At 41.0% G+C, this 71116-nt stretch overlaps 5 protein-coding genes across 9 annotated transcripts; 2 read left to right on the forward strand and 3 right to left on the reverse strand.

The window, feature by feature from the left end:
* Positions 1–16282: 16282 nt before the first annotated feature.
* On the reverse strand, positions 16283–35572 carry cfap221 (cilia and flagella associated protein 221). Of its 4 annotated transcripts, none has more exons than XM_034151374.1 (25): positions 35446–35572; positions 34168–34344; positions 33982–34082; positions 33047–33133; positions 32842–32937; positions 32240–32340; positions 31948–32051; positions 30996–31155; positions 29122–29236; positions 28643–28769; positions 28352–28463; positions 27907–27994; positions 24393–24482; positions 23085–23180; positions 22548–22635; positions 22224–22303; positions 21532–21612; positions 21270–21377; positions 21039–21185; positions 20797–20882; positions 20594–20672; positions 20256–20344; positions 17592–17681; positions 17372–17473; positions 16283–16787 (listed from the first exon to the last, which is right to left on the reverse strand). In XM_034151374.1, exons 2-25 carry the CDS (start codon positions 34295–34297, stop codon positions 16664–16666), a joined length of 2481 nt encoding a protein of 826 aa, XP_034007265.1. In that variant the 5' UTR covers positions 34298–34344; positions 35446–35572; the 3' UTR covers positions 16283–16663. The 4 variants fall into 4 exon arrangements, with proteins under 4 accessions (XP_034007265.1, XP_034007263.1, XP_034007264.1 ...); XM_034151372.1 differs by having other exon boundaries at positions 24393–24512; XM_034151373.1 differs by having other exon boundaries at positions 24393–24512; positions 35442–35572.
* A 114-nt stretch (positions 35573–35686) lies between these two features.
* On the forward strand, positions 35687–41731 carry LOC117499066 (vasoactive intestinal polypeptide receptor). Of its 2 annotated transcripts, XM_034151345.1 has the most exons (14): positions 35687–35853; positions 35925–36012; positions 36383–36496; positions 36937–37043; positions 37345–37454; positions 37537–37669; positions 38250–38403; positions 38689–38749; positions 38837–38906; positions 39255–39346; positions 39971–40109; positions 40642–40683; positions 40756–40869; positions 41237–41731. In XM_034151345.1, the coding sequence occupies exons 1-14, from the start codon at positions 35812–35814 to the stop codon at positions 41288–41290; spliced, it is 1320 nt and encodes a 439-aa protein (XP_034007236.1). In that variant the 5' UTR covers positions 35687–35811; the 3' UTR covers positions 41291–41731. The 2 variants fall into 2 exon arrangements, with proteins under 2 accessions (XP_034007236.1, XP_034007237.1); XM_034151346.1 differs by lacking the exon at positions 35687–35853 and having other exon boundaries at positions 35933–36012; positions 36409–36496.
* Positions 41732–41930: 199 nt separating this feature from the next.
* On the reverse strand, positions 41931–43453 carry LOC117499068 (acyl-CoA-binding protein-like). Its single transcript, XM_034151347.1, has 4 exons — positions 43373–43453; positions 43105–43222; positions 42415–42477; positions 41931–42299 (listed from the first exon to the last, which is right to left on the reverse strand). The coding sequence occupies exons 1-4, from the start codon at positions 43376–43378 to the stop codon at positions 42226–42228; spliced, it is 261 nt and encodes an 86-aa protein (XP_034007238.1). The 5' UTR covers positions 43379–43453; the 3' UTR covers positions 41931–42225.
* An 833-nt stretch (positions 43454–44286) lies between these two features.
* steap3 (STEAP family member 3, metalloreductase) lies at positions 44287–51552 on the reverse strand. Its single transcript, XM_034151344.1, is given in 7 exon segments — positions 44287–45803; positions 47798–47959; positions 48268–48792; positions 49031–49201; positions 49203–49298; positions 49993–50229; positions 51499–51552. Coding segments are annotated over 6 exon segments (1464 nt in total). The 5' UTR covers positions 50215–50229; positions 51499–51552; the 3' UTR covers positions 44287–45515.
* Positions 51553–57298: 5746 nt separating this feature from the next.
* On the forward strand, positions 57299–59274 carry c1ql2 (complement component 1, q subcomponent-like 2). The gene is made up of 2 exons (XM_034151402.1): positions 57299–57883; positions 58725–59274. Exons 1-2 carry the CDS (start codon positions 57299–57301, stop codon positions 58902–58904), a joined length of 765 nt encoding a protein of 254 aa, XP_034007293.1. The 3' UTR covers positions 58905–59274.
* The last annotated feature ends 11842 nt before the right edge of the window (positions 59275–71116 follow it).

A 71116-nucleotide genomic window follows, 5' to 3' on the forward strand; every position in this document is an offset into this window, starting at 1 on the left:
TCAGATGAAATCGGATGTGATCGTTAGCATTAAGACTAGAAGAGTTAGCCTGGCTCTATGCAACGATAACAAAACATGCACCAGAAAGAGGCATTTTCAAATCTTTGTAAAGGATTGTAGGAAGAATTCATAATCCAGCAAATGCGATTAAATAAAAGTAAAAAGTGCAGCTAATGAGCTCTGATGGCCTCCTACACTAGACTCTCAGGCCTTTCTTTCCCTTAAAGGTCAACACAGTTTCCTCAGAGCGCCTTCGTTACTGAATCGTTACAGTGCAGGAAATATAACCTCAAAGTCCAGATTCAATCCTGATCTTCAAGCCTTTGTTGCACGCCATTCTTTTTCTCTCCCTATTTCTGCACTGTCCTTTGTCGACCAAAGACCAAAAGGGCAAGAAATATCTTTAAAAATAAAAATAATAGACTGCTTGCAAGAGCATCAAAGTGCATGTGGAGCTGAATGCACAGAATCCATGCAGACTTACTTTGCCTTCAGTAAATTAAACATTTGCTTGATAGCTGTAAACTCTGATTTACTCCCAGTTTCTCATGTAGAGAAACTTTTAAAGCTCTTATAATACATGTGTTCGTACAAATAAAATGAAAAATCAGGGCGGGGCTTAATAGGAGCTCAGATTAGACAGCATGAGTACACAGGAGTGAGTACACTAAATATTTCTGATTGTAATTCATTTCCTGCATTTCCTTCAGAGGAAAAGCAACATCCTACATGAGTCACAGAAAGACCTCTCTGTATGAGCCAGTCTGTGAACTTTGATTTTCACCTATTTGCCCAACTTCTCCTCAAGAGAGAGCGGGCGTACACCTGCCTCTAAGTGCAGTGCATCAGCAAATGCACCATGCTGCTGCTGCTGCTGCTGCTGCTGCTCTGTAATGGAAGGAGCAGGAATAGCTAGGAGGCCTTCTGTACTGAGTGTGTGTGTGTGTGTGTGTGTGTGTGTGTGTGTGTGTGTGTGTGTGTGTGTGTGTGTGTGTGTGTGTGTGTGTGTGTGTGTGTGTGTGTGTGTGTGTCCTCCTCTCGAGGGAGAGTTGGAGGATTGTTCAGAGTATAAATAAATACTCAGGAATGAACATATAGCGGGAACATGTTCTATGTTGTTGTCCTATATACTGTGTCTGAACATGAGCCGAAAAGTTTTTCTTGGACACAGAGGACAGAAAAGGCACACACATGGACACACACGTGCTTGTGTTTTTGAATTAATGGACTAGTGAGAGTTGGGAAATAATTATTGTCAGCCAGGAGGGGTGAGCGGGGGTACGAGAGCAGGTGTTAATTGCTTTTTTTTTAGGGGTTAGCCACACTGTGTGATTTTCGCCAAGCGTTGCCTCTCTTCTTTGAGTGCAACATGCCTTAATTGCTCATTCTTGTTGGCAGGAGGTAACACTGCATATCAAAATGTCGGTGCCATGACTGGGTGCGCTGTGTTTCTGTCATATGCTGCATTGGTGCTCGAGGGAAAAGTAAATGCCAATTAATCTAGTTTCCAGGATGTCTGCTCGCTTTGCCAAGGCTTGTTTTTGTATTTTCACAGCAGTGACCCGGAATATTTTAGCATAACACAAACACTTTGTTACACGGTGTTGGACTCTGGGATCAGGGTAAAAACATGAATGTATCTCAGGTAAAAGAATACTTGAGATAGCAGTCATTACGACCTCTAAAAGGTGTTAAATATAATAAGGGTGTTTTGCTAATGGATAAGTGCAGAAGAAGAGAATGGCTATAAATACAACTGATAGACAAAGTCAGCTGTAAAAGCTTAGTTTAAACACTGACTGTCACCTCACACAAAACTGAACTCAACACTTCAGAATATTTTGCACACCTAATTAGAAAGACAAGTACATTTTATACACACTAGGTGCAAGATTTCCCTATTAGTATTTATACGAAAGTACTTCACTAAAAACAGATTTATTGTGAGAGCAGTGTGACTGAACCAAATGGAGAAGTTGCCGGCTGAATCTGAAAGACGCTGAAACGCTGAGAGGAACTGCGGCATCAAATGGTGATTTTTCTAGGGGTTGGATACGTAAAGCAGCCACCTTCATATTACTAAAATGCAATCATTTAATCCAATGTAAACATATTGCACGGGTGAAGTTTAAATATTGATATGACACCATTTTCATTCTGTGCCTTCTGATAGAAAGCAATCTGATTTAAGTTAAACACTTCCTGCATCTGGACTCTGTCTTTTATGTTTGTTTGGACTAAACAAACCACAGAACAAAGTCAACAGAAACAGCCGCCACTGAATGCAAGTAAACAGACAAAAAATGCTATCAGCAATTATTTTTTGGAGGAAATATTCAATTGCTTTTTCCGCTGTTGACAAACTTCCTCTGCTGGAGATGGCACGTTTGTATGCCAGTGTGGATAACAGAGATACAGAATCCCCCTTCTGTGCTGTGGAGTCATGCACATGCACCCCCGGGCTGAACTGCTGAGTAAAGAACAAAATAGAAGCGACGGTTGAGCTGCTGATGATGATGTGCTTACCCACTTTATGCTGGGATTGCATCATCAAAACATCAGCTGTTGCGTTTCATTCGCCCACCAGATCCCACCAGCCGCCACGAGCTGCTGATCTGAAGCCAGCGAACACGACTGAAAAGACAGATTGCAGTCATCACGTACACGCCGAGCCTCGCTACTGCAGGAACAAATCTCTCAAAAGTCGCTGTTGTGCAGACAGCGCTGAAACTCTTATCCCGAAGAGCATGCCAAGCCATAAATAACAAATGTGAAAGAAGAAATAAATGGAAAGAAAACATTTTTGGTGACATTCAGGAAACAATTACTTCTGTGTAGATGTTAGGTTACACAAAACGTGACCTGTTTATGAACTAAATCAACATGTCCACTACTGAAGTACTTTTAAATGGATATTTAACACAGCTCCAATAACAATATACTCTCTCTTCGTTGTAGTGAGGTACATACAAAGTGCCATACAATAATAATAAGACAAGCTGTCAAGTCCTCTTGAAGATAATTGACTAGTGCTGCTAAACCCTCCAACCAATATTGCCATATTGAAAATACAAGACAGTGAACAGCGACTGTATTTGTAATGCTGGAACATCTGAGTGGAAATAAACACAAAGCTCTCAGTGAATGTTGTCAGAGAACACAGTGAAACGGTGCCAGAGCACACAGAGCCGCGGCCCTGCTGTCCTCTCTCTTCCCGACTGAGCACAACGGACATGTAGTTTCTGCTCTTGTCAAAAATAGCACAAGGCCTGTGACACGGCAGCCGCCAGAGGACCAGAGAGTGGGATGCAGTTTCTCAGCTCATTACAGAGTAACAGTCTGTCTTATTGGTGTCAGAAAGCAACACCTGGGAGACCTCACGCCCCAAACACCAGCCTCCTATTGGAGAAAGCAAAGGCTCATTTTAAGGCGTCATATTTACAAGCTTCTTGGTAAAAGATATTGCATAAAGAACGGCAAGTAATAGCATTATTGTGTTTGCTTTATTTCAACCCTGTAATGTGTTCTTGACATTTTGTTTTTATAGGGTACAGAAGGGTGGCACGATACTATGTTTTGCAATCTTAGAAAATGATGCTTCACAATAAAAGCGTTGGAAACATTTATCCGGAGACTGGGTTTTATATTTCAACACAACTCTTCACTGTCAGGTGATTGGAGCTGGGTGTATGCGCTCAGATCAAGAGCTTCTTGATGATAGTAGTTGAGTTAAAGGGAGGGTTGCACATGATGAAGTGTCCTCGCCCAGATGAAGGGCAGCATCGGTTGATTGTCGAGCCGAGTTTAGTCACAAAGCAGAAAGAAACAAGGCTTCTCTGACGGGAAAATCTAGAGGAAGAAGTGAGAGGTGGAAAGGCTGAGGTTTGCATCTCATCTCGGAAAATAATGACACTTAAATGTGCAGATTTTATGTGCAACACACCATTTAGCATTTGCATTTCTATCTTCTTTTTCTAGCCAGGTATCGGTGATAACACTATTAGCAGAGAAGGCCGATGTCTTTCTCCCAGGTGCCTCCAGGCCAGATGGGTGTTTCGCCAGCATGTCCTGGATCAGTCTGTGCAAAGCATCTACAAAGAGAGGTGCCCAGGGAGCTTCCTACTCAAGCACTAAAATAATCTGAAGTGACCCGCCGCACACGGCCGACAGCCCGCTCCAGTGCACATCAGTGATCACAGTTAGCACAAGCCACAAGGACAGTGTCATCAGCAAAGAGCAGATAACACCTCTATGTCAGTGAACCAGACTCCCTCCAGACTTAAGCTGCACCTTTAAACTCTCAGAATGCTACAAGAGAGGAGAGGAAGATGCCCTTCTGCTGAACTTAAATGCACTTTCTTTCAATGGGAACACAACTCCTACACAGAGGGACCGAATGGCTCGCAGCAGTGACTCTGGCAGTCTGTACTCCCAGAGGAAATATGTTGGGCAGCACATCCAAAATCCTTTCCAAATCCATAACAAAAACACACATGTGGGCACATTCTGTTTGATTTGTCAACAACAGCCACCTGTTAAATGCATCTCCTAATGTATCTCCATCTGTCTGATTTATGAGAGATACTGGACACAGGAATAAAGCGCTGTTGAATTCATTTTAACTGCATACATATGACCGTAAACTACAGCGAGGCTGTGAAATAGGTTGTGGGTTCCTTTTATTAGGCGGGAGGCGCTGTGTGTGTATAGGTGTGAGTGTGTGAGAGTGGAGAGTGTGCTAGGGAAATCAATATTTCATCTCATCAGGTGTTTATCAGAAGCGCCATGCAGTAAATATCACTGATGGATGGATAGCGATGGGGTGGGAGAATGCATAGTGACGCGAGCAGGGCAAGGCGCACACACAGAAAGACAGAAAGAAGGGCAAAGAGAAGGAGGGGGGCCACACACACACACACACACACACACACCCACACACACACCACACACACACACACACACACACACACACACACACACACACACACACACACACACACACACACACACACACACACACACACACACACACACACACACACACACACACACACACACACACACACACACACACACACACACACACACACACACACACACACACACACACACACACACACACACACACACACACACACACACACACACACACACACACACACACACACACACACACACACACACACACACACACAGTAATCCGGAGCCTCCTCTGTCTCTCCAGCAGCTGTGTCGCTCATCCCTCCTGCACATGTGCGTGATCTCGGAGGGATTCGACAGCAGCAGAGCTGACAGTGATGATAGCTGACAGATTATTACTCGCCGTGTGCACTCATGCTAAAGCGACCCACTGTGGGCATTTACAATGCAGATATAGAGGGTTGCCTCACACTACATGACTGAACAAATTATTCAGTGATTATTTGGCACATTTGCAAATATTTTTGATGATTAAATACTTTTGAAGTAACTTAGATTGAAATTAAGCTGAATATATCTGTGTGTGTGTGTGTGTGTGTGTGTGTGTGTGTGTGTGTGTGTGTGTGTGTGTGTGTGTGTGTGTGTGTGTGTGTGTGTGTGTGTGTGTGTGTGTGTGTGTGTGTGTGTGTGTGTGTGTGTGTGTGTGTGTGTGTGTGTGTGTGTGTGTTTGAAGGCATGTGGATGGAATAAAAATCCATCAGGTGAAATACAGTTGCATCGACAATGGGAATGTACGGTGCGTGCAGGAGCGTCTGTGCTTGTGTTAATGTTATGTATGAATGCAGTTCTACTTGCACATGCATGCATATTTCACATACTGCAACCTAGTATTGATGGCGTAAGCATTATACCCTGTGCTGCATAGGAACATTACACTTTTAAAATCTTGCTTCGACTAACTAACTAAGGGCTGAGCATTTGAGATTGGACCAAGTAAATAACTATGAATGTTTGTACAACATGTCATGCAGGCTATTCTCTAACTCCTGATACAGAACAACAAATGTGAGCCTCATAGAAAAGTTCAGATATGGTTCAAGTCAGTAGGAATCATCCTCTTGGGACCATACATTTCTGTGAAATATGTGTTGGTATAACATCAGATACTACTGAGTTATTTCCGTCTGAAGTAAAGTGGTGGTGTGACAAACATTACTATCTCTAGCATGACACAGAAAGTGAAGGAGAGAAAATGTGAAAAACCTGCTGCAACCAATTGGCCTTACTCCAATGCTACACAAAGAAACTACATAAAACTATGCACCAAAAGGAAAACTAAATACAGTAGGTTCTGCGAGGATACGCTGAGCATGCTATCCCGGCTCGGGCTTAGCGAGCAGACCATTAGCTAAGCTTTCTGCCCGAGCTATGGAAGCCAGTAGGTCAGCCTGCACTGAAAGCCTGTTGAGTTCACTGCCATCCAACCAGCAAATCTCTATAAGCGGTCGGAAATAGACCGTGACTCTGGAGCCCGAGGGCCGGAAAAGTGGGCTGGTGACAGGACAATTGCGCTGGAGAGGAAGTGGAGAGACCTGGGCAGGTGGAGGGCAGGAGAAAAAAACAGTCTGCAGCTTCACAATTGACAGGACGGTGAGCAAGGCACTACACAGGCTGAGTGCCCAGAAGAGGAGAAAGGGTTTATCCTGCAGACAGTATGAACAAATGATGCTGCATGGCTTACACAATTCTAACTTTTCTTTTTACATTTATGAACAGCTTGGTCTACATATCCCAAGTTATTTTTATTTATCTGTTTATGAGTCCATATTCAACTTATTGTAGGCTATTTTATTTATATATTTGATTACATGCCGCAGTGCTACAGATCTTTACTTTTTAATTGAATTTCACACTTTGTTTGGAAATGCAAACATATGTTTCCATCCCGATAAACCAATAAGTACACTTTTAAAAACAATTTGATGTTCAGTAGAGATGTGTCAGTGTGTGAAAAGGGTCCCTGAGGCGGCAGGGGCTTGTTAAGAGGAACGTGTTAATAAGGGTTAAAGCTGTCTTTGGCACTTCTACACTAGGTGTTGGAAGAAAAGAAGCTTCAGAGGTTTGTGATAAAGAAAGAAACCCCCCTTTGTTTGCATAGTAAAACGACTGGCCATGAATTAAGACCCTGAATGCAACAGACATCTCTCAGCACTGATACAGTATCTGACAGTAGTGCAGCCTTTCGTAGAAACCCGGAGCGTAATCTGTATCAGAGATTAAAACTGTGCTATGGGCCTTAATCCTCCCCGGAGCACATACACACACTGATGAAGCACAAATCCCACTTAGGCAGCTCTGAAGCACGCTTTAATTGAAAGTATTCCACATATTTAAAAGGTGGCTGTCGCACTGCAGCTTCCATCACTGGAGTTCAGGCTATGGAAATGCATCTGGGATCAGGAACTGAGAAACAACACTGCATTATATCCTCTGATAAACTACTACATGATATTTATGTACATACATTGTCTTTCAAATGCATTTCCTAAGCTATAGAATGCATGTTGGAAACGTTTCGGTCCACAAACAGCCTGATATATACATCGTGTTGTCCTTTTTAACCTCTTCCTGACCTCCGAAAGCAATTTCTCTAGCGCCCGAGGTCACTCCTGCTGCATGTGCTCCAACATGCTCCACTAAGTGTGTGGCTTCACAAGAGTGAGCTCCCCATCGTCACCTGACTCCATGGATTAGACGATAGTGAAATTGAGTGCCAGGGTTAAATCAAGTTGTAGCTGGTTTGACCGACGCCACGCCTGAGGAGATGGAGACGCGTGAGTAACATCCGCTGTATCTTTAAATAAATCAGAAAAGTGCTCAGAGCAGAATGGGATGTCATATAGGAAGGGTAGAGGGAATATAATCACAATACAACCTGAAATACAGAACCTGGGCTTCAACTCTAAATAACACTGAAAACTACACGTGACAATTACAATAGCCTTCGTTTCACGGTTACATGAATACTAAACATTGCATGTCAGATTTACATTCTCTGCAGAAAGGCTTTAGATAATAAAAGTGTATACCCCCCCGTGTCTACTTTATAATTAATTTCAAGGTTTTCCTGAGCCTTTGTAAGACCAACTTGTCCCAGGCAGAGCCAAAAATGGTCTTTTAAATCTCTTCTTATAACTTGAATGTGACTGTAAAGCCTTCACCTTGGATCACTCTACCTGCCTTTCACTGCATGAATTAATTCGTTACATAATTTCTGATTCATCACATTGTCTTCTATTATATTTCATGTCATCGGGTCACTTCTTTATCTTTCTCAGCTGCAGTTTTGTACATTTCTGATGAAAAGCTCTCTATTCAGGGTTGATATACAATGATGGAGGCAGGCATGGTATATTTAGTAGACACTGAGCAACAGACTCTTGGTGTTTGCTCGCTGTGACAGCATGCACAGCACAGTGGAGGAGAGGCACACTAACATGGTAGCCTGTTGATATCTTTAGAAGATAATGCACGGGCGTAATTGCCTTTTGGGGATGAAATCTGCTGAGGGACTGTCAGCCCGGCCTATCTGACGCACCGCCTGTTCCTCAGAAAACCTCAGGGGCTTGTACTCTACATGCTATAAACTTCATTTGTATCTCAGTAAAGTATATTCAGAATATTTCCTTTTTGTATTGATGCTTTTACAACATTTCTGCACAAGAGAAACACTTCTTATTCTATCTACACTGATAAGACAACATACAATAGAGCGCTTTAGGCATCCTAAACAGCGCTGGTTCACTCCACCAAAAAGCCCTTATTTCAGGCATCCAACACAAACCCCATTGACTTCAACACAAGCGAACCGAAGTGCAAACATGCCGACTCATTCCTCCGTTCTACGACTCATTCCTGCAGCACTGTAAGTGTCACCAAACAATAAATAAATGCTGGTAATTTGACTCATATCTCCATTAACCTTTGTTAAACAGTTGTCTGTCGACTTCAACTCTCTCTTTCCAATGCATGGCCATGTTTTTAACATTTAAATGTGACTATTTAGAGCCTCTTTGGGAGTGATACCAAATTAGGTGTGTTTAAATACGGTAAACATATCAGTAAGCATTACAAAACTAAACATGGTGTCATTTTGGTTGATATGTATAAAAGCCAAAGAGGGGTAATGCCAAAAATACAAAGGTTAGTGTGTTTAATAATAATAATAATCCTTATATTTATATAGCGCTTTTTCAATGACTCTCAAAGCGCTTTACAAATACACATTACACATACAGATCATACGTACATGTAGTGGTCATGTACTGTGGACAATACCCCCAGGAGCAAGTTCAGGTGAAGTGTCTTGCCCAAGGACACAACGGCTTTACAGACGCGGCGGGTTTCACCCCCTTGATCTGATAATCAATGCACACCGCCCATCTTCACACCTCGAAGTCATCAAGGTGCTTTTACAAGTACACATTGATATCAAATTGATAGCAAATTCGGGTGAAGTGTCTTGCCCAAGGACACAACGGCCTGACACAGTGGCGGTGGGAGCGGGTTTCGAACTGGAGTTCCCAAACGCCCCCTTGAGCTGATGACACAGCCCACTGCGCCACTCCGTCCCCTAACGAAGCTGCATGGGATCTTAGCATGACAGCACGACACTGCAGTAATGGTAAAGCATTCATATTTCTCACTATATATTCCTCTTTATTGCAAACAGACGCCTGAACAATTAGGAGTTTATTGAAATGTGCGCTCTAACTCAGCAGTTTTGATAGCTTGAACAATTTGCTATTACTGCTGGAAGAGGAAACACGCATTAATTAAATGAAGTTTAGTTTCTGAAACATCGATTATAGAAACATGAGACCAGAAGAAGGAAAAAAACACTTGTCAAGGTCAAGTTGAATTTAACTCGACAGCAGAGAGAGCTTGAAGTCTCCGATGAGTTTCTCACAAGCGTCTGTCAGATACAAATCTAAAGTGAGAGCTGGAGGTGGGGGATGTCGTAACTAAAGGTAGTTAAAATGAAGCTCTGATGCTAAAAAGGCAGATGGAGAGGAGAGGACAGGAGCCAGACATATAGCAAATAGTCATTTTAGTACCAGGCGTGCACTGACAATCATTACACGGGGGATTTGACCTTGTGCTCTCTGGGCGCTGATCAGTAGATCAAACAGTGCATTCAATTGTTTTTGGGCGTCTGTTTTACACAGGTAGGAGGAATATTTAGCTTTAAAAACACGATGATAAGACTGTGTGGTATTCATTAGTATTCTGAGCATTTGTCACTCTGTGTAGTGGAGCGCAGCAAATATTGCATATTAGCAGAAGAAACGCTGTAGTGTAATTTGTCACAAAACGGTTGGAGGATGAGACAGAAATACAAAACGTTATCACCTCCTCCTACCCGAGAAAAACAAGCTGATATAAGTCCATGGTTAGCATGCAAATTACATTTCACTTATAAAACCTACTCAGCTCTACTAATGGGCTTTAATACAACATGTCTTTGTACTGAATCATTTCCACGACCAATTATTTTAAATTGTTCTACTTCTAATTGCAATATTGTGTAACGTCTCACTGTCTACGTGTGCATTTAGCCACATATAGTCACATAAAGGTATAATTAAGGCAGGTAAGGCAATTAAAATAATCATAATTAGCCGCCAGGAGAGCTGCATTCAAACCTTAGAAACAAGTATATCTTTGAATGTAATGTTTCTTTTGCTTACTATACTGTATGTCAAGATTAATTATGCACGTCTTCAAGGAAGTAACATCTGGCACTTACTCAGAAAACTCATATTTTTTTGTCATACTTCCAACATGCTGTGGTGGTGGAAAAACATTACACACATACAAAAAGTAGTCCCGGCCAAATAACAAACAGATCAGCATCTTACAGAGAAACTTGTTAAGGTGGACACAAATGTGCAGCAGCATGAAAACACTTTGAACAACTCAAATGTTCGCAGCAGTGGTACATAATGTACTGTAAGGCGAGTAATGATACACCAGTATTCCTGAACTCCCTTGGTATCTGTCATGCAGTCATATATAGAGAGTAATTAGGAACAGTGTTAAGAAGATCCATATGTCTCAAAACCAACAACTTCCATATCCTTTTCTTTGTGTTGACCACATCTCCCAATCTCAGAGGATCTAACCTGCGTACAAACACATCAAATGAGGGTTTGTTGTGCTGTAGTCCCACAGTCTCTCACTGGGAATACTGTGTTTCTAGCTCAGTAATTGGATACATGACTCGGAGCCTGTAAAGCTGTGTGTGTGCTGCGGTTACTGAGATAATTAGCGGTGAACAAGCAGCTAGTAACCACACTTGTGATTGTCTTATGTTGTTTTGTGTCTTACATAAAATAACTGCTTCTCCTACAGCACTCATGCATTGGTAACGGTTGTTGAAAGTAATGCTTCCCTCTCGGCTCTCCAGTGGAGCGGGTGGAGTCCTTAAGGGTTGGTGCCTCTCTCATGTGTGAGTATTCGAGTCATATGGTGGAGCTTTGTATTGTCTACTTGAGTTACTGAGAGTTGGCTTTAATTGAAAGAACGCAACTGATGTTGAGACCAATTAGGGTTTCTAATCATCTTCCACTACAATGGCACTGAAGACAGATATAACTAGTATTTATTGCTCCTGTCCTTACAGTCTGGTCAGAGGATTAACCTTATGACCCTTATTAAAAAGGACTATCAATGATACTACAGAAACATGACAATGATACTGTGCTGTTGTGAACTCGCTTTCAGCAAAGCACTCTCTTAAAGCATTATTAAGGACATTGTTTGGGAGTATCAACCTCCTTTTTTCTAGAAATGTCATTCAAACAAATCAAGTATAAAGTTATGAAGCAAATTGTTTTCACAGACAGTTACAGTGACCTGACATGTGGTCGTTAATCTAGCAATTGCTGCCAGTTTCTGCTTTGTTTCCATCCCAGCATCCCTCTCACTGCTTCCCTGAATGAAAGGTTTAAGGGGACCTACTCTGAATCACAATCACTTCATTTACCCAGTAAACGAAATAGATAGACAACTGCGTCAGGGGCAAAAGGTGCAGATACTTGGGACAAACTCGCAATTGCACAGGAGTACTGACACGTATGAAGCAAGGAGAACAGGACATTCTCTAATGAGGAAACGGGAACTCCAGCACATGCCTGCCAGCAGCAGCACAGGTTTGGGTCTTGACCCCAACGTCTCCTGAAGCTCTAACTTAAATAGAAAGCACGTCAGAGAAAAACAACCGTAAATAACTCTGTTCTCCAGGGAGATATGTTCTGATACAGCAGAGGTCAAAGAATACAGATGGCTTGATAAAGGTCCTCTTAACTCTGACTAAGAGGGCCAGAATAGTTCATGTGTATTCAATTCAATTCAGTGAATCAGAAACATGCTGCTGCTGCCTCTGTATCTGACTCAGTCTCGTTTTTCATTCAGAAAAAACGAATCCGAGGCCTGCCCAGTCGCTTTGATAGAAAAAAGCTTATTTGCTGTTTGCTGTTTGCTTTCCCCCCCCACCCCCCCATCCCCCCATATCCCCCATCAAAACACAAACATTTGTTTTTCTGTCTGGAGAAATGTCAGGGGGATTAATGTGGTCCCTGTTTTGTGTCGGTGGCCTATTTAATGCTTCAGTGCACACCCCTCACTACCTGGAAATAAAAAGCACAGCGTTTTATGTTCACCGTCAATCTAACTAAACAGAAATCACACATTCACATCCTCTGATCGTGCTTCTAAGGAAATGCATTTCTAGGTATTGATTAGAAGTATATTTCAGATCCTTCAGACCCTAAATCAAAACCACTGTTGAACAAAAGTTAGAAAAATAGTTAGTACTTCTTAGTGCCATGTAGACATGTCTTCCATTAACTATTACTCATACTAACTATTTTCAAATCAGCATAGCCCTTTATCATAAGCTCAATTAAATAGCACTCAATATGTGCACATAGAATGAGTCCTGATTATTTAATGAGGCAGAGATCTAGCTCATGGACATTAACACAGAGATGGACATGTAAATAAACCCTTAGCCTCGTTACAAAACTGTATTTAAGTGTACCCGGACTACTTTTAGCCTTTTTTCTCAGAATCCAGAGTATTAGTGCTCTGTGACATCTGCCTGCTGGATTCTCCCTGTTTTCCCCTCATCTCCACTTTCACATGTGCTAAGCTAAAGAAACACCCAGTCACCTTTGTCATCTCGGTTTTAGGTTATTGGGAATAAATCATGTGAGATAAAGGTAAGGTATGAAAGAAAATAGTGCTTTTACTGAGGGTAAACATTAGTGTGATGTTTGATTTGATAAAGCCAACAAATACAAATCATCGTCCATCTTTTACTGAGACTCTAAACTCCGTATAAAGCACACTACAGGAAATAGGAAATCCCAAAAAGCATCATAGGGCCCCTTTAACTTGTTCTCTGTTTCGCCCCAGATACACACTGTACTGTAGCACGGCTGATTTAACAATCTAGGTTTCGTTAAGCAGCCACAGCTCGGAGATGACTCACGTTATTGCATCGCTTCAGGCTATGTGGCAGAACCCTGACATTTCAAAACACGACATTATCACTGCAAACACAAGACATGAGGGTTATTAAGAGCAATTTAAGTATAGAATGGGATTTAATTATCATGGAGAAAAGAGTAATTAGCTAAAGTAGAAGTTCAGATGTTTGAACAAGATGATTATAAAGAATCACGAATGTTCGTATTGGAAGAAAAATATGTTATGACATTTGCACTAAAAGCCTGTGGACAAGTCAGCAGAAAGTAATTCACATTTTTACTTTCATTCAACTCATTATACCTCAAGCGAAAGTGCGTCAAAGAAAGAAACCACAGCAACAGCATGTAGCTCACTCCGGTGACTCGTGATTTCTATTACAAACAACTTTGGCCTTTTCGGCACTTCAATAACAAGAGTGCGAGTGATAGGTGTCTAAGTGAAAAGCTAAAAGCCTGTTCATATGCTGTGTGAAAACAGTTAAGCTAAGTTAAGTAAATAACTGGGCCAAATGGTGAATTCAAAACAAATTCACTTAAAATGCCTTGTTGAGAAACTCCCTATGGAGGTAACTTTAGGATTGTAGCCTTTGCAGACCATTGACATGCACAGAAACCGAAATAATACACTACAGGAAAGAGAAAACCCCAAAAAAGGCCTCTTTAAAATGTGATAGTGGAGAATAAAATCCAACAGCGTGCAAAAAAAAGTACAAATTATCTTCATTGGTTGAACGAATATTCTTTTATCCATCTAACAGATATAACACCATCTGGTATCTGCAAATGGAGCCTTGAGGAAACTTTTGAATGAGGTGATTTATATCTAAAAGCAATCCACTGAACACCTTTGATTTTCAGTAGATGTGAAATTGCATGACCAGAGTTTAAGTTTCTCTGATCACAAGTCCGCTGGAGAGGGCGACTCAAGGACACGTCTGTGTTGTGCAGACTCCCTTATACCTCTCACTCAAATGCACCCAATTTCCACAGATGTAGAAGCATGCCATTGGTTAATTTAGGCGGGCTTTCAATGGTTCAGGGCACCTTGCCACTGCCATTACTCGTCTGCGTAAAGGAGATTTGCTTCGACCCTCAGCTGAAGTCTGGGATGATGTCAGGGCTATTACTCTGAAAAAATTGTTTATGGTTAACATGGCGGTAAGGCTGACATTTGATGTCACCTCGACATTTTAATTAACACTCAGTCCTTCCCTTTCTCTTTGGTCGAGCTCACAGTCATCCATTTTTTAAACAAAATGATGTTTACAAAATGGATGAATTCAAGGTCTCAAGAGTTAATGCTTTATATTCAAAGGCTAAACAAAGCAAGCCAATCCAAACATGAACTAAGCCAAAGACTTTGTTCGATGTTGGACGAGAGATATTTCAGCTTTTGACAGTTCCTCGGTTGGCAGTCGATGGGAGGATGCAGTATCTCTGAGGAGCGATTGCTCTGACACCATTTCTCTCCCAGGCAGTTTTAGGGAGTAATTCATTGAAATGGTTTGAATGAAAAGCCGCAAGGAAGAACAGGTCCGACCATGAGTATGAGCCGGGGAAAGATTGTATTTAAAGAAGGGAAATGGGAATAAAAGAAGCCGTTAAAAGTTGCTGTAGGTTTGAGTTGTAAATAGAGACGGCAGTAGAAACAGATTGCTTTTTCTGTTTGTTGGATTTTTTTATATTTTTCAAGATGTCAGGGACTTTGGGGTGAAACATGTGAACTGGGTGACAGCCTGAACAGCAAAACAGCTTTTCATGGGTGTATTTTCACATTATTTCTCAATGATAATGGAGAAAATAATGCACATTAATGGTGTGAGAGCTTTAAGGTGAACTGTAAAAGGGACTTTACAGGAAATGATAGATACTGAGTGCTGGTTGGATGAATTATACAAAATGACTGTGATGTGGTACCTCCTCATCCTCCCTCTGTCTCCTCACACACACACACATCCTCTCACACACTTTCCTGTTACTATTATTACACTGTCTATTACTAATTCAATCCATATCATTGCTGTGGCTTTAATTAAATATGTATTTATAATGTTAATTCCCTGTGTATTTTAGGTCTCAACCTGTACTAATGTGTCAAAATGTGATTACGTTTATAATAGAATTCCTTTTCTCGATGGATTTAAATTTGTAAGCTTCTGTGAAAGTGAGTTTTGTCCTTTAAACCCGCCCTCTACTGTCAGTGCGCTCCCATGGTGAAGTACTTTGGCTATAGGCGTTAGTATCTGTGTGGATCCAACCCCATGTCTGAACAATGTGACCTTTTATAGTAAAAAAGCGTGTGAAATGTGGCTCTGGTAAAGGGGTGTTCAAATAAGCAATGTTCCTTTACTGTATTTGTCTAAAGCACTAAGTACACACACTCACTGGAGGACAAATGCATGTCAAATAAAGTGTAAAATCACAGAGTTAGAGCTCCCTCTAGCGGACAGTAGACACACTGGACTCATCAAAGGGAGTAAACAGTATGTCAGCACTTTTCATAATTAGATTCTGACCTGAGCAGCTTTCTTTTTACCGCCACATAAATATGAACTTTTAAATGATAACGCTGATAAATGTAGAAACAATGCCAAGTCCTTGACTGGTGACAAATCAGCGAGTGGTTACACAAATTAGAGCTGAATACAAATCAATATTAAGACCCAGTGTTTATTTTGGAACCCAGAGGACAACAATTAGTCTTGGAAACGATAAAACATTCTTGAAAACCATAATGTCAAAGCAGTGGAAAGCATGTTAAGGTTCTTCAATGCTAATCAATAAAAGTCTCACTCAGATGTGTTGTTCTCCAATATGATAGTTTATCATTAATAAGCATGGGACATACAGTACAACACCATGAACTACTGTACAGCGAAGAAATGTACTTTTTAACTGAATGCAGTAATGTGATGCAGCGTGTTAGATATACTGTAGCTGTGCTTATATATGGAGGTGTGTGGGTGTAGGGATAACGAATTCCCAGGCTTTTGTAAAAGCACAGGAGGAGAGCTTACTGGACATTTTGAGTAGGTGGGAGAGAGGTTTAAGCGTGGGTGAGAGTAACCAGGTTTTATTTAACAGAAGTGGCAGGGGAAACAGTGTAGAGTCTCCTATAGGCAAGGTAAGTTATACAATACATGTGATAGTGTTTATTTGACTATATGCATTTGGAGGTGAGCCTATTCTCAGTGCTCCCCTGGTGGAGTTGTATCAGTGACTTCAAGTAGCTTCAGCCGGCTCATCACTCTTCCTCCCATCCGGTTGAACTGAGAGCTGTGGGTCGCCTCCGTCTGAATCTCCCTCTGGTGCCTTGTGACAGAGACATTTCACTTTAGTGTAGAAGAGCTGAGGAAGGAGAACTGGTTGAAAGGAACGATTGGTAAACTCGAGCCAGATCCAGCATTCACCATAATGAGGCATTCAAATGTAAGAACATTTAAGAAAATCTACATTTCTGTTTCAAATGGAACTAATCCTAGCACAATGGTGGATACATTTGTCAAAATAGGCAAGAAATGCCCTTAAAATGTTATGTATTATATCCCTAGAGGAAGCGAGCGAATAAACTAAATCTGATCAATTATTTTCTGAGATCAAAATTGTTTTCTCTTCTGTGTTGTGCTGAAACGACCAGGATAATATTTATTGTTTCCTGTAGACCCAACCATCTTTAAACTCCAAACATGATAAGATGAATTAACATGTTTACAGCCTGATACAGAAATATTTTGGTCTCTTCATAACCATATTAAGCCTTGAGCATAATTAGGGGCTAATTCAGTAAATGTATCAGCAGATTATTTTCCTCCCTTGCCTCCCAGGTCTTCTCTCTAAGTGTGATTGCATGAGTAATCTCTTTCTCTGTAACGCACACATCGTCCCTGTAGACTCACCTGGCTGCTGTGCCTTTACTGAGGTTGCTATTGGAGACCAGAGCTTGCTCCGACAAGAACTGCGCTCTGATTATCTCCGTTGTTAGCTGGACGCCTTCACACCTGAGCAGGGATGAAAAAAAAAAAAAAAAGCACAGAATCTGAGCATGAAAGCAGCCATCTTGACCAGAAAAAGCTTCCATCAAGGAGATCAATAGGTGTCAATAGTGTATGTACTTACGGCGGGTCCATTAGTGGAGGCAGATCATCAGGAGGGCCGCGGAGAGGAGGTGTTTTGAGGGGAAGTGTATCTGTGCTGTAGTCCACAGACCTACAGAGGACACACACATTGCGTTTCCCCTGAAGAGCCAGACCACATATTACCGAATCGAGATAATGGTCAGATATCTACTCCATCTTACTGAGATGAAAGCACTGCTTCGGGTTGTTTGAAATCGCAGATTGAACAGGAATGATAAAAGATCTCCCGAGTGAAAGTTGATGCCTCTTACGGGCAGAAAACAGAATTAAAACCCTGACAAGCCACAGGTTTGCTTTTGGACGCGCCGCCGGGCTTTCAGCACAAACGTCATTATGTGAGGGCATGTGAACACAGTTTGGAGTTGAAGGTGGACGGAGACATTTTGAGACATTATTAAACAACCACTGCTGCCAAGTTAAACTGCTTTAACTTGCCAGCAGTGGTTGAAAGTAACCAAGTACAATTACTTAAGTACTGTTACCATTTTGAAGTACTTAAGTAAGTTACTCCACAGATTCAGATAATTCATTTAGTAGTATTTCTTCTTCCATGAGTCATTTTTAAACCTGCAGAAACTGATTTGTTTGACCACTTTGAGGCCGGGGAAGTAGGTTTTGAACCGAGTCTTGCTGATAAATATGCAGACTGCATGTACCCAGAAAGTTATAGTTTTAAAGTGTGCTTGAGGTACAGCAGAATCCTTTGAATTATTCACACATTTGTAAGAGACATACTCTCATTTCTATTACAGCCTCCTGGCTTAAATCGTATTGTTTGTGTTTGTTGGATAACGGGACAGACTGTTAGCAACCGCAGACTCAGAGATAGAAAATTGATAAGGTTGAGAAAGGAGGCTTAGGGGGGATCATCTTTCGTATAATGAAAGAAGAATATATCTAGAGTTTTACTGCGGATCAGCACCGACAGGCAGAAAGAGAATACTTATGTTTGCCAAGAAACAGATTTTGCAACACAACGAAGGTGAGTAAAAAAGGAAGCAGACAGAAAAGTCAGATCCAACCCCACGCTTTCACAAGAACATCATGTGAACAGCGTCTGCCCAAATTACTTAGGCGTCTTGTCAAATAAAGACTTGAAGTGTTTCACAACTTGCAAGAAACATTAGCTCTGCAACGCTGGATCTCTATCATGCAAGAGAAATTGCAATGTACATGACAATATTTCCTGGAAAAGGGTCAGAGACAGGGTTTTGCATAGCTGAGTGCTACTTGATGTGACAGAGTGCGAAGAGAAGCATACAGGAGGCCACACGGGACAATACCATGCAGCATTCACTAATACTTCAAAATCTCTTCATTTATTTACCGTCCATTTAGGTTAACGACTGAATAAGTCATCATCTTAGTGTGAAGACAGTCTGCCTACATATGACCTAGATTCTGTAAGCATTTCACTGTAGGTGTTCAACAGTACTGCCGGCAAGAAGGCAAGGAGAGAGTTTATAACACAAGGTTTTAATTCTTAATTAAGTAGAACTGATCACCGCAGTAGAGACAACGCACATGGCTTCAATCCAAAACTACTGAAATGTGGACATTGGCAATCAAGGTAGAATGTGTTGGTGTGTTTCTATAAAATCAGAGAGTCGAGTGAGAAAATAACTTCAACACTCAAGAGATTTCTACAACTGTATGGGATATTTCACAAAAGGAGAACTAAAGAGCAAATTAAGATATATTTTAAGTAAAGAAATCTATGTCAAATCAGAACCAATGCTTGAAATGCAAAACGATAACTGCCATGAGGGCAAAATACTACAAGACTGCAGGAAGTCATCTCTACGTAATACTGCGTGATGAATGGCATGCCAACACATTAAATATTAATACACAAGCCTCTTGGCAATTTGTCAGGATAAATATTTACACTATGAATATAAACGTCTACTACAGTATAAGTGACCACTTAAACCAGCAACATGATCCTATATCTTACAAATCATTCACATGTAAGCGACTTGTAAAAGGTCTCAGAAGATCTACAGATATGGATCAAGAGATCATTTATTGATGGACTGGATGCAACAGGAAAGAAACAGGGATCTATGAGCTCACTTAGCATTCAATTCAAACTCTTTTAAAGGAATTTCAAGGACCAATTCCCTCAAATGTTAAGACCCAACACCGCAAATTCTGCGTCCATATCAAGGTTGATTATTAATGTTACACCACTGAGTATTTATGACAACTAGCAGGATTCACAGAAGCTCACTTGAATCAATCCCTCATGAATGCACATAGACTTTCTCCTCGAGTGTAAAACAATGACGCAACTGCAGGTGCTTTAAAATCAGCGAGATGCACCCTGCCCACTTGTTGTAATATATTCTGCATACAAATGTCACTTCAGACCATGTTAAAGCTGGAGGAGCTTCAGTACAGTGAAGTTATGCGACCACAAGGTCATGAGTTCAAATTCTTTCACGGACTGAAAAGATATGTACAGCAGAAGTGAAACACAGCCCCTCTCTACTCTGTAAACAAGTTATGTAAACATGTACTAGGACTTTTTCATCCCACAATTGTCTTAGAGCTTCTCAAGTTTATGTGGGAAGTACCTCGTGGTGAGTTCTGGGTGGTTCTGTGAGTATGAAGAGAAACAAGAGAATAAGTTCCGTCCTACCTGCGATGGGCGAAGTCACTGCTGGGAGACAGAAACTTTGAGGTGATCGAATCGAAATCGTTCCATGTCATGTAGCCAGCGATCCCTTCCTGTTGTGGGTAAGAGATAACAAAAAAAACAGCCACATTAGGATCAGTTAAATAAGATTTAAAACAGATGAACTAGAGATGGATCTAATGTCCTGTTTTCTTTCATTTCTGGTTTGAGGTTTTTGAATGAAATTAAATGTTCTTCAACTGTCTTTAAGACACATATCTCGTTAGTGAATTCCTCCCTTAATGTGTGACAGTTTCTTGACAGCAGCTAAAGTGTTAGCTAAAGTCTCTGAAAAAAATTACCTTGCGGTCCAGATGCTTCTTCTGAGTGTTTGGGGTTTGAGTCCCTCTGCCACACCTGCTGCTCTCAGGGATGGGATACCTCAACACAGAAAGCACTTTCTGAGTGAGTGTGTACAATCTATAGCTAAATGTCAGCACAAAGAACACCTACTTACTTTAACTCACTAGGATAAAACCGTACACATGTATCTACTGAGTGTTACCTGGGCAGAGGGCAGAGGTGGAACTCCAGGTCAGTCTCCAGATATTTGGGGGTGGGTTTGTACGCCTGCAGGCCTGGAGCTGGGTTCTAAAACACAAACCACATTAAGTATTAATATCCTATTTCAGTCTCTGGGTTAAACACACAATATGTAAGTATTTGACTAGGGGTCTCTTAACCAGAAGAACTGTAAATTGTACACAACAGAAAGAGGGGCCATTTCATTTTTAGATATGGTCTTACAAAGATTCTGAGTGGGTTTGCTGGAAAAGGTGTGAGCAGAGCTTCAGGGGCGCTGAAGGAGAAACAGACAGCCTCCTCCTCTGCCTCATCCTTCTGCTGATCCCCCCATGCCTCCACAGCGCCAGACTCATTCGGCACCGGCTCTTTCTAGGTAGATGAGTAAAGAAATAAATCAATCTTTCTCTAATATGGTGGAATCTGCATGTTTTGGTCCAGGTGCTGCAGATTTACCGCAGCTCCAGTGCGAAGTGGTCTGGCCAGAGAGGTTGGGATGTACGAGTTAAACGCGTCCCAGGCTGACACAGGTCGGTAGCCCATGAGCTTATAGTGCTGTGGAACCTGTAGAAACAAACAAAACCAAAACAATAATATGGTTGATAATAATCAGGGTTTTTGTATTAAAACAGTGCAATCAAAGTGTACTGAAATACAGGTATTTAGGTAGTTCCCCCCCCCAGCTGCTGCTGGGTACATATCTGCAGTAAACACCCACTTGAAGCTTGAAGAAAGGAACATGTGTCGTCACAGTCACATCGATGGGATCCACGGGCACTTCGACCAGATTACTGCGAGCCTGGAAACATCAAGGAGACAAATGGCATTATTTGTTATTAGATTGAACACTGAGGCCTTATCTCCCAGGGGCATCGGGGAAATTAGAGACTTTATCAAAAGTGCGGGAAACTGAGCTTCCTTTCCGATTCCACATCGAGATCAAAGACATCTTTCAAGGGAAATAATGAATGAAAATGGTTTCTTGTGCAGGACGATTGCCAGACCGCACATGTTAGACGCTTCTATCCAAAGCGGCTTACATACTCAATACTGTGGACAAACCTCACAGGAGCAATTTGGGGTGAAGTGTCTCAGGGACACAACGACATGCTGACTGCAGTGGGGTTTGAACCTGTGCCCCCCTGATCCGAACACCAACGCACTAAACCACTATGCCACGCACTTTTCAGGGAGTCTCATTCTTCCATATGTCAGAACCCATTAAGGTAATTTGGTATTTTATTTCAATAGCTTTAACAAGACAGAGCGATTTGCAAAGAAGTGGTTTAAGCTTTTGTTTTGACAGGCCGCGACATTGATTGTTAAGTATATTTTAAACAGAACTAACAGACTGTAATCTGCAGGATGGACGTAATTGTTTTATAGATTTCAGATATATAATGAACTCACCAATGCAGAGAAAACGGGGAAAGAAAATGGAAAGATCCGGTCGGGTGAGATCTTCAGATCAAATGTCCTGTCCTCCTCGACTGAAAAAAACAAACAGGTCGTAATTGAATTGTTCTGATCGTTATGGTCAGTGACAAATGTAATGTAAATGTCCTCAGCACCATAAATAGCCCCGTCTCTTTGGCCCTGCGTGTTCTAAAAAGCTCATAATAACCAGAGGAGATCTCCATTTTTCCTGCAGGAATGAATTCAATTAAGCAATGCTTTTGTGACATGGCTTAATGAGATTACTTCTGAATGAGGAGATTAGAGGATAATCAAAACCTTTCTTTGCCAAGGGCGAGTTCTTCATCGTTCTGCAGAGTTCCTTCAAACAGGTCAGTCTCCGGTCCATGCGGCATCGAATCACCGTCTGAAAGGTAGAGAAGAGTTCAGGGTGTTATTGCTTTAAATAAGTATAATAAATCAAACTCAGTGACACACATAAACAACAAGAGGACAGTGAACCCTTGTTGCCCTAATAAAATGCAAAGAAGAAACACAAAATTAGCAAAAACTAACTTCTCCACGATAAAAAAAAGACCTTTAATTGTATGCTTGTCCTGTGACTTTAAGAGGCCATGTCAGATGATTCTGCTTTCACTGGAAGGCACTTTATGTTCCCAGGAAAGTTGACTTTAATAATATTATGCATTTAGTGGGAGGAATTTACACATGGTTGACCTAAAGGGACAGGGGTGCAGGGACAGCAGCCTCCTCCTGAGGGAAGAGGGAAGTGTGTTGGCGTGTGACGGGTCTGTGCATTAAAGCCAATGAATATGCATGTAAGCATTTTACACATGAGCTGGGATGTGAGTGCACCTTGCGGGCTGCCTGCTGGAAAAGACTGAGGGCTCGTCTCCTCAGATCCCACTGAAAGCTGCAGAAGAACTGGAAGGACGGGGCTCCCTCGCTGGCCTGGAGAGGGTACACACACATTTATTGACTTTCATTTGGCATTTACATAGAGTACATATAAAAAGGGAAGTTCCATGAGGTCTCAGTGGTTAACGAGAAGGTCAGATTTACAGTATCAGGGTATATGCAGGAATCCTGAAGTCACATGTAATTCCTTTTAAGACCTTTTTTAAGACCCGTTCCATACATTTTAAGACCTCATCGCCACTTTGAGTTCTAACCGGTTACATTGGCGACACACTTTACCTCACATTGACTATATTCAGTATTGATTGTCCTTCCTCCTTATCTTCCAACCATTCGGACGCAAACTTGCATTTCCCCATAACGATGTTGTTTAACAACCGGAGTAAACGGACCTTCGCGCGCTATCAAGCAGTGAGCGCGCGATGTCCTGTTCAGATGACGTCAAACCCAACGGGATGCCATCAATAAACTACACAGAATCACACTACACACCTACGCAATGATTACATTCAGGCAGACTGTAGAATACCTCTTTGGACAATTTATATACTTATTGAAAACAAGCTACTAAATGTAAAACCTTGAAAAATGCAGTTTAATACTTTTTAATAGCCTTCATTTTCGCTAAATTGATTTATCAACTTTTAATACTTTTTAAGACCCCGTGGACACCCTGAGTATTTATATGGTGGCTCCACGATGATATTGGCACAACATTGTCTATAAAATGAAATGCTGGCATCGTAAATCAACATTCCTCCCATAACAGGCCGATAAAATGGATGATGCATGAACTGTTTTTTGTAGCAGGATAAAAAAACAAATATTTAAATGTCTGAGTTACAGAAACATCAAAGTGTGTTGAAGTAGGATTGACTATTGTACTTTATTGTGCAAATAAATATAGCATGTTCTTCATGTAAGCTCAATTGAAGTGGTTTTCCTATGATATGAATTACATGTGTTATGACTCAGGAGAGCTGTATCAAGCTAAGTTTCAGATTTTGACAGAAGTTACAATAATAGTGTATTTAGATGTGTTACATTTCAAGACATCCATCATCCCCCCCAGGGTTTGTCATAGAGAAATGAATGCTGTCACAGGGCTCACTCATGATGGAGGGCTGTCAACGTGAAATGAGTGATCGTTAATCTAGTGATGATAGAAAGATCTATTTTAAAACAGCTCGAGTCCCACTGTATCAGAAGAGTGAAATATGTGAGTGATACAGAGCAGAGGTTCACCTGTCCTGCTGCACAGAGCAGTCGTCTGGAGGAGAGTTCAGGTCGTCCAGCAGCGAAGCCTTCCTCCTGCCTCTCATCTCCCCTTTTCACCTGCAACAAATCAGTTATGATGCTGAAGGTCTGGAAAGGAATTGGCAAGAAATCTGTAAATAGAACATGTTGGTTTAAAAAGCATGAAGTATATTTATATTTTTGCTCTGGCGATGACCGATGCTGCGAAGCCGACGGAAAAATAACATTTCAACATGTTTCATCTCCTTTGTCTGCAGACGCAACAGTGTCTTTGTCACAGGAAGAAATACACTTGATGGGGTTTGTCTGAAATCTTAATTATCTACAAAAGTAACCATGACAACTAATCCTGTGGAGCATGGTCTCTTTTATTTTAAGACCATTTTATGCCATGATATAATGATAATATAATAAATAAAGTACACCATTAATTGTGTTCAGACATAAGAATAATTGGAACGTGAGAAACATATTTAAATATTCTAAATAATGTAAATGATGTATATAATAACAAAACAAAACCATAAAGTACATTTACTCTCAGGCTCTGTTACCAGAAATTGCACTTAAATAAATGTTTAAACTTTGTCACAGATCTAAAAGATGTATTCATCTTTGTTGGGCGGTGGTGGCGAAGTCCATAGGGACTTGGCTTGGCAACTGGAAGGTCACCAGATCAAGTCCCGGCAAGACCAAGTGCTACCAAGGTGTCCCTGAGCAAGGCACCGTTCCCTACACTGCTCCCTGGGCGCCGTTCATAATGGCAGCCCACTGCTCCTAACACTAGGGCCCTTTCTCATGTCTTCAAATGTTCCTCCTCGACTCCCCTCCTCGACTCCTATCCTCGAGACTTTGTCCCGCCCACAGGAGATGCGAGCGGAGGAGCCGAGGAGGGGAACCGAGGAGAGAGGAAGGGAAGCAGCAGGCGGTTAGAGAAATGAGAACTCCTCTCCTCTGAGCGGTCATTTTAAAGAGACGTCCATTAATGATGACAGGAGGCACAGCAGCCCTCTGTCTGATGGACAGATGTGTTCATGACGACTTATATATTTACTTTTAATTCATTCACAGTGCGGTATAATGAGACAATAACAGGCTACAGATGCGGACATACGCACATACATATATGTATATATTTATATAAATATATACAATTTCAGAATCAAACAGAGCACTCTCATAATAACGTAACACTATCAGAGACTGGATATATCCCCCCCCCTCTCTGGTCGCTACAATGAGGGAAATAAATGACGGGCCAAAAGTTTTATTTACAAGTAAGCAGAGGACACCAAACCAACTGAGACCTGTCTGTCCGCTGCATCTACGCACACACTGCACCACACACACCTACACCACACACACACACACCTACACCACACACACGCACCTACAGCTCCTAAAGCATATAATCAGGCTACAGCCGTTGTGTATTTTATTATGTGAAGCACTAAATGGTTTTAGAAAAATATCGACTTTGTTTGTAGATATCTACTAAACTAAAGCAAATAAAGAGAGTAGGCCTGTTATACTGAGTGATATGATATATATTATACACACTGCTCTGCTTTCTGCACGGACCTCACAGCTGTTCTCACTGTAAACATCGCGTCGCGATGAAAGCAGTTAATAAAATAATATCCAGGGGATGCATGCAGAGCTGTCATTGGCTGAGATAAGTCCGGCCGTGCGTCTCGACTCTTTGAAACATCACTGTTCCCGGAAATGCATCCACGAAGGAGCCGTGGAGGACTGTGGAGGACCCATCAGTGTATCCTCGGTTATAGCTCCTCCAGAGAGCCTCCGAGACGTTCGATGCTCGGTCCTCGATGTGCATTTCGAGAAATGAGATGTCCTTCAACATGGCGCGCTAAAATTCATTTCCGGGTCACTACCGGAGGACCGAGGAGTCGAGGAGTCGAGGAGTCGAGGAGGGACATTTGAAGACATGAGAAAGGGCCCTGGATGGGTCAAATGTAGAGAAACTTTTGTCCGGCAGTGGCTCAGTCAGTAGGGTCTTGGACTGTGAGCCGTAGGGTCGCCGGTTCAAGTCCCCGACCAGACCTAAACTATGGGGTGTGGACTTCTACTTGGAGAGGTCCCAGTTCACCTCCTGCCCTGCCGTGGTGCCCTTGAGCAAGGCACCGGACACCCCCCCCACCCCCCTCACTCCCCTCACTCCCATTGCTCCCCGGGCGCTGTGCAATAGCTGCTAGTTAAAAGCAGAGAACAAATGTCACTGTTTGTTACTGCTGTGTGCTCTGCATGTGTGACCATTAAAGAGGGTTTCATCCCTCCCAATTCTATTACTGAACAGGCAATATCCTGCAAATACATTTTCTTAATGGTTAGGACCTTAACAAAAAAGAAATATATATATTAGCTATAATTAAGATGGCAAATCCTCTTTTATTTAGCCTAAAGCCGACATGTCCCCACAACGAAGCTGGGGATCCATTACTTGATAATGTAAAATTGATGGGGGTCATGTCACTGTATCATACACTGAGTCAATTATTGTGACAGGCCTTTTTACAGGCCATGATATATCAAGGTGTCGCAGAATAATTAGATAAAGGCACGAAGCTGTAATGCATCACTGTAATGCAAACACAGGAGGACATCTTCTCTGTTGAGTTATTCTAGCTCTGCAGTCCAGATTCCACAGAGGATATAAAGAACTAGGTACTAGCTCCGATCATAAAAAACACAGAGCATCTATAAAACTCCAAAGAGGGCTTATATGAGCCTGTGAACAAGAGTGTGTGTGTGTGTGTGTGTGTGTGTGTGTGTGTGTGTGTGTGTGTGTATTATAAACAGTGCAGGTGGAGAGGAGAGGGGAGGAAGTGCTGTTAAGTGCCCACTATTCAAATAACTTTTTGAGAAAACACACACACACGCATAGACCCATATTTCAGAAGTGATGTTACTTTGGCCGAGTCTGCACATTTCCACTGTGACTCAATAAAGCGGTCACAGACGCAGCATAAAAGCATGAAACAACATGTGTTGGTTAGCAAAGAAGTGATTCGCTAACAGCAGCACTTCCGGTATTTTAGTCGTGGTAATTAAAAAAGGACTACTGCAAAACTATAATTCTGGCGATTACACTTTCCAACAAGGTCAACAAGGTATAGAAAGTAAAGGTCTTGTATTTGAGCCAATGAAAACATTTCTTACATAAGGTAAAGAGTGACACAGATATACATTTCTCTTTTTAAATTACACCCTGGGACTTGCTTATATGTATTTTGGTCCTGTAAATGTGCTTTCTAGTTGACAACATTTTCTAGTATTTTGCTAGACATATTAAAAGGTGGTCGCTATGTTTATGCCATAAGTTTAATTGAGGTAAGGTATAGTAATTGGCTCCACATTTGTCACAATTCTTTACTGTGTTTGACCCCTGATCGACATTAGACTGTTCCATTAAACGACCTGCTGTAAGAATATCAATCTGCAGACTGTTTATCTGTGTCCATAATTAAGGGGAAATTCTCACCATGTATTCATGCAGCGCAATCTCTCTCTCCTCCGCTATCTGCCTCCTGCTGTGCTCCGACACCGGGTCCTTACCAACACGAACTTGCCTTTGAAATAACAAATAAACAGGAAAAAACATCAAAGATAAGACACATATGCAACTGGAAAGAAATCTAAAACGTACATGTGAGGTGCGTCTTAACTTCAATGTAGTTTGCCTTTTCTTTCCAGTTTAGAAAATGTTGAGGGAATATACAATCTTTTCACAAACACTTGATGAATGTTTCAAACGTCAATCTATTTTTCTCCCTAGAATGTCTCCAGCATAAAACCAAAAATAGCATCCTCTCCTACATTTGCTATCACTTGTAGACTATGTTAAGCTTTGTATGCTTTAACTTGAGTTAAGAAAACCCCACTTTAACCATTCACAGGGATTTCAATTAAAATGTCAATCTATTCACCATCTGACGTGGTTGGCCTGCTCCTCCTTCACGTGTTGTTGAACCTTTTTCCTGAAGAGGGCTTCCTTCATCTGCCTGTTCTGCAGACCAGCCATGCTGGCACACGACATGGCTGAAGTGAAGGGAAAACCAGTTAAATAAGACACACTATTTGTTATATGTGTATTTTCCCGTAATGCAATTGACCTGATTTACCATACTGTGCAAAATCAGAATAGAACAGGACAATAATACAGCTTTCCTGAGAGGAAATGCACGTCAAAAAGATTACAATCATCGGGTTTCATGTACCTTCCTTCAGGTCTTTAGAGCTGAGTTTATCAGTGTCTCTGATCAGCATCTTTGCCACGCCTGCAGGAGTGCAGACATCTACCGGAGGCTTCAGCCCAGCCTGAACACTCGCTTGATCTCTCAGTGTCTTGAAACAAACAGCATGAAATGAAAGGTAACATGCCACAGCAAGAAATGATCAGCAGTACACAAAAGTAAAGAGAATGGTTTGTTTCGCTCTGACGAATTATTCATTATTAGATAGGACAAAGACAAAGGAGGAACCAACACTACAAATCTTCCCAGTCTGATATTGGGGATTCTGTCTCCTCATCTAAACTAAATTACTAGAGGTACAGTCACATAACTAAACACATCTCACATTGTGCTTACATTTTTCATTTAAAAATGAATTAATTAACCCCTTAATGTCCTTCCACATTCAAATAAAGTGAATAGTTAAACTAACTATGAGATTGCTATTAAAACACATACACTACCTTTGATTTGTCAGTCGACCTGAGTTTGGTTTTACTTTGACGGGGCACTTGAGTGACAGGTGAAGGTCCTGTGTATCGAACTGCATCTCCATGACCCGCCTTCTTTCCCAACTCACTATCATGCAGAGAAAAGAGAACAGAAAAGGACGGCTAATGAAGTAAAGTTTTAATTATGTTGGAATTGCACACATTCGATTCATGAATAGAGAACACGGATTTGACTGCAAGTGGCATGTTTGCTGCTAATTTGAGGTTGCTAGTTGGAACATCTGAATGAACAAACAGTGGCACGGTAATTGGTTAATTTTTGTTTAGAGGTCCAGGATCTGTTCTCGTAGCAGAGAGAATGGCTCTACATTGAGTGTTTATATGATGATATATGGGCAGTGCGGGACGGCAGGGAGGCTGAGCAACGAGGTCAGAAGCCAGATGATTAATTTTCATTATATCTACATTTCTCCAGCTGTCATTTTTTGTGGTGGCGGATATTAATTAGAAAGACATCATAGTACACATTCAGCAGTATCTATGACCGCGGTGTTTAATGGCTGATTTGACACTTCTCTGACACAGGGTCAACACAGCTTCACATTTGACGCGTCACAAAGATTTACTACGTTTATTTAAGCGTTTATTGCAGGACATAAGATTGATTAGATTGATGCAACATAGTGATTTGAGGGATTAAAATCATCATGTGTTTATTGTACACAAGATAAGCCGGGCAGCAACACTAAGCAACGAGCGAGTATCAGGTGTTTGGTTCTAGCTGGAAAAACACTGGCTCTTGCAATTATTATTTTAATCTTACAATTGCAAATATCTTTTATTAGTTCCGCGGCGGAGAACAACAAACAGAGCGAGAATGTTTTATATGCTAAACATTCATCGGGAGGCATATCCATCTTGATATCACTGCAGCAGCTACCAAGCTATTTTCATGAATTATTAACTTTCGGCCGAGATAACACCAAGACAGTGCGCTGGATGGAGCCGCTGCTGTGTGATGGATGGCACCATCTTTCTCATGGGAACACAGTTAAACATTAGGTTCTACACTGGCTGGAAAAAACAACTAATGGGAAGTTGTAATCAGCACACAAGCCCATTTTCTCTGACTCTAAATGGACCACCTAGTTTAGTAATTACTTGCACGAACAACCTGAAAGCTGTGGTCATTACTGGACAGCGTGAGGAGAACGAAAAGGCTCCATCTAATAATTTTTATACTATCAGTCAGGATTTGTGATGCTTATCCAGACTAAATGAAGCTCCATGGGGAAGAACAGAGGACATAACATATTTCTATGCTATTAGAGAACAAATAAGTGGTGTTACTGAAGTTCTGTCAAACAGGTTTGTCTGATTGTACTTGAAGATAAACCCCAGGAGACAGGTGTGAACTCAACAGTTAGAGTATGAAATGTCACAGTCACATATGATAGCTAACAGAGAGAAAAAAACACATGTGTGATGGTGCAAGAAAAACACATTACCACCCCTTAAACAAATATATTCTGCTGGATCCTGTTCAGCTGATGTTAGTGTCCGTGTGTGCCTTTAAAGGGAAAGTTCACCAAAAAATCAAAGATGCATTGTTGATCCTCTTACCTGTATGACTGTACACTATGTTACATCGTAGGGAAGGCAGTCATATCTACAGCTAATGAGTACAACACTCTGCAACTCCGAAAACATATCTATATTTATAAAAACATCTAAGTATACGTATTTTTGTAATTAAAGGGATACTGTCCTATCAATGTAGTGCAGTGGGGAAACCATGAAGAACACCTCAAATCTGTTTTGTGTACCATTCACTCATTTTATAGTATTAAGCAATTCGACAAATAAAGATCTCCGGCTGGGTTTACCTGAGGGCCAAGTGAGGGGTGCAGCTCCCACTGATGGTGCAGAGGAAGGGTCTGCTGTTGAACTGAGAGATGATCAGCTGGAAGGTGACCTGACAAGTCTCGTATTGGAAAGGACTGAAGGTCACCATGATATTCTCTTCGCCATTGGCTGGTATCACACCTGGAGGAGCAAAGAAAAGACAATAGGGATGAGCGAGGGGTGCTTGTCACACTCATTTTCACACATGAACACAACCTGTTGCCATTCAGAGTGTGCTGCAACTAGATAGCTAAAAATAATGGATGTACGCTTTGTACTGCATGTACTTAGGCTGTAAGTGATGTATCATGGTTATGGTTTATTGTGTGTAGAGAGGACTGAGGACAAAAAAAGGACATCCAAAATAAGAAACTAATTTGTATCCGTTCTTCTCATTCCAGGTTTGTACTTAGGTAAACCTCCAGCTGTATTTCAAATCCTAAGTGCTGCTTTCCGCCGTGTGTTATGATGCTTCCCAGACCTTCAATACTGCTTAGTGTCATTGTGTGGAAACTACAGGCATCCTTCAAACTCTGTGGCGACTTGTTTAATACACAACCAGTCCAAGGTCTGAGAAAACACAGCACACCTGCTTTACAATGGCTGGCTCCATGAGAACCACAGATCCACATTCCCTGCTAGATAAAGGGAAAACATGCAGAATGCCATATTATTTGCCTTAAAAGACACAAATAATTGTGTAAATTATTTCACAGGTGTTTGTTAAAGTGTGGCATCCTTGCAGGGGGTCTTCAAAAGGTTTTCGTATGAATTGTAATGATAGAAAAATAGATTCATTTTTTATATAGTCTTGAAATCTGCAAATATGTGTGTCACTTTTATTCCAAGGCTAACTTGAGAGTCATCTGTATACGCTTAACACAGTGAGGGAACATCTGCCATAGAAGGTATATATATTTGATAAGTCCCTACCTGTAAGGGGCTGGATGGAGAAGGCCTCGTGGGACTGGATAACTTGTACCTGGAACTCAAAGTCGATGGGGCAGCTGCATCTCAGAGGAATAGCTTGGCAAACACTAGAGACAGGTGGGGAACAAAAGAGATGAGGATATTTTTGTTATGATCTGACACCAAAGGGTGAATGGAAGCATGGGCAGCTGTATGGAAGAATAGGAAGAGACAGGCCAGCCCGGGGGCAGATGGGAGGTCAGGAAACAGTCCGATGAAGATCCTAACACAAAAACTGTACGGCGTACGCACACACCTGTTTCCAAGTGGCACGGCTGACAGGTCGATGTGAGGAGGGATGCACAGGTCATCGATGACAGGGTAAGCATGAACTGGAATTAACAGGTTCTCCTCCCCCTTAGAACGGGTGTGGGTGGGTTGAATGCACAAGAAAGAGAAAACAGGAGAGAGTGTATGGAGATAAGACAGATAAGAGAGGTCTCAAAGTAAACATGGGGATGTTTCACCAAATAATAAAACAACTAGAGCTGAAACAATTAGTTGATTGACAGGAGAAAATGTGCTAACTATTTTGAACATTAGTATTTTTTGATGCAAAAACTACAGATATGGAGATTTTGGAGATGCTATTTTATGCACAATCATATTAAAATGAATAACTTTGAGTTTTTGGTTGACAAAACAAGACAATTTGGAGACCTGATCTTGGACATTTTCCCCAATTTCCGATCTACAAATATATTATTATTAGTTAGTTGTTTGACTGTTTGCTTTGAAGTTATTGTTAATGTCACTGCAAAGTTATTTGAGGATCGCTGTGATGTACAGCTTTTACTTAATGCCTAAAGTGTAAAGATGAGAGCGTCCTCAGTGGTGCACAAACAGCTGGATCCTCACCTTGCAGTGAACCCGAATGCAGTCATAGAAGTAGCGCCACTCGTCGGGACACAGCCTGACCTTCAGCGTGTAGGCGAGGCCCGGGATGAGTCGATACTTGAAGGAAAACAGATGGAACGGGCTGAATCATCAGAAACAACACTGATTTGCACTAATGGATGAGTGGAGTCATTCAGGTCAGCCATTTGTAATGAAAAAAACATACCTTTTTGGTGTAAGTTGTTTGGAAGTGCTTGGTTTGAGTGGGTATGACATGAATATTCATAACTTCAGATGAGATGTTGATTAGTTTCTGAGGGAGGAGAGAAAATAATTATTCATTCCCATCCAATCATGTGCACTTGAGAAAAACCATTTACATCCATTCTACAGGGCTTCGTCACGAACATATGAGGTACAATCAGTGCCCATTCAATTGAATAGCTGCTGAAGCTAGACCAAATTAAATCAAACGTTATACTTGTTGATGCATGGGACAGAGAAGGGGTGACATGAAACACATTTGTAGGAGGCAAAACAAGTTATGTAGACAGATAGAATAAATGCAGAAAAAACATTTAGCTAAAACACAACCTAAAGAGACGTCTTGTCATAACACCAATATCTACGTCCTGCTATATGTCCTGTATGCATTCAGCTACAAAGAGTACAAAGGCTTGGAAAAACCATAACGCCATCCATCAAGCACAAACGTTGCACCAAACTGCACAGACTTCCACTTCTCCCTGACCCAGGCTATTGTCCACACACACACATCAGTCACCAAGTGCTTCAAACATGATGATGCATAGAACTTCAGAAATACGTCCTGATTATTGCACTGGTACATCTTTATCTCTACGATGCTCTCTGAGTGTCTCTCGAGGGCCGGTTGAGAACCCGCGGTACTCTTGAGTGTTGGTTTCTAAGCTGACAGGAGTACTGTAAAAAGAATGTGATTACAGTCTTTCTGTGTCGAGTTAATATCATAACCAGCTCTGTAAATGCATCTAACACTGCCACTAAAGGAGCAGCTGCTTTAAAAAAAAGAAATCTCAACTATTCACTCACATATCAATATATATATACATTTAAATCACTTACAATCTGCAAATGAGCTGTTCAATGTAGCCTGTGAATGGGAGTGTGTATTTTCCTCACCAGGATCTTTACGTAATCCTTCCCCAGCTCAAACCCACTGAAGTGAAGCTCTGCGGGCTCTGCTTGGATCAGGCTGTTGCTTTTCAGTTTGGCATAGATTTCTATAAGAGGGAACAAGTAATTAGTGAAATGTAGTATGCTTTTTAGCAACAGGAAATGGCTTGAATGCAGGCTTTTTATACGTACTTGATTCGATAAGATGATTGGGAGCGTTTGCTTTGCTCCTGCTCTCCTCCACCAGCTGGCTCAGAGGCACAGGGGTCCCTCTCCTGAGGGGCTCCGGCAGTTTCTGGGGGCCAGAGAGGACCACCTCCATCCTGCAAGAGGTCAGGCCTGGCTCCTCATGAGAGAAATGACAGAAGGCTGGAGGACAGACAAGGAGACAGCAGATTGTTGGGCAATATTATGTTGGTAAAGCTATGAATAAATAATCTGAATACAAGAGGAAAGACATGGAAGGACAGCGGGTCATTATGTGTGTTAATGACAGAATTTAATTTACTTTCCAATAGGAAGATGCAAAAAGCATGCACGAGGGGCATCACATGTCATACTACTGTATACAGTAGTCTTAACACCCCTTTATTTTTAATCATGCTACTTTGTTGGAGCCTTATGCTAAATGCATCTATTTTTTTTCCTAAAGGTAAATACTGACAATGTTTCTCTCCCTCTCATACACAAACAAGATGCAAACACCTTTATTTTTACTTCAAAATCGCTGATGAATGTTATGATTTGACCGGCCACTCTGTGGATAAACATGTGTTTTGGTTGGTGAGTGAAGCAAAGCCACTTCTTTCCCTAGAATTAGATGGAGCTAATTACTGACAGTGCTTGGAAAACTTCAATGCAGCAGATATATTTATTTGTAAGCCTTAATTCCCAGATATGTGCCTGCTCGATACAGTGAGCTGTGCACCAGGTGTGTGCCTCCTCCAATCAGCTGAATTCATCACAGGTGCACCAATCAAGGTGACGCTACACCTCAAAGATAATTAAAGAAATTGGCGACACCTGAGCTACATTTCTCTTGAGAGTGTAGATTGATGAAATAAATATAAAATATAAAACCATAGATCTGCTAGATAGTATTAAATGTCAAAGGTTAAGTGGTCCTAAACGTCATAAACGCACGGTATTAGCATCACTTATAAGACAGTACATTATATTTTTGTACCGCTAAGTATTTTTTAGTTATCAATTCAAACTTTTTAATATAGCACTTTTGATACACAAATATAACTCAAAGTGCTTCACAAACAAACCACATAAACAAAACTCCTTGTGACAAGTTCAATTAAAAAATACAATGATTAGCGTTAGCTTACCTGTGGTCACCTGTTAGCTTAATTTAACCACTCAAACTCATGCTAGCGTTAATTTCAAAGCTTCATAGCAAGACTTTTATCCGCTTCTCATTAAAAAAACATTATGAACAATGTTACTTCAGAACTTACTTACGTTTTAGGCGAGGGTTTGCATGACGTTCTTGAGTTTAAAACCAATATATTCCGTCTATTTTCACAAAACAATTTTTTTTGCAGGAAACCAACCTCCACCCTCAAACACTGATGTTGCCATAGAGACCCGTGTTCTGAAGGGGGCGGGACTAACGGCCTGTGGGCGAAGCCGATTTGCCCCAAAGTATCACATTGTCCTGAGGAGAACTGTGCATAATTATCGACACTGAGTAGACCTATGTTTGATTTTCACATATCATATATCTGCTGCCAGCAGGATGCTTGCCTTTCATTCTAATCAGATATGAGGCTTGATGTTTGGATGTAGGTCCCTATCTTGATTGAAAAAAGGAACCTGCCAGAGACAATGAAAAAAGTCGGACTTATTGGAGTGCTACTGTTACCCCAGGTGAGAACATAAAAGTGTGTTTTAATCTATATATGTTAAGATTAAGTGAACTATTATACCTTTATTTGTAGGCGTCATCCTGGTGTCTTCCTCATGTTAATCTAATGAAAGAGGAGGAAAAGTGCCTGACAGATCTGCTGCTTTTTACACAACAAACAGGTGAGTTACATTCGTGTTACGCATGTTACACTTGTATCTCATAAAACATATTTTAATTAAGTAGGCCGTTTTCCATTGCAATAATGTTGATCTCTGGAATAAATAAAATCTCTAAATAAAGCACTTTTTAATTTAAAGAAATGTGAAGCAATGTTTCGGTGACACCCAGTGGTCACAAAACAAAAGGCACCCCGACATCTCATCCTTACATTAGGCAGAATTTATTGTACACGTGACTAAATGATCCAGATGCATCCAGTGTTTCAACCCTGCAAAAAAACACATCACATCAATGGATTAATTCTTATTATTGACTTTTTTTGTATTGAATTGCAGCAAATAAAATGTAATTTCTGTTCCAACTATGAAGAAAACAATATCAGTGTACATTGTAAGGGAATGTGGGATGAGCTGAACTGCTGGCCTCCTGCTTCTCTCGGAGAAACCGTCTCTCAGCCGTGTCCAGAGTTTTTCAGCTCGGAGGGTGAGAGACACACACACACACACACACACACACACACACACACACACACACACACACACACGTTTAAACAGACACACATTATCCATCCCACATCGGTTAACTGGTTAATTATTTACCAAAAAGCTGATCTGTTTTCATAAAGAACTCACATTTTCCCTCTCAGTGGTCTCTATGTACACAAGGATTTTATGGCTGACTGTTTGGTTAGCGACACACTAGAGTGCTAAGTATGTGTTAAAAGATGACGATGATAGATTTCATGATAATGTATCTGACGTTTATGAAGAGGAACTGTGTAATCTGTCAGCTTTTCACTTTCCAGTAAATCCGAGTTTGCACGAAAACAATCTGTAATCTTCCAGGACATATGTATTCTTCTGTCAGGCACATATTCCCTTTCAGACAACAGTAATGATGAATATGTGTATGCTCTTTTGCAGCTAAAGTGCATCGTAACTGCACGGCCAGTGGCTGGACGGACCCTCTGGTCCCACATGAAGACGCATGCGGCTACACCTTCAATGAGACTCTCCACTTCCTTGGAGAGGTTGGTGGAAACTAATATTTACACAGTGTGTTTAGTTTATTTAATATATAGTTATGAAGCCACTACTTGTACATTTTAACTGGCTCAGAATAACAGGGTTTCAGTTTCATCTGTGTTCAGATCTGCTATACCTGAAAATGAATTGAAAAGTTAAGACCGCTGTTTACCAAAATGATATGCCCAAACTCTTGAAATAAACTATATTAATTGAACACCTGATGCCCTCAAGAACTCTCTCTTTGAACATTAGACTGCCCACATTTAACATGACATGACAAAGTGATGTTTTTTCCTTGTTCAGTCCTCAGACTCCCATTTGTATTTCTCCTACGTGAAGACCATGTACACGGTGGGATACGCACTCTCCCTCATCTCCCTCTCCATCGCCGTCACCATCTTCTGTCTGTTCAGGTGAGAAACATCTGAATATCTTCATCCTTTCTTCAACCAGAAAAGTGTTATCCTGAAACTGTGAGTGTTACCGTTCCTTCAGCAAGCTGCACTGCACCAGGAACCACATTCACATCCAGCTGTTTGTCTCCTTCATCCTGAGAGCCATCTTCATCTTCATCAGAGACTCCCTGCTGTTTCACAATGAGGAGCTCTACCACTGTGATGCCTACCCGGTACGATGCGGCCCCTTTAATCTCCTACATCTGGGGTGTCCAAACTTTTTTCACCGAGGGCCTCATACAGAAAAATATACGAAGGGCTGGGCCACTCACTAGATATATATTGCCTCATAAGTTAAGTTATAAGTTAGCAAAATTAATCAAATGAAGTTATGCTTAATACTTGAACATGCTTTCACAGCTCTCTATAGGGTTTCATGTATTTTGTTAGCAGCTCATTCCTTAAAACAGAAGCCTCAGATTGCTGATAATTAGGGGAAATATGAAGGGTTTATTTCAAGCGTGTTATACAAAGAAGTTATTGGGCTTTTTTCTTATCAACTTAGATTTGATAGAAAATGTTTTCAACTTGAATTGACTGAATTTGTTTGAAAAGTGGGCTTCTTAACACGTGAATACTGTGTAATATCTGCTTTCATCCAAATTGAAGAAGTACAATACAAGACAAGCATACTCCATTATACTTTTAGAATTAGCTGAGGGCCGAATCAAAATGGCCTCCGCATTTGGACACCCCTGTCCTACATTATACAGGAAGGACAGAGTGTTTTCACACACCTTTCCTGTGCGGCAGGTGGTGTGTAAGGTGGTGCTGATGTTTTCCAACTACTCCATCCTGGCCAACTACAGCTGGCTTCTGGCGGAGGGTCACTTCCTGTTTACTCTGGTGAGCCGCTCCTTCTTCTCCCTGAAGAAACACCTGGCCTGGTACATCACCCTGAGCTGGGGTAGGTCACATGATCACATCAATCAACCTCAGTATAGCTGTATTCACATTGACTAGTATTTATTCATTTGTATTATTATTGCAACCAGTCATACCAACACTAATTACACTGTAATCTGAGTTTTTCCATTTTAACTGTATTGTAATATTATATTTGAACTGTACTAGGTATTATTTTATTGACCTGTACTTAAGTCATGTTTTATAATTGTCTGTGTGATAGAGATGATGCAATGTTTGTAGTGTTCTCTTTTCTGAGATGAATCTATTTGTATGCATGGTTCAGGTTTACCTCTGATTGTCATCGTCTCCTGGGGATGTGCCAAGTACTTTTATGAAGACGAAGGGTACGTGGGGTTAAAATCTGAATCACTCGTTCATTTATTTTGTCGTTATCAGAGGGTATGATTGTATTTCTTATTTTATCGCCACAGCTGTTGGGAAACCAGGAGGCATGAGTGGATTTGGTGGATACTTCGAGTGCCAGTTCTTCTGACTATATCTGTAAAAACCTCTCTTTTACTTGCATATCATTCTCTGTTAAAACCTCATTAAAACTAGTAGTAATATAATAGTAGTTCCAGGTTTTGGGGAGTACACTTTTCCACCAAATGTTAGATGAGAATTGCTTCATTTTCAGAATATAAACATAAATGAATGGGATGAACATGACATGTAAAGTTGAGGACAGCAGTTGTTGACATAGGAACAAACAGTGTATTTGAGGAATGGTATTTTGACTAAGATTACATAATAAAGATTGTGCCTATTTGCAAAGAAAGCAAAACAATTATTTCTTTAATAAAAGTATTCCACATATATTATAACAATCGTTTTTTTTTATAATTCCAGATGAACCTTGTCTTTTTCTTGGGCATTTTGAGGATCCTGGTGAACAAGCTCAGGATGCCAGATGCACAGAGGAATGAATTCAGCCAGTATAAGTGAGTACTAGAAAGACAAGGTCAACTTAACTATGTGCATTTAAAAATAAAAAAAGGAATAGTTTCGGCGAAAACTAAAAGGTACCATGGGGTCAGATTATCATTTTCCAAAGGGGGGGTTCGTTTAGCATGAAATAACTAAAGGAGAAGTTAAACAAGAAAGTAGAAAGAAAGTGAGGTCATAGAAAACTATTGCTGCTAAAAAGTGAGCAATGATTGAGTCGAAACATTTCAGATGTGTGTATCTCACACTGCTGTCACTTTTATTCATGTATCTTTGCTTTTAAATTAGTGTTTCTTAATGTCTTTCATTTGTGTAAAGCACTTTGAATTGCCTTGTGTTGAAATGTGCTATATAAGTAAACTTGCCTTGCCTTGCTAGTGTATAGTCATACTTTATGTAAAGCTGATTACACTATTAGTTTACTTGGGGAAAAGCAGTGTATTTGAGGAGTGGTATCTTGCATAATATAACATAATAAAGATTGTGTCTATTTGCTTATTTGATTAAAAGTGCACACACAAGGACAGAAAGTAAATCTTAAGGCATGATACAAAATGTTGATGCCTGGAAACGTATTTGTATTATTAATTAGCGTAAAACATACTTTCTTTTTCTTTCAGGAGGCTGATCAAATCCACCTTCTTCCTGGTGGCTCTGTTCGGTCTGCACTACATACTGTTTGTGTTCCTACCTGTGGAAGTCAGCAGCTCCGTGTTTCAGATCTGGACCTTTGCAGAGCTGGCTCTGTCCTCCACTCAGGTACACTCGGTGCATTCATGACAAGAAGAACAATGAAAACATTCAACTCACAACCTTGTCAATTAGCATGCAAGATATGATTGGATGTGATGTAGCTTCTTGTCGACCAGCTTTGTAATACACTATTAACACCTTTTCAGAATCACAATCACAATAGCAGAAGAACAATTAAGCTTGAATTGCACGAGGGTATATTGCAGGTTTTATAATGACATTTTCACACGTCCATTTAAATTAATTATGTTGCTTTGAGTTTTCTATTTCGAATTATTGTTTACTATCTTTAAATGTATATTTTTGTATGTTATTAATGTATGTATTATTGTTTTTTAATTTAGAATTTATTGTATTTACTTAATTAGTTTCTTCTGGGGGGTTATACTTAAGCAATAGCTCACGACAGGCCGTGGTATACGCTCATTATATCACGGCTAAGAACCAATCAGATTGCTTGATTAGACTTGTCCGTTTTATAAAATGGTGTAATGTCTTTTGCTGAAGAAAACAACTCACCAAATCTCCTCTGTTTAAGGGCTTTGTGGTCTCGGTGCTCTACTGCTTCATGAACGGGGAGGTAAGGCCTTCATTCAAACTGAAACATCTGCAACAGGAGCGACCTACCCGTTATTGATCGTGTTTCCTCCAGGTTCAGCATGAGATCCAGAGGAGGTGGAGGAGGTGGAGGCTGACCCAGCACCTCCCCAGCAGGAGGAGGCAGCACCACGGCTCCATCAGCCACAGCGGCTCCCCCCACACACAGGTAGGTAGATCGATCAATAGATAGATCGGTACTTTATTGATTGGTACAACAAATCACCTCTGGCCGGAAGAGAACTGCTTAATCTGTGCTGTCCTGTTTTTCATCCTTACCCTGTTGCTGTTAAACCACTACATTTCCCCACGGGGATTAATAAAGCTCCATCTTATCTTATGTATATATAATATCCTGCTTTATAAGTTGTCACTGTCAATTTGTAATTCAACTTTAATGCTATTTTATTGCTATTGAGATGTTGACATTTGTATTTCTTTTAATTTGTATTGTATAATGCCATGTCTTTTGATGCTGCTGCAACACAAACATTTCCCAACGTGGGATCAATAAAGTACTTCTTGTCTTCTCTCAGGTCTCCCTGCTGCCCTGCCCCCCCGCTGGCCCCGTGGACACCGTGGAGATGTGACTTCAGCTCAAATCCGCTCGTTTCCTCTCTCCACCCGTCGATACCCGATTGATCCTGGATCAGTTTAGCTGAGAGTCGATCAGGACACGACTGTAGAGTGAGGGTTCCTGATGCCTGGAGTGATTTTATTTGAAGACATAAGGATGTAGAATGCACTAAGGAGGCCCAGTTAGTCATATCAAACTTAATTTGTATTGAAATACCAATTTATGACCATTAAAGAGATCATTTGGATGCTTTTTAAATTGGGGTTGTTATCCATAGTCGGTGTGTTACCTACAGAGGGTTGCAGTCTGCAGAAATAGACAATAATATCAGCACTGTAGCTAAGCAAAACTTATATTAAGACATATAAAAGAAAGACCAACTTAAAAGTAATTCAAGCTTCATTGTACGTGTCTATATTTAGAATATTGTGAGATTTACCTTGTTTTCAGAGAGCCCTTTCCGACGGGGAACTAAAGCTTTCTTCAAATCCACCAGACTCCTTTGACAAAAATAATAATTTTGACCTCAAAGAGTACACTGTTGTTACCCTGCCTTCATGAGTTACTTTCCTTTTGATATTTAGTGAATACTTGTTGGATATTTGGCCTAAGGCTTTCAGGCCCAAAGAACAAGTCTTTATTTTTGATACCAGTCTTGTGAACCAATGCTTTTTATTTTAACATTTTGATATGAAAATGTACATTGTGTTTGCACTTCAAAAGAATAGCAATCGAAACAGAAGGCGATAAAACTGATCACATGCTGACCCATCGCTTCATTAAGAGCAATCAGAACATTCTCCAGTGTTTTACATTTGGTCTAACGCAGGAGTTAAATAGCAAAGCGTACAGCAGCAGGTGATATCTGTTCTACATGAAGTCCAATGTGTTGTCTATTGAACAAAGTGAGAAATGTGATGTTGGAAATAATACAGAAGGTGTGAGACTCTAGATCCCATATTTGATCTTCAGGTCCTCCACCAATTCGATATATGCCACCATCGCCTCTTCTTTGCTCAGGCCTGTTGTTTAAAAAAGGAGATAAGCAAACCGTGTGACAGTAGAATAAATATCAGTTTTCCAATTACTCTTTCATGGTTTTCTTTTAAGTTCTTTAATGCTGTGTGAAGACCTTACCTTTTCTTCGTTCCCATGCATCCCATTTCCCCCGTCCTGCGAGGTCAAATATCGACGGACGACCTGAGGACGTGAAAGAAAGTAAATGAATTAAATAACTGAAAGAAAAATGTACTTAAAGTATCAACAGTAAAAGTACTCAGTGCAGAAAAATCGCCCACATGAAATAATCATTATCATATACCACAATTTAAAAAAAAATCTACTTTTCTCAAACACTTATAGGCTTAACAATTGTATTTAAACTTTAATGTAATAAAACAAGTTGCCCTTTAACCCCATGACCTAATAGTTACAAATGCATGGTATGTAAAAAATGTGCAGATAGTGGTTTGGGGTTTTAGTTCCTAGCTGAACAAGTTGAAATAAAAGCTCTTTCTACTAACACATAATACTTTTTTCTCACACATTTTGTACACACACTTGTTCATATCCTTGTTACTAAGCACTTCAGTTGCATATGTATAACATGGGTGTGCAGTGGTGCTGGTCACAATAAAAAAAACTCTCAATTAACAACTTTCTATCAGTTTTGGCATCTTTCACAGAAAGACACCCAACTTGTCCGACCGGATTCTAGTCTCACCGCGCCCTGCAGGTACCTGCCCACTGCTGGGTAACTGAGCACATCGCAGTCTTTCTTAAGGTGTTTCCATATTCATTCTACGATGTTAGAAACCTTACACTCACCTATGTTAACATCTCCGACTGTGGCTTGTTTATATAAACCGTAAAGCTCCCCCAGATCGCCGTAGCCTGGTTTCTGTTTCAGATTCTTCACCTCCTCTACGGCTTTTTCAAAGGACTCCTGGAAGGGGAGAACACACAGAAACTCAAACTCTCTCATATTTAAAATACACATCTATGATATAGCTTTAAAAACACCCATAGCTGGTACAAGTTCCCTGTGGATAACACAACTTAACGGTACAGTAAATCCTTTGTGTCCAGTACTTACATTCATGACTGCTGTGTGAAAGTGACACACCTTTCTGCTGCTCCTTCACTCTCTGCTGGTTAAACAAGTCCTGAAAGCAGGTCATCAAGTCAGGGAGGAGCTTTCTTAACGACACACAGAGTAAACACTGCAGGAGAATAACGGCTAATGAAAGTAAGGAAAAGTATACTTTCAGATCCGTTTTTTATCATAGTTTGTTAAACATATCTTAAAATCTAAATATGTGATACTGGATGTATTGCACAGTAATCCTTCGCATAGTACCTATAATTAATATAGGTTGATAAAGTAATATTCACACAAACAAATGCAGTTGACAGATAACAGTCTGCAATACAAAATATATATATTTATAATAAAAGCTCAAGCCTGACAAAGAAACTCTAATATTTTGGAGAATGTAAAAACGTCTGTGACCAGATGTAATCCTTTGTTTACGAGACACCTGTTGTCTAATGTTTCATGTGACTTATCAACTTGTTTAAAACAGTACAGAATAAAATACAAATATCACTTTTAAGTATTTTTTTCCTCCTAAATACACATTTATGTCAAAGGAAATGTTTCTAGCTTTGGGAGAAGAGGGGAAGTTTCTCCGCCACAAGATGGCAGCGTCCACTTATTTAATGATTCAGATTTACCTGGTTTAGAGTTTGGGCGGTGGTGGCGAAGTCCATAGGGACTTGGATTGACAACTTGAAGGTCACCAGTTCAAGTCAAGTGCTACCGAGCTGCCAAATAAAAAAACCTTTTAGTGGATTTTCTATATCAGTCTTATCTTTAAACAAAGTATTTTAAAGATTAGATGTAGTTGTGTTTCACTTCAGCCTTTCACTCAATTAAGAACTCCTCACATGAAGCATCTACAAATGAATCTCCCATATTTTAAACATAAATACAAAAGTGAAACAACATTTTGTAGAAAAAAGTATTTATTCTATGTTCTAGAAATGTCCATTTGAATTATTTACATTCACACCTATGTGATAGAATAACGTACATTTCAGTTCACTACTATAATGACATTTTAACTTAGATTCAGAAGACATGTAACACAGAATCATCTTTGGCTAGAACACTAATACAATATAAACTCAGAACAAAGAAAGCTGAACAAACCACAGCAGAAAACTGATTTCAATGAAACTGTAAAAAAGTTTGGTAACAGCCGTTTCATATTTTAGGACAATTGTGTTTTGATTGGTGTTTATCAGCAGGTCAGTTCAACACTTTAAATAAAGACAGAAAATAAATGTAATATGCACATCAGTGGAAGTGTGTAACCACTTTCTGTACTCGACAAAGCAAGCGAGGCGCTTCAGTTTCCAGTTGGCACAGAGAATCAGAAAACATTACCTGAGTAAGAGACTGAAGAAACATTATAAAAAGAAGGGGTGGCTTTTGTGTAACAATGATAATATGATCAGTTCTGGACGCACATTATCCATCAGTGAAGTCACACACTTCTGGAGTTAGTCGACTGTAACCATGACACATGACGCTTTCTTTGCAGAGACCACTTTGCACATTTCAAAAGGCACTATGCAGCTTTTTCTGCAACCAACCAGGTGTTCATGAGGTTCAGGCTTCATCCAAACCACAATCCTTTCTAAACAGTCCCACAAAGTTTAAATACATATATTATCTAATTCTCAATGATGTCACATCGAAAAACATCGTAACAATGTTGGGACAAACGTCTTTGCAGCAGTGTTGAAGTGCAAAGAGAAAAGGTAAGGGGAGGTCTACTTCTGATGATCAGATGATTTCAAAGACTCTTAAATATATCCTGTTGCACTGCTTCAGCTCAGCTCAGCTCAGCTCCAGAAGTATAACAGAGACTGTTTTGCATAAGTTAAACGTGTGCTGCTCTTCTACTCTGTGTTGAAGCTTAACACAACACAATAAATTAAGGCTAAATACTCATTAGTGATGTAGCATAGTGCAATAAGTTTGATTACCAAAGCTCTCCTTCTATCTTTATCAGGACCTATCAGGTTATTTTGTGAAAAAGAAGCTCACACATCCTTGAAATCTCTCAGTGAGCCTCAGAGAGGAGCCTTCCCTATAACTATTTTACCTCCCGAGTTCACGCATAATGCTTGTACACCCTTTAGTCTCTACTACAGCTTCTGGGTCTCTCTCACACGTTGCTGGCGTCCTCCAGCCCGTTGCGGCAGTCGTCTTCGGGCAGTCTGAAGCGGATGTGTCGGGTTTTCTCCCAGCCGCGGCGGATCTGTTGGAGGCGCAGGGCCACGCAGGGCACGCAGAGAGCCAGGCGGCCCAGCAGAGCCACGCAGGGCAGAACCAGAACCAGCATGAAGGTGGGCGGCAGCAGGAAGCGGTACCGGGCCGGGTCGAAGGCTCTGCCCCAGCCGTAGAGCAGAGTGTGGACGGTGGCCATGGACAGGGCGCAGTACCCCACTGTGGACTGCAGGGGGGAGACAATGTAAATAGGTTAAGAGTGTACATCCAGATAAACTTAATATCTTTCACAAAAGACACTGCAACTAAGGCATGCAAGGAACAATAACCTACAAACCAAAGACAGACAGGGTTCAATTATAAAAAAAAGAAATGTCAAGGTACCACCTTAAATGTAAAAATCTAATACAATGATGATAATAAAACTGATATTTCCCTTTTAAGTGACTTATTATACCGGTTCATTACATTAACTCATGTCTCACAGGCTGCTGCGGACCCCGAGGAAACACACTGACCCACCACTCATGACCTGAGTAAACCCCACTGGTGTGTGTGTGTGTGTGTGTGTGTGTGTGTGTGTGTGTGTGTGTGTGTGTGTGTGTGCTATTTACTGTGCCAACTGATTAAAAAGCTTCCTAAGAATGAGTCTGGTGGAGGCCAGCGGTTCAGGGTGGCATCATTCTTCCCAGATGATAATTATTTCCACTTGACAAGTGATGAATTCTTGCTACAGTGCTTTCAAATGACTGAAGGGGAACAGAGGAGTTTTTTAAAAAAGGAATGAGAAGATGTTTCCTCGTGTCTGGTCTTAATGTGTCCTTGTTGATGCTGTAAATGGAGCTGATGGTGATGCACGCACAATTTTAGACTTGATGTGGCAATAAAGTATGATCGTATCGTAAATAATCACTAATTAAAATGCCATGTTGTCTGCAGTTTTCACCACCACATTAATGCCTAATAAAGAGAGATGTTTGCCATTACATGTCCACACAACACAAACACAACCCTAAGCAAAACAATTATGTTATTTGGTCTTCTGTCATTTGTTCACAGTGAAACTGAACAAAACTAAAGAGACAACGGCATTCATTTGACTCTGATTCAGACGAGTCGGGGGCTTTTACATCAACCGCAGGAAGGCTCTTCTGTGCGTCAACATGTGCAATCCCTACGCTTTAATGCCTCGAATAGACAAAATAAATGTCTATCATGGGCACAACAAATGGAGAGTGTCTCGTTGTATTCAAAGTGGTTATATCTGTGTTAAAAAAAGTCAAATAAATTCTGTACATCCTCCTGTTAAAGCAGTTTTGCTGAACCCACAGTGTCCAGCTGTTTCAGGACAATTCCCAGTGCCCCGTCTTAAAGATGTGTGTCATCAGAAGGACTTGTTGGTCTTTTTGAGGATTTTCTATAAGATTTTACTTATGACTAACCTTGGTTATCATAGGATGGCAAAAAGTGGTATTTTAAGCGACCAATATCTGGGCTGTTTTATTTATCTTGGAACACAGTTATGTTTCAATGCCATTCCTTGAGAGATAAAGAGAATCAGACTATGACTCAACCTTTTCTCATTGCTTGTATGTCCATTATAAACAAGTATGCGTCCTCTTCCCGGTGGACACAGACAGCGTCCTGCAGCTGTGAGAGAAGGTCTGGATGTTCAGGGCAAAAAGTTTCTCTTCATCGCTCCGGCTCTCGGCACATGACTAATCTGACGGCCACCGGATTAGCTGAACGGAAAGATGAAAGGGGAAAAGCAGTCGGACCAAGAGTCATGGGGGAAAAGAGGCCACCATGGGGGGGGGAAGTGAAGGAGGACAGGAAGTGTGTGTGTGTGAACTGAGTCACGACTCTCCTGATGTCTGTGTCACAGCCTGAGTTTAGCGCCAAATCTGGGGCAGCAGCAGGAGTGCAAACGCAGTGATTGTATGAGCCATGTGAGCATGTAGAGACATGGAGTGCATCTGTCTGTATCAGCGTGACGCCTGTGGGTGTGTGTGTGTGTGTGTCAAGTGTCTGTCAATCCTCACCCATCATTGTGTATTAATCCCATCTGTCTGTATGCAGCTGAATGTTTTTTTCAAGTGGTCTTTTTTTAGCGATGCATCGATTGTACATGTATTCTACACTATAGCTACCGTGCATATGACAATAAAGCCTTTGAACCTCAGGGACAACTATACCATTCTCCTTCCTGTGTGTGAGTACCTGTATGAAGGTGAACTCCCTCCAGTTGACAGAGTTGGCGACGGAGGGCAGCGAGGTGACGGCCAGCAGAGAGAGCAGTCCGAGCGCCATGATGCCCGCGGAGACGTACAGCTCCATCCTCCACACCTCCTCCTCCACCCACACCTCGTCCCCCTCCTTCATCTGGACACCACAGGACAGACAGCACTCTTCATCTTGAATTAATTCACCCGATGTACTGCAGCTAGTTCTAAGTGTAGTAAATGATTATATAGCAAACGTCCAGTACAACAAATGCCACTTCTGCCAATTCAGTCGGCTTAAATCACACTAGTCATGATCAGTCATCATGATTTTATACATTTATATATATCATTTGTATGCTATTACTAAAGTGTCTTCTCTATATTAAATTGTGACTGTACAGCACTTTGGTCTGGAGGTTTTAAAGTGCTTTCTAAATAAAGTATTCTGATTGGGATTCCTCTCACCTGTCTAACCGCGAGGAGCAGTTTAAAGCGTGCAGACTTCCTCATGGGGAGGCTCAGACTGTAGATGGCGTGTAAAGCTGCACACAGGAAGCTGCACAGTCCAAACTGCTTCCTTCTCGCCAGCCACCGGTCCAGCCAATTAGGGAAGCGGTTGTATTTGGTGCCGAACCACAGCTGGAAGAAGGCGGCACACAGACCAGGCAGGTAAACCAGCGCCAACATCACCAAGGCCACGGAGGGCAGAGTGACGTTCACCGTCTCGATGGGCATTTTGTAGAAGACGTTCTTCCCCGCCGTGACGTAGGGCTGCAGGACGTCTCGCAGGAAGTTGTACAGGTAGAAGAGGACGAAGAGAAACAGGGTGCAGAGGACGGGGATGCGCCAGGAAGGGAATAAAGACAGGGGGAGGTTTTCAATCTCCAGAGAAGAGGAGAGGAGGCCCATATCGACCGGGACGAAGCCCATCCGGCGACACAGCTGCATCACGGAGCTCTTGGCATTGCTGCTGTTACTGCACAGGAAAATCTGCAGGGAAAAGGTTGATATATATTAATCATAAGTAAGACGGATCTCCATGAATGCTGCTTGCTGAATACCTTGCACTATTTGATCTGTTTTATTGTGTTGCACTGTTGGAGGAGCCTGGGACCTAAGATTTTCATCGACAGAACTACCCTGTAGCTATGTACGAATGACAATAAAAGCCCTGAAACTTGAAATCTTGAATCTCCATGAATGTATACTATGAGCAGATGTTTCCCACCTGTCTGCTTGCATCTCGAGGTCCTCTCTGCAGCGCCCAGGCTGATATGGTGTTGAACCCTTTGACCACATCGCTCTCTGGAAACATGTCGGCCAGCTGCTCGGCGTTGGAAGGCCCGTCGTGGTTGATTCTCAAACCGTTGCTCACGTCCACCAGCGTCTTTCCAGCCAGCGAGGGACTTCAGCTCCAGCAGCGTGGAGTGATGCTCGGGGAAAACAGCCACAAACACCAGGGCTGCCTGACTGGCTGCCTCCACCTGAGAGGTCACCTGGAAGAGGAACAGAGGAATGGTTCAACTTGACAATCATAGGAAGTCATATCTAACGTATAATAAAGAAATAATCCAAAACGATAATCCATTTTGTCAAGATTAATCAATTTATTTTTTCCATTGCAGCATACATCTCTCCTTCTCAGTGTGTCTGCTGTGTGTGTGGTTGAACTTGTTTAGCTATCCCCATCTAACACCAACCCCTTCCCCATAAACACACATAATATAGCAAATAGGAGACCAAGGGGTGTCCACAAATATATTCGGGGTCGTAAACAACTAAGGTGAGTAGATAAATATTCAACAAATAATATCTGTAGGCCATGTATACTAATAAAACATGTTAAACAATTCAAATAAAAACACAACGTATATAATAAACTCAGTTAAATGGCTCCTACAATGCCTAAACCCGGCACCCTATAAAAAACAAAGTTCATTTATAAGAGTCCTTGTGGTTTTTGCAATGACAAACACTGACAATGCAAAGGTGCGTAACTCTGTTCCCAAACCACAACTGGGATTATCTGCTAAGCATCTCATCATGATAATAGCAGCTGTTATTATGCCTTGTGGGTAAAGTCAGTGAGTAAACATATAATTAGCACCTTAGGACGGGACCAACAACACTCATTACATGGTGAGTGTGTGTGTGTGTGTGTGTGTGTGTCAGAGTGTGTGTGTGTGTCACCTCGGCCTCTTCGGGGAACAAAGCCTCAGAGCGCTTGGGGTTTCGACTCCCCACCACCACCTGGTATCCGGAGGACACCAGCCTCCTGGCCAGCGAGCGCGAGAAGTCGCCCGTTCCCAGGATGCCGATCACCGGAGAGTCAGACACGGAGGCTTCCAGATGCCTCGAGCCTCCTGCTTCACCTCTGTCGCGGATTAAAGGCCTCGCCATGTCATCAGGCATAATGTGCTGATGAATCTGTGGGGAGGAGACATGGAGATGGTTCATTTAGAGTACTCAGATGACCTCGACTGAATGCACAGTCAGACATAGAAAGGAGGATAAAACACTTTTAATTAGGCATTAAGATGTTGATTGTAAGGTCTAATAAAAGGCTGTTTTAAATGGTGTACTTCTACTCCACTGCATGTATTTAATCCCTTTAGTTACTTCACAGATGTGGATGAATGATGTGAAATATAATCAAGTGTTAAATCAGACTTTAGTTCCACCTGGAGTAAATTCACAAGCTACCCTGCAGTATACAAAGTCATTCAAACTAGCTGCACCTTCACCAGCTTTGAGAACACTTTCATGATCAATCATTATAAAACATATCAGATATATTATTCTGAAATGGACCAATCTGCACAATGACTACTTTTACTGTCGCTACTTTCACTATATTTTGATGAGAATACTTTTCTACTTTTACTTGAGGAACATTTTGAATGCAGGACTTTTACTGTAACATAGTATTCCTACACTCTGGTACTTCTACTTTTACTCAAGAACAGGATCTGAGTACTTCTACTTTTACTCAAGTACAATAATAATAATAATAATAATAATAATAAATGGAATTTATAAAGCGCCTTTCACGGGACCCAAGGTCGCTGTACATGGTGGACAAGATCTGAGTACTTCTACTTTTACTGAAGTACAAGATCTGAGTACTTCTACTTTTACTGAAGTACAAGATCTGAGCACTTCTACTTTTACTCAAGTACAAGATCTGAGCACTTCTACTTTTACTCAAGTACAAGCTCTACTTCTTCCACCTCTGATTATAATATCAAAACATTACTAGCAAGCTTGCCATAAATGCAAAACTTAATCCACGAACTCCACTGTTTTGAAGATACAAAAGTCGTTAACATACATAACAATAGCAGTCTAAATAATTAGTAAAAACGTCCTTTTTTTATTCAAATACTGCTTTGGTTATAATGCAAATGTATGCCGAATTAACCAGACAACTTAAATTATTCAGAAACAGTTGCAAGAAATGTTATAGGACGCATTAAAGCCGATAAGAAATTAAATTGCAGGAAATGTGTATTGGCTTTCACAACAAACCCGAAAATAAAGCTTTATGTCCTTGACTGAACTCGTGGAAACTTTAAAGTTCCTCTCTCTAACAAACTAAGCAACACAGACACACATAAGCGTACATTCGAATAAACAAGTGGTTTAAATTGTTTAAGTTAGTCCCTGTTAGTAGTTAAAGCGATATTTTGTACCTACTTTCAGGTACTTGCTCACCCTCTCCTCCGCTCTCTGCAAACTGAGCGGTTCTTCCTGATAAGATGACGCAACAGCAGAAGCCCCGCCCCCTCCACGCCCCCCATGTGTAAGCAGAAGATAAAAGTGAGTGAGCTGCCGACCAACACAATACATATGATAAGAAATCTTCCCAGAAGACACATAATAGACCGTTAACATTACAAGAAAACAGAAAATGCTGCACTTTTTAATATAGTGTTTAAAAAAGTGCTTTACAAGAATGGGGGAAAAGCACAACATAGATGGGATGTAAATAAAGAAAAGGAATATAAAATGAGTTTTGAAGCATGCATGACCCTTTCTCTTGCTTTCCCCCATCTTCTAATGAGGGTTGTACTGTATATATAATATATACTGACTGATACAAATCTATGTGATCTCTATATATTACACACTCTTCAATTTACTGCAGAATATGAACATTTGTATACATTCTTGGCCAAGGGTGGCTGTGGCGCAGTGGGTTAGTACACTGGTGTTCAGGGGGGCACAGGTTCAAACCCCGCTTGTCGTTGTGTCCCTGAGACACTTGCCCACAGTATTGAGTGTAAGTCGCTTTGGATAGAAGCGTCTAACATGTAATGTAATGTTCTTCTTCGATATTTTGCACATTTCGGCCAAATAATACCATTTTAAAACTGTATAGCTAGTCCACTTCAAATTCAGATATATTGTTCATACTTGTTTCCCCTTTATTTGTAATATTTTTATATATATTTGGTTTGTAAATCTTTGTTTCTTGTACACATTTTCATTACTTTTCTCTTATCCTATACTGTGTTAATATAGCTTTATATAATGGTGGATAGCTTTTGGACTGTACACATACCACAAGTACAATCTATATTAAATATGCCCTTGAGAAAAATAAATGGCATACTAAAAAACAGACTAAATAGAGGCAGACTTTTAATAGTAGTCTCTCGCTTGACTCCATCTGCTGCTGTCGGTGTATTTGATTAACTGGCCCTGGGATTAGGAGAGAAAAGCCAAAGCAAATTGTGTTAAAAAAAAAATGTCTGACCGCAGGTTACACACTGTCAACATGACTTCATCACGTCTGCCTTTGCCACTTGCAAAAGGTTGAAGCCCTCTGGCTCACAGCGCTGCATCAGTGTCACCCACTAACAGACACACTCACACACAGAGCACGCACACACACACTCACACACAGAGCACGCACACACACACTCACACACAGAGCACGCACACACACAGAGCACGCACACGCACACTCACACACAGAGCACGCACACGCACACACACACACGCACACACAGAGCACGCACACGCACACACACACACACACACACTCACACACAGAGCACGCACACGCACGCACGCACGCACACACGCACACATGCACACACACACACACACACGCACGCACGCACACACACACACACACACCACCCTCTCTTTCTCTAGGCCATGGCCTCGTGTTTGTGCACAACGCTTCAGGTCACATTCCTTGACATAGATATATGATTTTAAGATTTCTTATTCATAGGTATTGATTACATTCTCCTGGTGTGGAAACCCCTTAATCTTACACGTCAAATCAATTAAAGTTATTCTAACCATAGGGGACAGACTTCAGTTAAATACTCTCCCTAAAACCACCCTGCTAATAGAGTGCTACAGTGATGTGTTAGAATAGCAAGGGCTCCCTCGACAGAATGCAATAGAAAATGAGCTCTGTGTACTTATATGGTTTGTTCAGCAGGATTATGTTCACGTATTTACACCACTTTGATCATTTTTAAAGCCTAAATGCAATAGTATAAAGCTAATGTTAGGCTTTAAAGGGACAACATCACGTTCACATGACTTTATGTCACCACAGCTAAAGGTGGCTAATGTTCGCCGTGATGACATTTAGTCAGTTGAAAGCAACCGCCATTTTTTAAGACCTGTAAAAGGTTTAGAAATGAATGAGAGGAATTAAGTGACGTAACTTCTATTGTAGAACAAAATGTGAGAATATCTTAAGCTTGTGTGAACCACAGACCTTATTTCAGGCATCTCACCAAAAACATGTTTAAAAAAGCAACTGGAAGAAGTGGTAAAATGCTAACTCTTTGTGCTGCACCACTCCATTGCTAATATTTAAAAGAAAAATAGCAAACAGCGGGGTTTCGTAACCTTTCCTTGCCTTTGATGCTGTTTCCCGTTTCATAATAACATTACCACAGCAATTAGAGAGCTGCAAGGGAAAGGCACGGTCATAAACGGTTAGCCTGAGGTGGACGAATTCAGCCATGTTGGCCTCCGACGGGGCTTCACTGTCAACATGTGACATGGAGGAAGACGTTTGTTTCTGTGGATTCAGGAGCCGAGGTGTCTTCATCAGAGATTAGGGACACATGTTAGGACAGGAGCTGATGATGCAAGTTTACCACTAAATTGTTGTGGCTCAGTGGAGGTTTCCCACAAACATACAACAGTACAGTAAAATGCTACTTGCTTGTTTATGCCTCAACAATATGGTACTCTAAAAAAGGGGATTTCTGCATGATAGGTACTTTGGATGCCGTTTCTTGTGAATCCCTCATGCTTAAAGGTGGGGTAGGTAAGTTTGAGAAACCGGCTCGAGATACACTTTTTGTTATATTCCATGGAATGCTCTTAACATCCTGATAGCAATGAATATCTTAAGTGCTTTGACAAAAAATCCATAAAAAAATGTCATCTGTGGAAGCCGTAGTACTGTAAAAAGCACGACCAATCATCTGAGCCGGCCCGGCTAAAGTAACTGGATGGCCTACCTGCCTGTCAGCCTTCCATCGGGGCACACACTTATCTCGTGCCCTCATTGGTCATGTGCACGTTCGTGTGTGTTGGAGGAGGGGCTCTGTGAGGAAGTGGCAGATTTTTTCCGGCTGTGTATTTTCAAATTCTAGCGCACTCGAGCTGGTTTCTCCAAAATGACCTACCCCACCTTTAACGGGGCAATTTGAATCCAGCATGTGGGGCCAAAAAACTATTTAAAAGAGAGACAAAGACTGAATGTATTAAATGGCTTTTGCAGAAAATGCTGAAACAGTATTAAAAAAAGGACTGGGAATTGTAAAGATCCTGACTCAAAGGTAAGCTTCTGTCTGACATTTTTACACAAAAACACCCCCAAAAAACAGTCTTTGTGTTTCAGTGATTCCCTGATTTCAGGTGTAAATGCACAAATGACAGATATATTAATTTGTCTCACTGTATGCTCTGTGTATATGACAAAGCAGTCCTTTAGCATGCAGTGTGATGAGCAGCCCTAGCGCTGCCGGGCAGGATAGTCTCAGCAGCGGCAGTGCATAATGTGGACAGTGTGTCGTGCATGGCTCACCATCGCCTAAAGATACTGTTCACTGTACTAATCCTGAGTAAAGGTCATTACTGCAGTCATGTAGCACAGTCGGGGCAGCATCATGTTCTTCCTGCATACTTATTCTTAGGGTTTTGCAGATAAGTGTCATTTCAGTGGATGAAAATGCATCTTTGTCTTTACATTTCAACCTCGATTTCATTTTAGCCCGAGCTCTCATGACTTGGCGTGCTCTTTCTCACCTTCAGACATGAGCAGCCCAGCAGGAGTCATGTTCTGGGGGTTAAAGCTGAGCTGAGCACGAGTTGAAATTGCTTCGGGGGGGTTTGGCTTCTGCACTGTGACTGTAGGGCTTCGGCTAAGCCTCGTCTCGGGCCTCTGAAGGTTTCTCAACATCGCCTTGAGCTCTAAAGCCTCTGTTGTGGATGTGAGGCCTTCGCTCCAATTCCAGGTGCTTAATACCCAGCATGCACTTTTGAAGTATTTCAGGTCCTTCATGGGGGCATTTTTGGAGCGACGCAATCAATAGACGCTTTTAATTTTCAATTGCTCTCTTTTTTTGGTGCTTCAAAAGGTTGTGTAAAAGTCTTATTCAGCTGTGCTTATGAAAGATATGGTTAGAACAAGCGGTGGCCTCCCTGGAACAAAGGAGGTATTTAAGACAGATCTGTATGCAATAGAGTAATGACTGTCTGCACACAGGGAGAATTTTAATTTGCCGGAGAATCGAAATTCACGGCCTGTGGCTCCGCACATCGTGAAACAAGACATCAAATATGTCGCTGCCGCGGGGGAGCTCGGAGCTGAAGGTGTCGGCTGCCGTCAGACATCTTTAGTCCATTTCCTGTATAAATTATCTGCTTTCCTTCTGCCCCTCTGTCTTCTCCTTCGTGTGTGTGTGTGGTTGGTCATGTGATGTCACACACTAACCTGCCCTTAGCCTTCGTTCCTGACTTTGAGGAGTCATGCTCCGAGTCAAATATTAGGATGTAGTCACAAGTTTAAACAGGATTTTAACCTTGTCAAGGTGGACTTGTAAATAATGAAAGCAAGAATGTGTGACGTTTTGAGCCATTTCCATTGATTTGGAGAGTCTTCCTAATACTATTATGGTATATTATGGTTTGAGAAAGATTTAGAAATAAATACATTTCCCACTCTGACTTATCACACTGTGTTAGACATTAATCCAAATCCCCAATCTTGTACCTGAGGAATGTATGCATCTGTTTGTGAAACCATAACTGTCAAAGGGGAATACAGGTGAATAAATAGTATGGTAACGATCCCACCTATACGAATTCATAAACAGCTCTACATGGTTGAGATTTATTCAAATACATATGGCATCATTTGGCATTTTAAGGCTATTCATATATGCATGGATTGATACATTCAAGTATAATATGGAGATAAGTTTCTACTTTAAATATTGAGCATCCTTTGCTGAATTATGATAAATATTTAGTGCCATCTTGAATAACAATTGCGCAGACTTCAACTTTACGCACTGACTGATTCTCTTATCAAGTCAGCTGAGTCGAAAGAGAGGACTTCCTGTTTTGCCTTTAAAAATAAAACCCTTTCTTACAATTTGACTTAGTGTCTAATAAAAAAACTGCTCTGTGTTTTCTGGTGCAGTGGTGGAAAACGTAATCATAATGATATAAAAAATGCAATATTGTGAAGAAAATTATGTCGCATTTGTTAGAGTTGCAGCTCATTTCACCCTGTTTATGCTGTTGGGTATAGGGTTATTGAAAACAAATGTACTTATAGGATTATTACTATGAATTTATATCCTCAAGGACATGGCTAAATACATTTACTAAGTGGCTTTGGAAAAAAATAAAATGTAATATAGTGTCCAGTGGTGTAAAGTAACTCAGATTTACTCAAGTAGGCTACTGGATTTAAGTACAATTCTGAGGTACATAATATAATATGTACCTCAGGATTGTACTTAATTGGCCCATTTCAGAATAATATATATTATATTTACTACATATAATATATATTATTCTGAAATGGGCCAATCTGCATAATGAGTACTTTTACTTTTGGTACTTTAAGTATTCCACTCTGGTACTTACTCAAGTACAAGATCTGAGTACTTCTACCACCTCGGTTAGTGCCATTATTTACTCGTCTTTCTTTCATATTCTTAAATCCTCCTAACCTATTGTTTTAATCTGAAGGCCTTATTCTCTATCTTCCGGTTTTATCTTGGGTATCTTCCCCAGCTGGCTGCAGCTCTCCACCCAGCCGCTGCCCAGAGGCGTGAAGCCATCATCACAACATCTGGACACTTGATTAACTTCCCCTCATTTCCTCCCGAAAGCCTCCTCCTCCGTCACCATTCCTGTCCAGAGGGGCTCCGCGGGCTTCCTGTCGACCCTCCGTCCCCGGAGAAAGTGGACGGTGGTCCTGCTGGTGATCGTCGCGATGGTCCTGATCGCTCTGGCCGTGGCCGTCCCGTTACTTCTGCTCCGCGCGCCGGACACCTCTGCGTACCACTACGAGATGATGGGCACCTGTCGGATGGTGTGCGACCCGTACACTCCCAAACCTGGCGCCACAACCATGGAGGTGATCCAAAACGGTGTCGCTCCGCAGCCCCCCATGGCGCAGGGGAGCCGAGGGGAGCCGGGCAGAACGGGGAAAACGGGAGTGAGGGGCACACCGGGAGCACCAGGACCCCCGGGTCCGAGGGGCCCCCCAGGGGAGAGAGGAGTCGGGAAAGTCGCCGCGGTGACCGGAGCTGCCGGTTCTGATAACGCAGAGTTGGAAAGTGTGAACTCCACGTCCAGCGGATTCAAGATCGCTTTCTACGTGGGTCTGAAGAACCCACACGAGGGCTACGAGGTGTTAAAGTTTGACGACGTGATTACAAACTTGGGGAACCGGTACGACGCGAGCACCGGGAAGTTCACCTGCCATGTGTCCGGGATCTATTTCTTCACCTACCATGTGCTGATGCGCGGAGGAGACGGGACCAGCATGTGGGCCGACCTGTGCAAAAACGGACAGGTAACTAGAGCATGAGCAACAAGACGATAAGGAACTGGCAGATTGTTATCTTATCTTTTTTAAATGAAGATTATTACATTTAAAGCAGCTTAATCGAGTCATAAAATGTGCATTTTACGCACAAAATGACTATAGCATGCTATATGTTATTCTTGTCTGCACTTATTGTATAACTGCACGACTCACTCCTGGTAACATCTGGGATATTTCTGTTGTTGTGAGTTTGGATGATTGTGAGTGTTTCCTCCCAGATGTTAACAGCAGCTGGATCAGGGCTTACAAACAAGTCTTAATATAATCAATATTCATTGATGATAAGCATCTGGCTCAAATATTATTAGGGTTGCCCCCTTCTATTGACAAATCAGTCGTTGTGGTGCTGGTAGACTATGATTTATTAAGTTGATTGTCTATCAAAAGAGATATTTGAATATTAGTTAGAGTCCTCTGAGCATCTAGAAAGAGCCATGTCTGTGCCAGTAGTGGCACCGTTTTTCCAAAATGCATATAAATGTGGAAAGTTTCAAAATAAATGCAATGATCTTACATTGTTTGATTTACAACCATCAAATATTTGAGACATGGAGGGGTACAATGTGTGTAACATGACTACTACTCTTAATTTGTATCATTAATTGTTGTGTTGTGATTGTCTTGCCTGTGGTTGTGTGAAGTCATGTGGTTTTGTTGGTTGTTTTCTTGCTACTGTGTGTTGGTTGTACCATATGTTAGGACCCCCTTGAAAACGAGACGGTTCATCTCAGGGGGTTATTCCTAAATGAATACATCTCCTTTAATTAACCACTGCTTATTACAGGAAGTATTGTCCTCTGTTCCCCAGGTCAGAGCCAGCGCCATCGCTCAGGACGCAGACCAGAACTACGACTACGCCAGCAACAGCGCCGTGCTGCACCTGGACTCTGGAGACGAGATCTACGTCAAGCTGGACGGAGGCAAAGCTCACGGGGGGAACAACAACAAGTACAGCACCTTCTCCGGCTTCATCTTATACCCCGACTAAACACCGGCGGCACAGTATGGACACTGAGAACTGTTTTCATTAAAGTATATGGTCCAATGTGTTTCTCTACATGGGATTATCTGTACGTTCTGTTCTGAGACCTTTTGTACATGTGTTTCATTTAAGTTCAGCTGTCGTCAGAGTTTGTATCAGACCTAAAGTGACCGCATACTAGCTCTGAGCGGAGAAGCCATCAGAAGTTCCTTTGACACATTTCAACAACGCTTAAGGGAACAGGCCACAACAGCTGCTCACTCGGTGTATTAATGGTGTCTACTATTTCAGGCTCAGACGGCAAAATAAATCAATTGAAATGTAGGGAAAAATCATTTTGACAGCATTTATTCAAAGAGTGGAGTCAAGGCCGGGTCACACCAGCATGAAAAATGACATTTTATGTCAAATCATTTGACCAGAATCACCATGATAAGTAGATTCTTTGGTGGGGGAAATACATGGATATTTTTCAAAAATGTTCAAATGTAGTTACCTTTGTAGTGACAGACATTTACGTTGTTGACCTTTAGGGGAACAGAGCTAACGGCAAACTAAAGGAAGCTATAGCCAATTAGCTGTGCACTAATTTAACCTGCTGTGATGAAGTATAAACAGTTTAACATAAGAGACGTGGTTTGCAGACAATTATGGCATTCAAATCAGGATCAAATCCAACCAGAAGGAATACTTATCTACTGGTAATCGGGGAGAAATATAGTACCTATTTAAAACTAGTTGTCTCTGCAAATAAGTGAGGATTTTGGTGGAAAAGGCGATTGAAAAAAAATGCCAGTGAACAGGAGAAAATGGTAACCCAGTAGGATAGCATATTAGCTAAAGTGTTTCACCAAGTAATCACTACGTAATCAAGATCCTAACACCAAATATTTTGCAGACTTGTTGATATGCCACTACTTGGTGTGACCAGGCCTTTTACTAAGTGCATCACATCTGATGTACTACTGTATGGTAACTCAATCACGCCAACTTACAGCCACATGAATTTCCTTCAGTCTTATTTATTTCTTGCTCTAATGTAAGCATATCATCAGCCATCATTCCTGGTATCCTTCTTGCAATGTTTCATGCACTTCAATTGGATAAGTTGTCTGATTGGTTCACTGGAACACACTTTAAAATGCATTCAATAAGATGCAAAGAAATTAAAATCGAGGCCAGTTTAATTGCTATTGCAAGCAAAATGGTGGTTGAGTTCAATGTTTCACTAAATGTCCCAATAACCACGACACAAATGGAAGTCTTGCAATTGATATTGACTCGGTTATATTTTGATGTCATATATACAAATAAATATGATTTGACAAAACTTGCTTTGTGTAAACATCTCTGACCTAAGGGGTGTTTTCTTGTTTAAACGCAACTTGGGGTCATGCAGTTGCAGAAGTTGTCTTTGCAGCCGTTTCCCCAGAGATATAAAACAGCGAGCGATCTGCCTGATATTTGTCTCTTCATGTTCCCTTCCCCAGGCTGCCTGTCTGAATGTGTTGCATTGCTCTGTGCACACTGTGCCATGCTCTCTGGCTCTCAGGTGCCTCTCTGAATGTCCTTTGCTCCACTGTACTGTAGCTTGCAGACTCTTTTAGTCACTGACACCATTCTGCTCTCAGATGCTGTGCACTGCAAATCTCTTTCTAAATGTATTATGTCACTCTGTTTATTGTCATTTCAAAGTGTTGCAAATGCAAATCAACAAATAATTAGATTTTTTTAAAGCGATAAATAGATAATTTATCTGCAATTGCTTTAAAAAAGATAATAACGATGCCTTTCTTTGTCCTATTATACTGACTATCTTTGTGTTTTGGGCTAGGTCTGTCAGACAGAATAGTTATCAACCTTGGCTCAGAAACAATTGTTTTTGATATTTCGTGGACTAAATAACAACTAAATGAATCAAGAAAACCACTATCAGACTTATGGCTAAGGAAAATAACAGTAAGTTATGGCTAAAGCATTACGTGGAGAGGTTGTGTAAGATTCAATTTAATAATGTGGAAACCTTTTAAACCTCTCTCAGCTATAACCGTTATTTTCTGTCACTTTAACGCTTTTATTCTGAAGGACTGCGAGGTGGCTCAGAGGCAAAGGAGACCAGGCTGTACGCTGACAGTAAATGATATTCTTTATGCGTCTCTTCAGATCTTCTAAGATATAAGACGGTGTCTGGAAGCTGCTGGCTGCCGGCTCCTGTGTTTCACTTCTGATTAACTTGTATTAAGATTAGCAAATGCTGCACCAAATATGGCTGTAAGCCTTCATTAAGATGATGGCTGTTTTGTGTACGCTTCATTATTCATTTTTTCATCTCTTCCCCTCAAGAACACACACTAAACAGCTGTTTACACACCAGCACTGTCGATTTAAATGGAAATTGTGGAAAACAAATATTAGCATGTCTGGTTAGATAAACATCTATTAAGGTGTTGGCTTGTATCCTGCTCTCTCCTCCTCAGAGGGACCGAGTTAATCTGAGCTGCTCCGAGAAAACTAAATCACGTTTGGACCCGTTGTTTTTTGACGAAAATGGTACGTGTACATGAACACTAGATTAATAATCTGGTTATGCTTTGGTTTCTCTCATCTCTACAATATATGGACATTTCAAAGCTATCATGACAACAATGTGACGCTTAGTATAGCGTAGATTTAGCCATCTATTAGCATTTGATTTGGACATGTAGTATAATGTTTAACCATGTTTTTGGGGAATTAGCAACTGTTGAATAAACTGAGGGATTTGAATATATGTTTACTACTAGGAGAGGAGATTAAAAACCCAGGAAGTGATCAAGACAAGTGTCTGTTTCTGTAGGTTTAGAAATGTGTGAGCTGCAGCGAGGATGTTTCTGTGCAGAGGCCTTTAGACTGTTAAAAGATCAAAGCATAAAGCCCTGACTGCAGACACATTTAGGATGAGAAGTGGAGCTGCTGACACCAACTGAGACATCAACAGTGTGTGTCACCGGCTCACACACACACACACACACACACTTAAGGACACGATAGATGATCATGCATCCCCCTCGTCTGGGTGACAGTGAGGTATTGCTGACTGACAGGCGGAGTAGTGAAATACTCTGATGGATGAGATAAGTGGGACACACACACACACACACACACACACACACACACACACACACACACACACACACACACACACACACACACACACACACACACACACACACACACACACACACACACACACACACACACACACACACACACACACACACACACACACACACGTATTGTGTTCAGGTGAATGCAACAGGAGTAATGATAGCAGGTGAACGAAGGCAGGTTTTAAGTGTGTTTTTCATGCAAAAGTAAACAATGCTTTCATTATTTAAACCTAAAAAATGTAATGTTATAATACCAAAACACGGTATCCCAAAGTAAAGAGCAGCCTGACATCATTTATTTCAGAAAGCTCCTGATTGTATCGACATGAAAAACGGTGTTCGACGAGCTCTCTGCTCAGGCAGCCAATCATCGGGACATTTTTAAAACCTCTTCCTCATTCTTCCTCCCCGCGATGATTGATCCATCACTAACACTCATGTCTGAGATGCAAATGCCAGCGTGGCATGAGCGAAATATAAAAGAGGGACATCCGAAGGGACCGGCAGAGAGAGGGTGAAAGCCGAATGTGACACCTCAAAAACCTTCTGCTTATCTCCCCCTTTTGTTTGTTTTATTCAAGCTGCAAACCACACAGCTGGGAGAGCAAGAGAAAGGCGGCAAAGAGCTGCTGCATTAAACATGTGAACAGAGGAACAATGGCTGTCTGGAGATTAAACAGTATGTGATCGTTTGTTCAAGGAATGCAGAGTTTTTAGGGTCTGTACGGAAATAAAGGCATTTTTCTGTTTGCTGTGTGTCGAACTTTTCCTCTTACATTCAAAAGCATTGTTTTATTCAAGCACTGATCGATCTTAAAGGGGTCACATTATGCTCACCTTCAACCCTTTTGACTTATTATGGAAGACATGTAAGTATATATATATATATGCTTCATGTTCTCAGGTCAGTGTCTCCTTGTCTCAAAGGAAGCATATCTAAACAACACCCAGCAAACACAGAAACAGAGACTCATATGTTTGCTTCAGTGGAATATATCCTCAGTGTTAGGGTTTATATTCTGGATACTGATACAGCCAAACGCTGACTCACTTCATCTGTCAGTCTGCACTTTGTACATCACATCTCTTTGTGGTTTAATCGGCCAAACGAGGGAGAGATTTGAGGAAGAGAGGGAAAGAAAAGGCAGCAACAAACAACGAGGGGATAAACAAAAAATCTTCGAAGTAAGTAAAATAACCAAAATAAAAACCCTTTGGGGGTTTAAACTCAGGGTAAAGCTTATTTGGGGAATAATATAATGCTATGAGAATATGAAAAGCTTCCAAGCTCATGAACATATCTCCTGTCAAACGCTGCACACTGAAAAGACGTAGCTTTAAGGCCTGCAGTCGCAGAAAAGGTGAATTTCATTGATTTAAAGCTGCTCTTTGAGTCATTTGAGCATCAATGTGAGCGCGATGCTGCGAATATCACAATTTAAATACGTCATTTGTAATAAAAGTCATGTTTTTCTTGCTTCAAATGTGGATTTCTTCCTCTGTACCACCCATGTTTGGTTTTAATTCAACTAAACTATACATTTTAACTGGGATATTATAATTTTTTAGAGCAAACAGCCAAGAGAGAAAGCATTAACTGCGTCCATAATACGCTTATCTTCTATCCAAGTCATCCTGTAATAATGCTAATGGGAAATCATTTGATTATATAACATTTCCTCCTGATGCAAGGCGAGAAACCTTCTCCGACCTGAACTCTGCTCTCATTATTTGTCCTTTCTGGAGATAAGTCTGCTGTAATGTGAGATAATAGAGGCACTGCAGAATGACGTCATACTTTAAACTAAATCTTGTCATTGTGACTCAAGTTGAATCTTGTTATGGTACAGTCTCTGCAGAACAGCTCTGTGAGATCGTACTGTATGTAAATGATCTGATTTTGTATTTAAATGTCATGCAAAATGACTTAAAGGGGACCTATCATGCAAAATGCACTTTTGTACGTCTTTTCTACATGAATATGTGTCCCCGGTGTTCCAGGGAACTCACCAAGTGTCAGAAAACACAACCCTCTCTATTTTCCTCCATACCCAAATCTCTAAAAAAGGGGCTGCAACGGATCTGATAAAAACTGATCCAGATTTGAACACTGTCCTGACGTCAGGACGGTGGCGCTACGGCTATTGGGCCAACTCCACCAATCAGGAGGAGACAGCCACGGCCATTGCCGTATGAAAGCGCTGGAGACGTTGTAGTACATATGCCAGGCCTCTAGATGGTGCTGTTCTCACAGAATCAGCCCTTGCAAAAACAGAGCTAACATTTTTCAAATTGAGCGAAATGAGGCATGGCTAAAATGCATGATCTGTTTGGTATTTGAAAAAAAAAAAAGTATAAATATGCCTTATAGGTATGGCCCTACACTATATTATTCAAATATAGCATGATAGGTCCACTTTAAGATGAGAATGACTTACTCTCTTGTTTACAGGGAAGAGTTTGAAACACTTTGGTTTTGCTTTTCCTACTGAAAGTTAGTCAGTACAAAGCCAACCAAGGCAGCTCTATTATCCTGCTTCATCCTATGCTATATGCTGTGCTAATCGTCTCCTGGCTCAAGCTTCATTATCATCCTATAAGTGTGGTGCCAATCTAACTCTAACAGCAGGAAATACAAATCAATTTAAACAAAAACTATTATACGAATAATACTTATATCATAAAACATACCCTTACAATTTAGTCTACCTTTTACATATCTTTGTGAGGACATTTTGCTCTTATAATAGCCAGACATATAGGAAGTTGCAGATGATTTACAGGCAGGCAGGAGAATGGAATAACTGTCAGAAACTCATCGCTGTCTTGTTCTCCAGGCTGAGCCATAATGAGGGGCTAAAGGATCAATCACACACACACACACACACACACACCTCATCTCATCATCCACCTCTCCCTGCCTGCTGCCGTCTCCTCATCCCCTCTTTCTCTCAAATTTATATCGTCATTATTCATGTCCTGCCTCCTCCTCCTCCTCCCTTAGCTATCACTTTTAAGAGCATTTAAAATATGTTCCCCATCCGCCTCACACAGAAACTAATTGTATTTCCAAAGCTCTTATATGGACTTTTAAGCAGCAGCTAACAAATCCTGGTTTGAGGTGTTAACATGAAATGTAGTCGCTTAAAAATGACACATTTCTCCTGCCTGCCGTATACACAGTTACCGATATATAGCATTTTATTCAGATGGCTTTATTTCCCTTAGATTACTGAAAAACGTCCGTCATCTGTCTGCTTTCAAATCTGACAAGGACTTATCCCGGGTATCATTAATTCATCACGTGTCTCTGAGGAGGTTTTCCTAATCCCGTGTCATGCAATCTGTCATGTCTGAATATAAGGGAGTAAAGGTTAAGGAAATAAGTCATTGGAGCAGGAGCTTTTATTGTAACAAAGCCAATGAGAAGGACTATATCTTTCACATCTCTTCGGGCTGACGACAGTGACAGGCCGGAGACGAGAGACAGAGGGAGAAGCCATCCTCAGAGAGTCCAGGGAAAGGTTAGCGTGGCCCCAGGCAGCATGGATGATGAGGACACACACACTCACACACACACACACACACACTGAGACCCCTGAAGTCACGTATACATGCAGTGCTGAATATGTGTCCCATTACACAGGCCACATAAACACTCAAAATAAATGAAGACTTACGTAATAATCTTGTTTTCTTGAAGACACATGAGCAGAGATGTTGCCTGTGTGACGTTCATGGTCTACGTAAGCTACACTTTTAGAAATATCACATACATGCAAGCAACATTTCCTGATTTTCTAACATGAAGGTCGTCTTTCCTCGATGTCTATGAGATGTAATGTTCGATTTGGTCTCCTGAAATGACGGCATTTCCCCTTTGAGCATGCTTCAGTGAAATGATCTAGTTTCAAGCCACATTTTGACAATAAACTCTTCAGATCTTGGTCGAAAAATGGTTGTCATCAGACTTCTGGATGTTTAAACCTCTCAAGAACGTCCTGAACAATACAAAATGGCAATGACAAACTCCCATGATCCCACGCTACTTCACACCAGCCAAATGTTGTTAATTGTTTGATTGAGAGACCCCTTATGTACTTTATCTCACCAGTACTTTAACAAATCTCCCTTCACCCTCCTATTGTCTTCGTTTCCCCCCCCCCCCTTACTTTGGTGTTCGCGGTCAAATTTGACCGGTCTTGTTTTAACTGATATTACATTAACACAAAAACCATTAACCATCACCAAATATCTTTTAACACCCTTTCAAACTGTACATATTGTATCAGACTACTGGTATACATGAAACACTGCAGTAAATATACACAGAATAGACACTGAACATGTATTGTGTGTGCCAGGTGTGATCCATGTGGGGGGATGGGCACATAAGAACGGGACATGTATCAAATTGTTCTGTGTGTGTTGTGTGTGTGTGTGTGTGTGTGTGTGTGTGTGTGTGTGTGTGTGTGTGTGTGTGTGTGTGTGTGTGTGTGTGTGTGTGTGTGTGCCAGGTGTGATTCACATGGGGGGACGGGCACATAAGGGGGGGACACATCTAGAGTATGTGTGTGTGTGTATGTGTATGTGTATGTGTATGTGTGTGTGTGTGTGTGTGTGTGTGTGTGTGTGTGTGTGTGTGTGGTGTGTGTGTGTGGGGGGGGGGGGGTGTTTGTGTGTGTGTTTTATCTGATGGTTACTAATTCCTTTTCTTTATGGGAACACCATGGGTGTTACAAAGTCATCCAAAGTTCAATGAAAGTGGTGATCAGCAATGTTATATGTTCAAATGTCTACTGTGAAGGATATCATAAAGCCTTAATGCAAGCGAATGTAAAACAAAAAAGTTATGATTGATGAAAGTAGTAAATCGGTCAGATTTGACCCGAAGACAACAGGAGGGATAAGTGGCTTAACAATCTGTACGGCATACGACCCCTTCTGTCCTTCAAACTTTTGATTCAGACGAGGAAAAACCTTTCAAATATCTCTTTCAGAGGCAAAGAAACAGAGTATGTGCCGAATAGACCAACAACAGTATTGACACTACCTATTGAGATGGATCTTAACTTTAAAAACAACATCCTCATTAATCAATCAATCAGAGGATCTTTTAAATCATAAGGCTTTATCATCAAATCACTTCAACTTCCAACATGTCCATCCCTGAAAACACATCATCTCCATTTCTGCTTTAAGCAGGACGGTTAATTGTGTTAACACAGGCGAAGGCAAAGTGTCTGCATCGATTTAATTTGCCAATTACTAAATGGCGCTCATTCATCATCACCTTAAGCTTTCACTAACTTCTCAGCACGATGTAATAAAACTGTGGAGCAATCTGTCCCCTCTCCTCATTAGGACTCTGAAGAGAACCCCCAAAGCTTAATTATTTATCCGCATTAATATCCCCTCAATTATTAATGATAGGTGAGTGTGTGTGTGTGTGTGTGTGGGCCAAAGATCAGCCCTCCTTTACCTCAGTCTCCCTCCTGATTAATGGATGAGGGAGAGGAGCCCTTCATGTATTATTACTGGGGAGAGAGAAAGGGGGAGAGAAGGGGAGAGAATGATAATCATTGTTTAGTATGCAAACATGTGGTCTGTACATTGCTGGCATTTTAATCCTATGGCTGGAAGTAATGGGGTTAAGTGTCGCAAAATTGAAAATTCATCCTTGTATCTCGTACCTCGAACTTTTGTTTTGCAAATTACATTTCCATTAACTACAGTCAGATATTATCCCAAGTGACATTAGGCTTTGTGATAGTTGCTCCAGTTAAGAAGGAAATCAAGTAAAGGAGAGATACATACATTCAAAACATGTCATGTGTAAAAAGTGTCCAAAATAATTGTAAAAAATGGGTTGTCTCAATTTTTTTGTATCATATTTTATTGTGTTTTCTTGAACAAATTAAGTTCCTTGTCTAAAAAAGTCTCATTGCTGTAAAAAAGACGATTTATACATTTGACTGTAACACTTTTGAACCAACACCTTATTTTTTCCGGTGGTAGTATGACACCTAGTGGACAAGCTTAGTATTGCAATTAATTAATTGTTGATCTAAACCAGGGGTGTCAAACTCAAATACACAGTGGGCCAAAATAAAAAAATGGGTGCTAGTCGAGGGCCAGACTGGTTCAATGTTTATTGCAGAACTTATTGAAATGAACGTATTGCACATATTAAACCTGGAACTAACAAAGCTTCAATTATTGCCTATAAAAACAACATTAAACATTAAATAATCAGTTGCATTTCTTATGGCTCTATCTGCAGAGTCATTTCTTATGAGTACATTTTTCCACAGGCCAACAACAGCTTCAACAAAACTATTTCCCTCAAAGAAAGAACCAAACATGTTCTGTTGTCGTGAGAGAAAACGTGCAGAAGGAAACATCCATGTAAACTCAGTGTGCTGCTCTGTGATGCTAGTTCAAGCCAGATACTTGGCATCTCATCTTGGGTGCAAGGTCATCAATGTTTGGGGTCAGGCTCTGAGCTGAGGAGACCCTCAGGATTGAGTGAAGGTGCAATATACCGGCGGGCCAGATCTAATAGTAATACAAAATTATCCTGCGGGCCGAAATTAAATCCACGAAGGGCCTGATTTGGCCCCCGGGCCTTGAGTTTGACACATGTGATCTAATTGGAAAACGTATTAAAATTATTTAAAACACATTTATGTTTTCGCTAAATTAATATTGATATATAATGTTTTGGTTGTGTGTATGCATAATGGGAATATATGATATTGACACTTCATTCACAATGTCTTCTTTACACTTTTAATGTAGATACTATATGCATGAGCAAGGATTGAAAAACACTTGTAGAGAATGTTAATAAAAAGCCATGGAAATCCTGCAAAGCCCTCAAATCCTAGATTCGACCCTGGCCGACTGTCTTTTTGCAAAAGTGCCCCACATGCAAAGCCAGGTGAGTATCCCTGAACAGAAATATGTCAATAATGCTTTGACCACTTACACATCACAGTCACTAGATGTCACCAAAGCTTTATGCTTGCTTTTTACTCTCAGGGTTTCCAGATGTGAACCACAATGATCACACACCGTTTCATACCAGAAAAAACCCCCCCATAAATAGACTTTATCTGCATTTATCATCTCATCCAATGCAAGTTTTCCCCCCAAAATGAATAGGTGACGGGTGAGAATCAAGCCTCTGTGCACTACTTTGATTATTTATGTGTATTTATGGAAACTTTTATGGAAACAAACACATTAAAAGTTGTGTGCATGCAAAACCAGGCAATAATACCACCTGCCAAATGATGATGAAGCAAGTTTTAGAAAATGTACTGGCTGAAAAACCAATGTGCAAAAGCTTACAACCTCTTAAAAAAAAAAAACAATATTCTCAAGTACCGGAAAAAAACACTATTTCCCATCTTCCTCCACTAGGTGGCAGCACAAGCAAGCAGCTGCAGCACTTTCCCACTTTCCTCACACCTTATTCTCTCATCTGAAACACTCGATCTGACAATGTGAACATAAGTTGTTTTTTTTAGCACAAACAAGATCACATTCACAGGAAAAGTCAGAAGCACTTTTGACTTGAGCCAACAAGAGAATTAGAAGGTGAGAATCTTCATTTTCATATCTGTGAGATAACCACATTGTTGACTATAAATGCAGACTTTTTGATCATTTATTCTGTTAGATTTGAAGGACAAATATTTGATTCAATTTTGCACGATTAAAAAAAGCTACTGGTTCAGTTTCAATATGTTTAACAGGACGTTAGAATTTAACTAGACCCACTAAGTAATTAAAAAGTCTGTCTCTACACAGCATGTTTTTATTTGTATACCTGACTCTAGGATTTAAAAACACTATACCTAATATTTTGGATTTTAAAACTCAATGCCTTTCTTTTAACTTCAAGCAAATAGTTTACAACATAACAAACGTTGAAACATGACTTTCTTCTTATAAAAGCACATATGCCTTTACTTCAGCTTTTCAACAAGAGTGTGTGTGTATGTGTATGTGTGTGTGTGTGTGTGTGTGTGTGTGTGTGTGTGTGTGTGTGTGTGTGTGTGTGTGTGTGTGTGTGTGTGTGTGTGTGGCAGTATATATAGGCTACTCAATACACCGGGCTGGATCCGTCATTTATCATCCCATTACGGCGACAAATCCGGCTCCCGGTACATGAAAGGCGAAATGAATTACCGACGTTAAGCCGTCAATAAAGCCATTTCTGTAAATGGTGTCTCGGAGGGCCCTCGCTATTATTCAACAAGCATTATCAGCACCTTGGAAATTACGTGGCCCCTGCTTCACTTTGATTAAGGGCCCTGCCAGGGGCCGGTGACAGCCTTTTGACTCGGCTTGTATTCAGGCATGAAGACTAATTAAAAGCTATAAATTATCTTCTGCACGAGCCTCTCTTTGCGGGCCAGATAAGAGCAGACTGAGAGCTCATTTACCCACAATGCGCTGCGGATAAACAGCGCAGTGATACTGTCCTAATTGGAATTTAATTAAGTAGCCATGGCGTCCCACTTCAGCCTGCAGTGCATGGGATAAAGATTTCACTGTGTTACACATCAACACGTCCCCACTCATTATTCATATTATTATTTCAAATCGCCAATTAAAGCCTGCTGGCAATTGTAGTCTTATTGGGGCGATTTTAGAAAACTACAATCGCTTTCCACACCTCATTGTGTTTCTAAAAACGTCATTTTTTTTTTAAATAGTGGATACTAAAAAAAAGAATAGGCCTAGTTGTGTTTTTCTGCCAAAAGCTCGGTTGTCTAACATGTGGTGTTTAAATAATAAATATGGCGTAAATTCGTCCCACGGTAGAGAAACAGGTCATTTATGTGAAAAAAAAACTTCGGGTGAAAATGACCAAATATACCTTTTTAGACTTTTAGCTTCAATACGAATAGACCACATTATTAATAGAGTATTATATTTAACTAAAAAGCTTCGCATTTTGCAAATATTTACCTTAGTTTAGTGATATTTTACGCTAATTACGCTGTTTCTCCTGCATCTTGGCCATTAGACCTAACACAAAAATAAATATGAAAG

This window comes from Trematomus bernacchii, unplaced genomic scaffold, assembly GCF_902827165.1.
Source record: "Trematomus bernacchii unplaced genomic scaffold, fTreBer1.1, whole genome shotgun sequence".
In the NCBI taxonomy this organism is placed as follows: domain Eukaryota; kingdom Metazoa; phylum Chordata; class Actinopteri; order Perciformes; family Nototheniidae; genus Trematomus; species Trematomus bernacchii.

What these genes read in the sequence shown, in the direction of transcription:
- cfap221 (XM_034151372.1), bottom strand. Translation starts at nt 34,297, where the DNA reads ATGGAGGTGGTCCTCTCTGGCCCCCAGAAACTGCCGGAGCCCCTCAGG. An exon ending in CTCCATCCAGCCCCTTACAG is followed by an intron (nt 31,156 to 31,947) that starts GTAGGGACTTAT and finishes TTGCTCCTCCAG; the next exon opens with GTGTGATACCAGCCAATGGC. An exon ending in TTCCTTTCTTCAAGCTTCAA is followed by an intron (nt 21,378 to 21,531) that starts GTGGGTGTTTAC and finishes TTGTTTCTACAG; the next exon opens with GTTCCACAGCACTATAAGCT.
- LOC117499066 (XM_034151345.1), top strand. Translation starts at nt 35,812, where the DNA reads ATGAAAAAAGTCGGACTTATTGGAGTGCTACTGTTACCCCAG. An exon ending in GTACATCACCCTGAGCTGGG is followed by an intron (nt 38,404 to 38,688) that starts GTAGGTCACATG and finishes TGCATGGTTCAG; the next exon opens with GTTTACCTCTGATTGTCATC. An exon ending in AATGAATTCAGCCAGTATAA is followed by an intron (nt 39,347 to 39,970) that starts GTGAGTACTAGA and finishes TTTTTCTTTCAG; the next exon opens with GAGGCTGATCAAATCCACCT.
- LOC117499068 (XM_034151347.1), bottom strand. An exon ending in AGTCGGAGATGTTAACATAG is followed by an intron (nt 42,478 to 43,104) that starts GTGAGTGTAAGG and finishes TCACGTCCTCAG; the next exon opens with GTCGTCCGTCGATATTTGAC. An exon ending in TGCATGGGAACGAAGAAAAG is followed by an intron (nt 42,300 to 42,414) that starts GTAAGGTCTTCA and finishes TTTAAACAACAG; the next exon opens with GCCTGAGCAAAGAAGAGGCG.
- c1ql2 (XM_034151402.1), top strand. Translation starts at nt 57,299, where the DNA reads ATGGTCCTGATCGCTCTGGCCGTGGCCGTCCCGTTACTTCTGCTCCGC. An exon ending in ACCTGTGCAAAAACGGACAG is followed by an intron (nt 57,884 to 58,724) that starts GTAACTAGAGCA and finishes TCTGTTCCCCAG; the next exon opens with GTCAGAGCCAGCGCCATCGC.